Raw genomic sequence first — 72,089 nt, 5'->3', positions numbered from 1 at the left:
GATCATTTGCTCTATTTTGTTATGATGTACCCTACATTGTGTATTGCACATGAATACCATACTTTTATAAGAGTTTGACACCTATAAATTTTAAAGACACATGAAGAGAAATATAGGAATGATGATGACCATCTCTCTCGTGCTCTCTCCTTTATGCTTCTTGTTTTCTTTTATCCCCCTCCTTGTCCCTCTCTATTTTCTTTTCATATATATTTTTTTCTTTTACTCTTGTTTTTTCCTCCCCTTCACCTTTTTTCGTTCTTTTCTCCTCGGTCTTTTCTCCATGTATTTCATTCTCCTCTCTCTCTCTCCATTATATGTTTGCCCTCCTTATCTTCTCCATCTTTTTCTTCTTAGTTTAAGTTTAATTGAAGAGATAAATAATGGGTTTTAAGATTAAACTTTCAAAAAATTATTCCTACTTTATGTTTATTTTCTCTTATCATTCGAGAAAAACAGGAAAATCTCAAGATGATAAACATTATCTATAATTTCTCCTAGATTTAAACCCACAACTGACAATGAAACTAATTAAAATCGATTTTTTTCGTTTCCTAATCATACGAATCCATATTAAATTGATCCTTAAATCTGAACTATGACACCTTAGGAACAATCAGAGATTCGACGACAGCACAGCTCAATACGTGCACACCCCACGTAACAAAGGGGGAAGAAGGGTCGATGAAAGAGAACATGACCTAATGGTATGGGAAATATGCATTGGGAAAAAGGGCATTTTTGGTAACAGGGACAACAAGTAGGAGCATTTTTGCATGAATAGTCACTTGTCAATAGTGAGCATGTTAAATAGACTACATGCCATCGTGTGGGGGGGAAAAACATGCATGTGAGCAAAGGCGATAATTTGCAAGAGAAGGGGCACACGTGAAAAGAACACCACCTAAGGCACACCCTATCAAGTAATATGGGCGAAGGAAGCCACTTTAGCCGAAGGTGAAGAAGACTAGTTCTCAAAATCTATCTATTTTATTATTTGGACATTGTAATAAAAAAATTGGTACCCCCTTTACCATGTAGATAAGCAAATGTAATCAACTATCAAATATTCTCAACCATCAATCTTTATCTTCCTAATTCATAAACTCGATTCTTTGAGAACAACTCCAACCCAAGACTTCAAATTGACATCTTCTTTATTTTGAAGTCTCCGAACCACTTTTGAATTCCAACTAACCCCAACAACTTAAATCACTATTCATTTTCTAAAATATTATTCACTCACTTGTAAGAATAAAAGAAAACTATAATAAATTAGGGATAAAAATTGTATTTAAAATATATTTCATGAAAAAAGAACGTCAAAATTGACATTTATGAAAAATGGAGGGATATAATAAATATTTAAAAAAGATAAATAACGATAGAGATCTTTTTTCTTTCAACTATATAGTTGTAGATGAGACAAGTAATATAGAGATGAAATATTCGTTTTTGAAGACGAGTTGAACTCATGATTTTAAATCTCGTTCGAGATGACTCATCCGATACATTTCGATATCATCCACAAATGAGATGGATATACAAGTCAAATTTTTTGGACGAGATTTAAAATCACAATTCATTTATTCACATTATTAAACAAGACGACTCAAATGTATCGGAAAACTTGTCTGAGATGACTCGATCTCATTTATGGTGGAGACGAGTGAGAACGAGTTTTAAAACCATGGTTGAACTTTGATTCGGAAGTTTTTAATCACTAAATATTGGGATTTGAAGACGGATTGAAGTTGCTCCGAGTGAAAGTTAACAAGAAGAAAACAGCAATAACGATCAGATGTTTTGCATCCTATAGAAGAAAATAATTCACTAGATTGGAAGAAACCATGGGGTCCACACATTATAATTCGTTTGATTTCATATATTGAGAGCTTTGATGTCAAATCCACACATCATTATGTAAAGCACACCAGGTTTTGATTGAAAAGGCCCACACACGACACGTGTCCATTGACTAATCTACAAGATAGGTAATGATCGTCTTAGCTTTTTTCTCCACTAACGACACAGGTGATCACATCAAAGACCACTACGAAAAGTTTAAAAAAAACATGAAGTAAAAAAAGCACACTTTCTGAAGCAACTTAGTAGTTTGTGATTGGTAGTACTGTAGTTAAAGTTAGGGTTCCTCTCATCAAACATTTTCTGTAGAAGGGAGTAGTGGCTGAACGAGGGATGATTTGCTGTGGCTTGTTGTTCTGTTGTTTTCTTGATCCGAAGTTGATGTAATCACAGCCGTTGACGTTGCAAATTTTCTCTCTTCGCTCTTGCCCCATAGAACTAAGTATAGTCCCACTATAATCAAAACCGCTCCAATGATCCTGTACTTCGCATCCAAAATAAGCGTTAGTAGAAAAGAAAAAAGCTTATAGGCCATGTAGTTTTTTCACTTTTAAAGGGACCTTCTTCATCAGAGTACCTCCCTGAATTAAACAAATTAGACTCACCTCACTTGACTTTTGACATTAACAATTTATAATGAAGAAATTAAGTAATTAATTAACCCTCTTTTTTTTTTTTTTTTTCATTTCTAAGGTCATGTTAAAAGGTTTGTTTAACAATTTTTTTTTTGAGATACTCCCCTAATTTTGATACGTATTTGAGACATCCTCAACTTTTGATATTAAATTATCAAAATACCCTCATTTTTAACCTCAAGATCCTATCTTTCTTCAATCTTAAAACTTAAAAAATAATAATAATCGTAATGATTAAGATCGAAGGGTTATCTCAAAATTTGCATTTTGTTATTAGTCCAAATAGAGCTATCAATGAATTAGATATGACCCAAGATTTGTTCCATTTCGATTTAATAACTTCAGACATGGATTGGGTCTTCGAGTTTTGATATGGATCCAATTTGATCTGTTGGATTGGTTCTAAATCAACCATGTCCCAATCTGATAAGCTCCTATCTAATAAAATGTGAGAAAATATATAAATTATTTTATGTTTATTTAAATATATGAATTTTATTTAATTTTGATTTATGAAATTGGGTTTGATACCTGATCCTACTAAGGAAGACTAAGGAGAGTCATGAAATATTTGCCATATAGTGAAGGAGGCATGGTAGAAAAAACATTATTATTTCTATGCATTAATTCTAATCAGTGGATTCAAGAGGTGGGCCCGTATATTAAGAGTATGATTTGATGGATGAGATGAGAAAAGGTCAAATAAAGAAGATACTGTGGTGATTGTTTGATTGGTGAAGTAAAGTGAAGTGGGTACCCACCCTCCCAAGTAGAATTCTTCGCCTAAAGCAATGGAAGACACAATAGCGACAACTAAGGTCTGTACAGGTTGGTACACCGCTACAAACACTGGTCCACCTCGGTCTATGCACCATATCTGAACAGCGAAGGCTATCCCAGAAGCCACGAACCCCTGCAACAACCACATCACGCAAAATTACCAAATTACCCACTCCCATATTTCTTAAATCTTCAGAAATCAGAAAAATAAAAATGACTCAATGGTTGTTAATCATGCTTTAATTTTAAAAAAAAACATGTTGAGTTCACTTGAAACTTGGTTGAGTTGATTTGATTTCATTAAAATAAATTCATTTGATTTAACCCATTGAGTCAACCTAGAACCTCTGTGGTTAGAGAAAGGAAACAAATGTAAATTTTAAAATACCTTTGAAAATATCTAACGATTTTAATGTATACTTAATAAAACTTGACCGAGTCGACTAGCATGTCATTGAGTTGACTCAACTCTTTGATTATTTTAATTGCTTAAATTTCAGTCTTGAATTTTATTTTTTTTTTGACTCCCTCCCTACTCTCTTGACATGGCATGTGCATATAACCATGGATATTTTTTTTTCCTTAGTACACACAACTACACATATTTATGAGGATGTGTAATTGTGTATCCCAAGGAAAAAAAATCTATACATGCCACAGCAGGAGAGTAGAGGGGGAGTCTAGTTATCATTATTCTAAATTTTAGAAAAGCAAATGAAGGAACTTATTATTTGTCAAAAAATTAAATAAAAAGAATTATTGCTCGTGATCTTGATATCAGTTATTGAACTTGGGAATATGATGCTATATTCTTTCATATGTTATTGGTGATTCCCAAATTCAAAAACTGAGGTTGAGACAATATCATGCTAAAAGCATCATAGAAACTGTAACATCATGAATCATGATTAGGTAAGGTGACTTGTTACCATAGAATAAGAATGGTGTCTATGTGGCACGTTTTGGTTGGAGTTTAAAACATGTATTTAATCTCCAACCCAAGCGTGCCAACTATATGTTATTATAAAAATGGGGCACCATTCTTGATTAAGACTCTCTTAACATCATTAACAAGAACTAAAAAGTGCTTTGGTGCAAGTTGAAATTATTAAGGGATCGACTGGAAGGATGAATACTAACTGCATAGAAAACACTGAACAATTCACCCCCTGAATGAATTAACCAAGCTTGGGCATTCCTCTCAACGGCGGCTGCGATTATAAGAAATTGAAGGACCCCAAAGAAACATGTATAAGATGTCACGGAGAGTCGAGCCGGGTACTTCTTGAGAATGGGGGCTTGTAATACAAGCCATCCGGACCACGAGAGGCAATGGCCAATTAAGTAGATGCACCCTAAGGACCAATTCTTCCCCTTGGCGTCACCGAGGGATAGTAATAAAGGTGTTTGGTGTAGGGGAGGGGTTGGACTATATATAGTCGGGCCTTTGAAGAGAGTAATAACCGAAGCTCCCGCGACACAAGAGATTGTTCCTAACACCTTTGCGATGCCATCCTTTCTATTTATGCGAACTTGTTCAATCCTGCCAATCAAAATCAAGATATATAAGCAATGATTTCAAATCAAATAATGAATTATACTCTGGTAATATTACGTAAAGTAGAGTTCGAATTTTTGGGAGGTATTATTAGAAAAGTTGGTAATAAGTCACCCTTATTTGTCACTCTACAAAATTGTATATGAGATTTTCACCTCACAAACTCATCATTCATAAAACATTCTAATTAATAAGAAGAAACATATTTATGATCTTTGCCTGAGGGCCGCAGCCATAAGAAAAGTTAAGGCGGGAACGGAATTTTGGATGGCGGATGCAAAGGTGGGCGATGTGTTGTCTAAGCCCAACAGGTAGAACCCTTGATTCGCGGTTATCCTGTCATGAAAATGATCAAAATGATTATATATTAAAACAACTCTCCCTATTTCTCTACATATGATTTCTAAATTTTACTAACCCGATGAGAGCGAGGAAGAAGAACTGAACTATAAAATTAAAATTTAACGCAGGTCTATCCTTCCTACAAAATTAAACATGAAAGAACAGCCATAAAAATTATTAGTTCCGTGTTAAACAAAGGAAAAAAAGAAGATAAGAAGATACCGAAAAATAAAAACAACGTACTTTTCAAGAAAATACGCGAAGGGTACAAGGAGGAGCAAAGCAAGGATGTTCCTATAGACGGGGAACACAATTTTGCTTATGCCCATATTAAGGGCAGCCCTAGACACAACATGAAACCCGGCGTAACCAAACTGCAAGGCCAACATGGCCAAGTGCAGCTTGGTTCGTTCCGGTACTTGACACATTCTTGTTGACTCTACATTAGTATCCGCCATCGAAGCAGAAATCAAAATAGAAAAACTAAAGAGTGAGTGAAGGAAAGATGGGTGGTAAGAGAGGAGTTGATGATCTAAATATACTAGAGAGGAGAGAGAAAATGTGTGTACGTGTGTGTGGAATGTGTCCCACAAGCAGCAATGAAAAGACTTTATGTTAAACTGTTTGTACAATTAATTTGTTCTTGGTTGTCTACCACATTCTTCTCTTCCTTAGCCCTCTTAGCTGTGTGCGTGAGAGAAAAAAAGGAAAAAAGTAGAAAGATCTAATAAGGGGCTCTTGTGCTTTGGATCCATGCCATTAATGATGATAATTGAGTAAGGTAAAGCCGTCATTGATAGATAGCGTGCACGAGGGAGGTGGGGTTGGGTACCCTCATCACCACCTAACTCATCACCCCACCTCATATCCTAAGCTTTTTATTTCCCATGTCTCCCCTTCCAATACTTACTATATATTATTAATATGAAATTATTAGAGGGATTGTCGATGGGTCAGGACTTGATCCAACCCTATATGGATTGAGTTCGGAAAATGTATTACTATAGTGACAAAAATCTGCGATTTTAGTACTTGTCAATTAAATCATGATTTATTCAAATAACCACAAAGTTTTTTAAAACAAATCTTTATTTTTCAAAAAAATCACAATTAATTGACGATTTTTTTGAATAAATCACATTTTTTTATCATTTAATATATGAAACACATATTTCTTATACTTTAGAGAAAAAAAAAAAAAAATCTTCAAATTTTATATGATGTTTTTTCCCGACTTTGTTGGGTTTTGCCGAATTATTTCTGAACCCGACTTTGTCACTATGGTAATTACACCCATTTAGGTATAAACTAGGGCCAATTCATGTTTATGGTCAGGCTTGGGAGCTAGGTCCGGGCAGCTTGGCCTGATATAATATTATAAATTTTTTACAATATAAATATATATATATATATATATATAGATATATTTATAAATAAAACTTGTGGATCAGCCCGACCCTTAAATATGCCCAAAAAATTGTGAGCTGAGTCGGGCTGGGCTTAGATCTAGATATTTTGTTATTTGGCTCGTTCTAATTGTTAAATCAATTAGTTTGAGCTAGGATTTTGCGCCCAGATTAAGATTGACAGCCCTAATTATCGATTTGAAGTTTTGAAACTTATCTAATGAACTCCATTGGATTTCAAGGTGACTCTTTCCCAAAACTTGAAAGAAATAACTTGTTGAGTCAGTCCAAAAAATGCCGAGTTGGGCTAGAAACTCGATCTTGTTATTCAGTTATGTATAATATCTCTACGGAGAATGAAAACAATAAAGATTTTTATTTATCTTAAAGTATTAGAAACTATTTCTGAATATTTATTATATGTTTATTCAACTCGTCAAAGTCGACTTTCGAGTTTTTGACTGAATTGGCTTGATAAACATTTGAGTCGAATTTTAAACATAAAATATCAAGACGGTGTAAAAAATATAGTCAAGCCTTATCCCAAATCTCATTGATATTAATTGCTTTCTCCATTCTATTCTATCAAAAGTCATGTATGAAGAAAGAAAAATAATTATCTAGTAAATAATTTGATAAAGATGATTGAGTAGGTTAATCTTTCTCAAGGGACCCATTAGTCGGTCAAGTTAAGTTGATGAGAACCTTTACGATATGCTGATTCCCTAAAGGAATGTATACATGTAATGGAATTCATTGGCCTTGGGCCGTAGAATATGAACTTTTTTCATGTTGTGACCAACAAATTTATCAACAAAAAAATGGCTGCCAATGGGTTGATAGGACTCGAAATCCAATCTAATAACTTTGGATATGGATCAAAGATTTTAATTTTGATAAGGGTTTGATTTGATAACCTAACGGATTGATTCTAGACCAATCATTTGTCGATATGACAGGGGACTGATCAAAACTTGAGCAATTATGTAAATTATATATATATATATGGGTAGCGTTCATTTGACAAAATCCTAGACAACATTCTAGACAAAGTTTTGTCTTATATGGCTAAAAAGTTTTAGAATGGACTGATATTTTGTGAGAATGATCTCTATAGTCAGTAGATCATCCTCACAAAAAATCAGTCAATTCTAAAACTTCTAACCTCATGAAAAGTGGTTACAAACTAACGGTAGAAGTTGATGGTTCACAATTCTTCATCTTATAAACTAGGGTTAGAAATTTCAGAATTGACTAATTTTTTTAGAGGGTGATTTTCTCACCACAGATATCATCCTCACAAAAATCAGTCAATTCTAAAACTTTTAGCTCATATAAGACAAAATGCTTTGTTTAGAATGTTGTCTAGAATTTTGTCAAAAGAACGCCACCCTATATATATATATATATATATATATATATATATATATATATATATATAATGATCTGATCCGACCTAAATGTGACCCAATTGTTAAGCCTCAAATGCTCTCTTTTTTCTTAGGTTAAAGCATCTCCAATGGTGTCTCAAATTTTGTTGACTCCCATGAAAACTCTCCAATGTAAATACCATATAGTGTCTCAAAAATGAAATTTGTTAAAAGCAATGCTATATTTGACATTGTTTTTAAAATATCTCAAAATTTGCTGAAGTGTCTTTTGTGTTGAAAAAAAAAATATTATTATTTTTACCAAATTGTTATCCAAAACATAGCAAAGTATTATTTTGGATTTTTTTTTTTTTTTTTTTTGGTCAAATTGACATTCAAAGCATACTAATAGCATTTTAAAATATCTTAACAATAATGATATTAATAACAATAGTAATAATAATAACAAAAGCAACAACTACAACAACAACAACAACAATAATAATAGCCTTTAAAATAAAAATACAAAATCATCACAATTTTTTTGGGTAATCTTAATCTTAACATACAATTCATTTGAAAACCAATGGAAAATGACTTGAATATCATTTTTTTTTTCAACTCATTTTTAAAAAAATCTTTGATTTTTTCTTTCAAAAATTCATTATCTTCAATCTCTGAGACATGTATTTTTACTCACATTTTCTATTTTAAGAAGTGTAATTGAATAATTTTTTTAACAAAATCAGTTTTTAGAAACAGTGTTAGCCAAATGGGATTTTGGATTTTGGAAATCAATTTCTATATTTTAATTTTAACAATCCATAATCAGAATCAAAAATTAGGATTTACAATTCTAACCAAACACCCTTTATTATTCTTTTCTTAATGAATTTGTTTTGTAGAAGTAAAATCTTGGATGCCGTCGATTCCTCAAGATTTACCCCTAACAATCGATCTTCATTATTCTTGTGCATTCAAATGATCAAAAATCACACAGAAAAATAATCAAAGAGAAGGGAAAGAGAGAGAAGATAAAAAACAAAATTTGTTTATGGGATTCGTCCCAAAATCGGATTACATCCTCATGCTTCGAAAAGTCATTCCACTATTCTTCAAACCTTTATAAGATTTACAAACCCTAGCCTCCTCTCCTCGTTTTCTCTCCTTAAAGCCTCTCCTCTTTCTACCGAATTGTTCTCCTTGTATAGATAGAAAGATAAATTCTATAAAAAAAAGTCAAACAAATCAGGATTCTCTACATAATCTATCTTTATCTAGAAATAAATATTATCTAGTCAGTTAGGAGACTTTATATTTCTAAATAAGATTACAATCTTTAAAAAAAGATCTAATCAAGGATATAACAATCAATGCCTCAAGATATGCATTAATTATCCTGTGATCGATCATCGATATTCATTTTATTTACGTCACACGTCCAATTCCGATTTTACCCTTTACAGTTAGCTTCCTCTCATCTGTGGAGATTGGTGAGGTCGAGATCCACTTACGAGAATATTACACTACTCTCGTGTCTTCACTTTGCTTTATGAAATTATTGATCCCTCTTCTTTCTCTAAGGAAACGATGGTCCCTTGGAACCTTGTGGTCACTCAGGATATCTTGGTTATTCGACCATCATCCTCTCACTACAGAGCTGTCACTTGGGGCATTAGTTATTCAAGACCCTTAAGTTACTCAGGGTGCTCTTTCACTCAAGATATCTTGGCCACTCATTACCCAGTTATACTTGGAACGTAGCTCTGTTCTGTCTACTCAGCCCTATTCGGTTTACCTAGAACTGTTTTGTCCACACAGTCCTGCTTAGTCAACCCAGCTATACTAAGGACCCAACTTTGCTCTGTCTACCCAGTTATATTAAGGACCCAGTTCTACTTTGTTTACCCAAGTATGTTTTGTTTGCACAGTCTTGCTTACTTAACCTAGTTATGTTAGGGACCTAGTTCTGCTATATTTACCCAGCTCTGCTCCATTTGCACAATCCTGCTCAATCAACCCAGCTATACTAGGGACAAAACTCTATTATGTTTACCCAGTTCTACTCTGTCTACACAGTCTTGCTCAGCCAACCTAGTTATACTAGGAACCCCAACTCTGCTCTACTTATACAGTTTTGCTCAGTCAACCCAGCTATACTAGGGATCCAGCTCTATTCTGTCTGCACAGTCCTGCTCAATCAACCCAGTTATACTAGGGATCCAGCTCTACTATGTTTACCTAGCTATGCTCTATCTGCACAATCCTACTCAGTCAACCCAACTATATTAGGAACCCAACTCTGTTATGTTTACCCAGCTCTACTCTGTCTACACAATCCTGCTTAGTCAACCTAGTTATACTAAGGACCCAACCCTGCTATGTTTACCCAGCTCTGCTCTATCTACACAATCCTGCTCAGTCAACCCAATTATATTAGAAACCTAACTTTACTCTTTGCCACTTCAAACAGAGCAAAGTCAATAAAACCTTGACCCACAAAAGGGCCCAGTTTGAAATTAATATCTTCCCTTTCAGACTGAAATTAAATTGAGTCCCCACATGTACCGTGACTTGATGGATTAAAAATCAAATAATAAACCAATCATTTAACTCAGTGGAGTCTTTAATTCGACTAAGTTGGGTATAGAATTAGTTCCAAATCTTATTTATCAATCCGACCTTACTAATAAAATTTTGGTTCAGCATAATTATGGCCCCAAGCAATATAATTGCTTGGCACAATTTATTGGTTGACTTGGTTGAGTCGACAATTAAGTACCCCAAAATAATTTGATGGGAATTGAGGGTCCCCCCACAAATTGAATTAAACCAATGTCTTCTTTACCTTTATAGCTTTTCAAATTAAATAAGGTGTCATATACATCAAGAATGATGTATGGACAAACCACCAAATTAAATCTTTTAAAGTTAAAGATACCTGCGAACACCAATACTCTTGCAGTAGTGGACCATTTTCCATGAAATCCTTGCTATGGTGCACAGTTGACCTTGGTGTACCATCCATCCTTTAATGTGGAGTAGACCTACTCCCTCCCTATTCTTCTTGGTTAAATTTATACATTTTCCCTTAGAAATCATCCCCACTATAAAATTACAATCCACGTTAAGTAATTGATGTGTACGCCCAACATTTAATTGCCACCTAACCTTCTCAAGTTTCTGATTACTTTTTTACTGTAGATTTTGGGGAAGAATCGAATTTGAATCAAATCCAACATGTGGATGTAATCCCAACCAAGCAAGGAGTTATAATTTGCACATTCACCATGAATCCGAACCAAAAGACTTAGCCATCAAAGGTAGTCCTTCAATCTAATCTCGATTGAGCGATTGCATATCACACATCAGATGCATTTGCCTAATTCTAAGCACTGCCCATCTGTACTTACCCACCAACGCATAAATAACAAATCCCTCTCTACTCATAGGTGGATAAATTGTGACCATATTGCTTTGCCCTTCCTCTTCATCCTTATAGACTTGCTTTCAACAGGATCCCCAAGACGAAAGATAGCAAATCAATATGAAACGCTTCAATGGATGATTCCACCGTGCAAAGATCCATAACTAACACCACCAATATAAAAGTGCAAAATATAGATTTGTACAACACACACAAGAATTCGATATAAAAAAAAAAAAATTTCTAATCCATTTTGGGACAGCCCCCAACCCATCAGTAATCGTGGTTAATCATGTTGCTTTCATTTATTCCCACGGACGACGTCAATTTGTAGAAGTAAAATCTCGAATGCTATCGATTCCTCGAGATATACCCTTAACAATCAATCTTCATTGTTCTTGATACACTCAAATGATCAAAAGTCACACAAAAAAATAATCAAAAAGAAGGGAAAGAGAAAGAAGACAAGAAGTAAGATTTATTTACGGGGTTCGTCCCAAAATTGGATTACATACTCGGGCTCCGAAGAGCCATTCCACTATTCTTTGAGCTTTTAGAAGATTTACAAACCCTATCTTCCTCTCCTATTTTTCTCTCCTCAAAGCCTGTCCTCTTTCTACCTAATCGTTCTCCTCATATAGATAGAAAGACAAATCCTAAAAGAAAAGTCAAACAAATCAAGATTTTCTGTAAGATATATCCTTATCTAAAAATAGATATTCTCTATTCAATTAGGAAACTTTCTATTTTAGGATAAGATTATAATTTAACAAAAAGATCTAATTAAGGATATATCAATCAATATCTCGAGATACGTATTAATTATCGTGTGATCGATCATCGATATTAGTCTTACTTACGCCACGCGTCCAATACCGATTTTACCTTCTACATGTTTAATTATTCTCTCTCTCTCTCTCTCTCTCTCTCTCTCTCTCTCTCTCTCTCTCTCTCTCTCTCTCGTAAAGTTTAATCCTATCAAGGGAGGATCGAAATAAAGTTTGTACAAAAAAAAAAAAATAACTAGCCATCATCCCACTTCAAAATTTCGAAGGAACCCTCTCCTTTAGATCACAAGTGGCATTTCTAAGGAAGTATTCTACTATTGATGAAAATGAGGGTGTAAAATAAATACAAAATACCACGTGTCTTGCAACTAGGATTGTTTCTTCAAAATTTTGAAGCGGGCTGGCAGCTTAAAAGTCGGACTCAAGTTTGTACCCACCTCCGAAGGTGTTGATGTGTGGGGCAACTAGCTTTAAGAGATGCTGCCTGCTCTATTGAGACCACCATCATTTTTTTATTTTTTTCCCCAAAAAAGAGGCCTAATCAAGAAAAATAGATTAGGGTTTGACAGCCATGCTTTATAAAGACGGGTCTACCAGAGGGACCGGGCTGACCCGGCAGGTTTGAACCAGTTTCTAGCACCACTGTCGAATCCACTTTGTAATCTTAGTTGCCTCATGTTCATACCACTCTTAATCTTGTGAAATTCATTGTTTTTAAGAACCCAATCCATAATGGGATCAAAATCTTATCAGATTGGTCGGACTAAAGTTCAATATGATCCAATCCATTTTCATTTATTAGCTAATTTTTAATTTTTTATTCCAGTCGGAGTAAGTGACTCTTTAAAAAACACCAAATACATTTTAACTTTTTCTGCTTAGCAAACATATTTAAAGGTTGGGATAATGTGACTCATGAAAAAAGATGAAACCCGACTGTTAAAACACAAAATACAATTAACGAAATAAAATGCATCACCAAATATACATCATGTATCCCTAAGTTAAATCACAACAACTAGATTTTGATATATTTGGAGGTTCAATTCAAAATCAATTGACAGTAAGTGGAGAGGCCTAGGAGCTTATAAGGAGAGAGATAAGGAAATAAGTGTCTTATATGGAATTAAACTCCACATGCCCTCGTATGTATGGGTCAAACTAAGCCAAAGTACTTGAAAATATGAATTGAGTGACGTGGATAAGAGACAATTCTAGTACCATGATAAATTTGGGGGTCCAACTCAAAATCAATCGACAATGAATGGAGAGGCCCAGAAGATAATAAGGAGAGAGATAAGGCAATAAGTGTCTTATGTAAGACTAAATTCAACACGCCCCCCACATGTGGGTCGGACTAGGCCAAAGCACGTGGAGATTTGAACTGAATGACGTGGAGGAGAGAACGACCTGTTTTAATATCATGATAAATTTGGGGGTCCAAATCAAAATCAATTGACAATGAGTGGAAAGGCCCAATAACTTATAAGGAGAGAGACAAGGCAGTAAGTGTCCAATGTCGTACTAAACTCAACAGATTTCATGTTTTAATTATTGGGATTTCGTATTTTTTCATAAGTCATTTTTCATGACTTAGTAAATCCTAACCCAATATTTAATTATATAATATTTTTTTTTTCTTCAGTCTCTTAGATGTGAAGGGGAGTTTTCATAATCTTTTCATCTAGGTAGATTACATATTTAGGTTAAAGATTTTTTTATTCAGTTTTTTATGGAAATATATATCTTATTTTCTTCTAAAATTATGCATTTAAAATTAGGTCATAAAAATCCATAATTTACTTGGTACGACAATCAAACATCCAATTTTGCTAAAAACAACAATTCTTTCGGATGATCAAATTCTATTTGAATCAAACTGATTTTATTACAAAATTTAATATGACCTGATTGGACCATCAGTTCATCTCATTTTTTTAATATAATCCCATAAGGAAAAAAAAATTAATAGTTCTTTCAAATAATCAAATTCTATTTGAACTGAGCTGGATTTCTTATAGAATCCAAAATTAAGGACCTGATTGGACTTATAATAAAACAAGGACAGTTAGCGTAGATGTTGTATCAAAATCGAGGTTGGCTAAATCGGTCAAGTTATGAGTTGACTCATTATGATGGACAAACCCTTTTAAAAGTAGATTTGTTATAATAGCTCAAAGGCTATTTTTGATTAAAGATCAAAGATTGGGAATACTTTTGCTCAGTTTTCAACATTTTAGGATTTAAAGTGGTTCAAATGGTAGGGAAGACTGTCAGTGGGTTTTTAGCTAATATCACTTTAACTTGTGGAAAGAAGGAAGCTATCGTTTGGGGATTGTTGAAAAGTAAAATCTATCTATGTTGAAAGTGCTAATGTTTATCTGGCTATCATGATCATGAAACGAAGGAGAAGATCATTGTCTTCTTTATGATAAAGAATATTGAATCCACAAGAAAAATAAGATAAATAATTCTCTAAAAGAAACTCGAGTTTCATCGATAGTTTGAATAATATGAAATACATCCCTTATGATTATTTAAATAGCTAATGATTTTCTGACTAAATTTTTTTCGCTTGGTCTGTACTCAGCTGATGTGGCAAGGGTATAGAATCATTGATCATTTTCCTTGTGTGTCCCAAAGAAAAAGATCTATGATTTTGTGCCTTTGCCATGTCAGCTGCGTACAAACCGAGTGCAATTTTTTTAGTTAGAAAATTATGACTCTATTCAAATAGGACTAATGATAATATGACTCGAAAATTTTAGTTCGGTTTGTACTCGGTCAAGTGGCTAGAGCACAGAATCATAGATCTTTTTCCTTGTGAATCCTGAAGAAAAAGATCTATAATTCTATGCACTTGCCATGTAGATCGAGTGAAACTTTTCCGGTCAGAATACCACAAATCTTTAAATAGACTTTCAAATATCTAATTTGATTTCATTCCTGCTATAATAATTATGAGATCGGATCGTTTACACCCAAGGTGGAGGATTGAAATTAACCCTCCTACCACACTTCAAGACATGTCACGTAAGCTACAATTTAAGAGTTAATGCTTAAAATATCTCTTATTTTTTAAATTTTCTCAGATTGTAATCTCATGTATTGAGGGGGGAGAAGGATTTCAATGCTCCACTTTTGGTACATACGATCTGGACTCAATGATTATCACCGATATTAATAAATAAAAAAAGGAGTGTGGATTGTATGCACCCAGGGTGAAGGATTGATCCTCCTCCCACACCCACAATGATACATGCCACGTAGGCCAAATTCCAAGGAAATTTTAAAAAGAGATATTTTAGGATTAATTCCTTGAAAATTGGCTTACTTCATGTATTAATGAGATGTAGGAGGATTGATTCTCCTCCCACACCCACAATAATACATGCCATGTAGGCCAAAATCCAAGGAAATTTTAAAAAGAGATATTTTAGGTTTATTTCCTTGAAATTTGGCTTACTTCATGTATTAATGAGGTGTAGGAGGAGGCTTTCAATCCACCACCCTGGGTGTGCATAAGATCTGGATTCAAATAATTATAAATTATAGTACTTGTTAACCTAAAATACTGAGTAATAACCTTATAAAATAAATAAAAAAACTTATTTACTTCATATTGAAATCACAAATGGTAGTTCGCCATTAAACTCTATCTTTAGCAATACTTTCAAAGTGAATCTTCTTTGTTGAATCATGATTCTTAAGTATAGATTCGATCTAATGGACATTTTACCTTAATCCACATCACAATTATTTAACTCAAAATAGAGGGGGTAATAGGGTCGAACTAATTCTTAAAAAGTCCACGAGTGATTCATTAGTTTAACGGTCGAGATTAAGTTTTTTTGGGAGGGTAAACAGGGTTTAAGTAGACCCCCAAATTTATAATGGTATCAAAATGGGCCTTTCTCCCACGTCACCCAGTTCATATATCCACATGTTTTGGTTCAATCTGACCCACACATGCGGTACTGTTGAGTTTAATCTCACATCAGACACAAATTGCCTTGTATCTCTCTTTATAAACTCCTGGGTCTTTCCACTTATCGCCAATTGATTTTGAATTGGACCCCAAACTTATCAAATTCATTAATAAATTATCTCGTAAAAGAATGTAACAGGTGCCAACTAGCTTAGTTGGTAAAGACTTTGGGTGATGATACTATAGACATAGGTTCAAATCCAATCAAATTAAGAAATTACAATCTTACATAAGCATGACCATTAGCATCCTCAAACATGATCCTGTTAATCTCGACCGAAAAATTATAATAGCCTGTTGGACAGTATCAATATTGAACGTTGATGCTAACATATCAACCGCTCTATTATAGTTTTCCCATACACAAAATTGAAAGATAGGTGTTGACAATGAGTTGCAATGGATCTAATGTCTTTGACGAACATCCTTGCATGCCAGGGTGGTTCTACAATCCCTCTCGTAATTTAGATCACCGCCTAATAGCTTGAAACAACCACTATGATATGTTGTAGTGTAGATCAGGTTGATAGAAGTTCACAAATGAGAGTTGCATTCCGTTACACTCCATATGTTAGTTCGTACAAACGAGAGTTGCGTTACCTTGCACATTTTTGTAAATATTTGAGATACCCCATGTATTTTCAAACAAACACATGATTATTGAAATCGGTTTTCTTTGAAAGACACAAAATGACCTAAATACCCTTATTTTCATTTGTAGCGAAAAACCCTTCATTTTTCTTTTCAAAACTAGTCATTTCAACCTTTAGGGTCACATGCTTTTACATTATGTTCAACCTGATATTCTATCTACCATCAAACCTCGAGAACAAGATAGGATATTTCGGGAAGTAGAGATAATATAATTTTGGTTAGAAAAATCAATAGGGTTTTTTACAAAATTAAGGTTTAGGGTATTGAAAATGTTGGATTGAAGATGAGGTTGAATTGGTTAAAAAAAAATTTAACCTAAGATGTAGAAGAGATTGAAGATATGAATCTAAGGAGAAAAAACAAGGATTTTTTACTAGAAATTGAAGATGAGGGCATTAAAATCATTTTACGATAAATTTTCATGATAGAATGAGGTCATGGTTATGTCATCAATCTAAAAAGACATCTCAGATATTCGCCAAAACATGGAGCGATAACTAAAATCTTAATCATGGACTCTTTAATTTGCTTTATGTATTTTAATTAGCAAAGAAATCTTATTTTTTCTCAATCGCCTCTAATAACTTCAACTTTTTGTAGTGTAATTGACTGACAATGGTCCCTAGTGTTTTCAAAACAGATGGTATGCCCCCACACAATGTTTCATAAATAATTGAGGTATCTCACTATATTTTCAAACTAAGGAAATCTTCCTTGACCTTCCTCATCATCGTAATCGTAATCGTTACGCCGTCATGATCACCATGTTGCCATCACCATCTTTGTCCTTGTAACTATCATCTTCTCATTATTATGAGCCAAGAGGTTATAAGGGATGACGATTTAAAGCTTTGTAAGTGCCAGTTAACGTGGTAAAATCTTTGGGTGATGATATCAGAGAACTGGATTCAAATCCCACTAGCATTGAGTTACTGAACTCATTAAAAACAGGTTTACCGATAAATAACTTTAAAGTTTTTTTCTACTTTAATTGACATACCCTTATATCTCAAATTAGAGTCTTTAATCAGAAAGCCCAAACATAATCATTATTTACATACTCGATCGATCTCTTCTAACCTTAACTTTTCTACTTTTCGTACAAGTTCTTAAATAAAGAGAATATCCTCATTTTCAATCATTTATTATAAATTACTAATAGTTTATAGTGTTCAATGGTTGTACACCATTAAAATGTTACTTATTCTTAACAGATGAAATAAAATAAGACTCTTAATTTATAATTAGGTGAATTTCTTTGTAGATAAAATGTTAAAAGAAAAGGATTTTTTTTCTTTTTTGTACTTATAGAGATAAAATAACGTTTTAACAACTGATGATTTTATTTTATTTTATCTGTTGTAATTTATTATTAACCAACTGAAGATAAGAGGCATTATTATCATTTAAAATTAAGTGATTTTGTACAGGGAGGATTTTAATGAAGTTTAAAAATAATGGGTTTCTACCATTAGGAAATATACTTAAGTAGTAATTGGTTTTGGGGTATTTCCAGGTCTGATACTAGGACCCAATTTGTTAATTTATCGGATCAATTTTGGATCAACCATGTTTCGATCCATTGACTCAAGAAATAAGATTTACGAATAACACATTATCTCAACTGTACATAAGCACAATATCTAATAACATCTCAAGAAATTAATATTTTCGTAATAAATTGTTGATGATGGGTTTTGAACCTAGGTCATAGTATCAACACTACAGATCGGGATCAATACAAATTTAGTATCCATCCAATCCAAACTTGATCCATTTACTTCGACACAACGGTCAGTTTTTATACCACATCATGGCATGCACTCTTTGTAACTTCGACACCATGACTTTGGTTCTATCCTTCGTGGGCGTGCTCAACATGGACGACGACGTATACATCCATATTCAAATTCTTATTTCAACATATTGTCGTCACTTGAACCTAGACTCATGTGCTAAAGAACAATCGGTTGGTTTCATGACCCCATGACAAGATGATTTGAACTAAAACTTTTGATCATCGGTCGTTACCAAGCATAAATTGATTGGTGGTACACAATGCACCTTCCTCATCACAAGTGAGGGAGTGATTGTATTTCCATTACCATGAGCTCTAAAATGTACCACAAAGAGAGGAGAGGGTCCCATAAAGATGGTATGTTGGCCTAACCTTCACACCTATAGACCTCAACTTGATACATGCTGGTGACTTATCCCCACCAAAAAGTAAAAAAAATAAAATAAAAGAGAATTTCTATTGCCACATTAACTTTTGTTGAGAAAACCCCAAGATGTGTGATTCTTATGTGTTGGTATCATTTGAATCGATGTGCTATTAGTAAAAGTTAGTGTGGAAATAGAATCTTTCTAGAAGAAAGATAAACTATACGTCCTCATTGGGAGATGGGATTGGAATCTTTTAGGACGACAGATATCTAAGAATTTTCTTTTTCTTTTTTTTTTTCTTTTTAGAAAAAAGAAAAATCAGATTTATTGTAAGTCATTTTCATGATCACGCTTATATACACGACACTTGCAATGTATGAATGGATGACACATCAATGACCATTTCCAATGTGGACGAGCGAGCTAGTTGAATGTCCTATGTCGTATTCAAATGCCATCCCTATTCTGGTTTTGTTCCCTAAGATTCTTTTAGGATCTGCATGATTGATGGAAATCAATTTCTTGGGAAAATGAATTCCTAAGAAGTGATTTTATTTTATCAAATGTGAAAAAATGTCAAGAAAGTAGGTCTTCAAATGCATTTTATCCGAAATCCAAATTTAACAGATTTGATCAATTTTTTCAAGTATATCAAAATTAAAATATGGATCGGATATAAGTTGATGTCCTTTTACCCGAATTAGATACAGATCTATCCCTATATCTACCAAGATTCAAATGATACATTACTTTGTAAATTATATTTTTATATTTATTAGATTATATTTTATAAATAAACAATTGTTAGGTGTAGTGGTCAAAGTCTCTCTTAAAAAAGAAGAGATTTTGGATTTAAGTTATCATTTGATCACATTTTTAGTAATTTTCTTTGAAATAATTTTGAATGATTTGAAATTATCCAAACTAACCGATTTGAATCAATTAATTTTGTTGAATAGGATCTATATATGGATTTAATGAAAGTAAAATGATTCGGATATTGATTTAGCAAGTAGGATCCAAATAAAAAATTTCTGAATATGAATATGGACATACTCATATTCGATCTGAACCTGACCAGTTTAAAGCCCTACAAGAAAAAGTTGGCACTTAATATTGTGGGTGGAAAAAAAATTTTGAGGAACGAGAAGATTGTCTTGGGCAGGAAAATGTGAATATGTGCAACCATAGATGTAAATTTCACATTTTCTAGGAAAAATCATTTTTTCCATTCATTTACTGTGTGTGCTTGTACAAATGCTTAATGGCACTTAAAAGAGTTCACGAAGCTTGACTCCAATTAGTGATATAAAGGAAAAAGACTTTTCTACCCTCAACCCATAGTCGAGGCTTTCCATCAACAAAACTATTAGGATTTGAGGAAAAACACAATTTTTCTCAATATTGACTCCTATTTTTGGGGGGATGAATACACATTTTCTAAGGATACATTTTTTTTGGGAATCTCAACAATCCCATTGGTCATGCTGATGGAGAATGTCAACATATTGGTGAGGCTAGCATTTTCTTAAGGAAAATTATGGCTGTCAACGAATGCTTATCAGTTTGAATACAGCAATATTTGAATCCGAATTCAAATTTGAATTCAAATCCAATTATCCTATCGGATATCGAATAATATTCTATTAGAATTCAAATAATTTGTATTAAAAAAAGTACAATTTTTTCTTATCCAACTGATTTTTCATTATTTAAAAAAATATATATATTATATATTATACTATTTATATATTAAATAAATAGAATAAATTATTATATTATATTATTTATATAAAAAAATAAATCAAATAAAATAATATTTATTATATATTATTTTAAATCGAATATTATCAAATTCGAAGTGTTAATATCTGAAACCATATCCGATAAGGATTCGAATATATAAAACTAACTGAATCTGATATTTGAAATTTTTGGATAATATCCGATTTTTCGAATTCGAATTGGATTTGAATTTTCGACAATCCATGGACACCCCTAAGGAAAATTATGGTCTCAAACGATACTTGAGACCATGGTTTTAAAACTCGATTTCTTGTCTCGTCTCGTCCATGCCTTATATCGAGTCGTTTCGGATGAGTTTTCCAATACATTTGAGCCGACTCGTTCAAAAAATAAAAAAATTGAACGTGAGTCCTAAATCTCGGTCAAAAAAGTGACTTTGTGAGTTAGTCTCGTTCAGCTCTGATATCGAGTTAACTCGAGCGATACATCTCGGTCTCGGACAAGTTTTAAAATCATGCTTGAGACTGAGTATCAATTAACATACTCAATTAACATCTAAGAGATTGTTGTGGAATAGAAAATCTGTACTAATCCCTATGAAACCTATGTTATTGCTCATATCTCGACCACAAGTCTTAAATATTCAGTATCATTTACCTGTGGAAATGAAGAAAAGATCTTTTCTTGAAACAATATTTGTTTGGCCAACTTTTGAATATGTTTAGAGGGACTTTTAAGTATCCGATGAACAGCTGAGATGTGAATATATTTCATAGAGAAGGAATCCCTAGACAATATTCACATCTCCACTATTCATTGGACAGAAAGCATCCAACATCATTGGACACTATAGTTTTCCTTAATACTAGTCAGTGTTAGTGTTATTGATCTCCAATCTACTTGCCCAGAAACTAAATTGTCTATAGATATTTATATAAACATGTTTCTCAAATACTCTCAACCCTGATCAATTTTAAAATACATAATTCAGTATATAATATTCAAGTTCAAGCTATTAAATGCACTCGAAACATGTCAAAATCTTGAGTATTTCAATAGGTTTAGCCACAATTACACATAACAGATTGTATCATAACAAATTGAAGGTGAGAAATAATCAGAAGATATATCGAAAATCCAATCAAGCCAATGAACCTATCTTCTCCAAAATATGTGAACTTCTTCCTCATCAAAAAGATTTTCTAACCACTTGGATCAGGCTTAGGGTGTCAATTGAGCCGTGTTGGCCCGTTAGTACGGTCTGGGCTACCCCGACAAAACAAGGTTTGGGGCCTTTATAGTGAGCCCACGAGGATAGGGTCGGGCAAAATAATTTTCAAATTGTCAAATTCAGGTTGGGCTACGGCTTAATAGTGCCCAGACCCGCCCGCTACCATATCCTAGAGATAATTCATAATCTATTTAATTAAATGACTATTTTCTAATACAACTTAAATAAAAATAAAATATATCGTATAATTATAATTTAAATTTCATTTATAATCATTATAAGTTGAATAATTTGTGAATGCTTTTTTCCACTTTACCAGGAATCACCTCCTCTTGCCTACTTTCATAAAATCCTTGGAGCATTTATTTCAGCATCTCTTTTACCTTGAAGTCTTCGAACACATAGACCCAAGCATTATTGTTAACCAACCAACTACTCCAACAAACCGATCTATTGGAGAAGCGGAGAACAATGAATATAAGAAGGTCACGAGGCTTGACTAGGGTATGACACAACCGAGAATGGAGGAAAATATATACTCAATACTCCCCCTCACCCAAAAGGGTGGAAATATTTGAACCTGTGACTTATATGAACCTAGTGCTCTGATACCATGTTAACCAACAAACTACTCCAAAAGACCGATCTATTAGAGAAGGGGAGAACAATGAACATAAGAGGGTCACAGGGCTTGACTGGGGTATGACACACCCGAGAATGAAGGAAAACATACACTCAACAATTATATTGAAATGTCCCTCCCAATATGTTCTTGTAAGCTTTCTTGACTATAAAGTTCTTTTCGGATCCACAAAAGGTTAAAAGATACAAAATCCTGAGGTCTATTATTTGAGTAAATTTTTTTATCCTAATAAGAAGATTTGATCATTTTCTATGAGTTAAGGAATATGTCATCAGTTTGAAAATTCACCAATATCTACTTTTAACAAAATCCTTCATTACCTCGAATCCGTAGTTTAATTGTAAAAAATACTTGATATTTTCCCATGAATGTAGATAATTTGTGGGAAAAATAGGTGGTCCTTTATATTTTCTAAATTGGTAAACCTATTTTTGATGAGATTCGGGAGGAAATGAAGCCAAACTATATTATCATCACCCATATAATTTACCAACTAAGCTAGTTGACACCTTCAAAATTAGGGAATTCTTGTATTGTAATATATGTAGTGGTACCTAAACTATATAAATGAGATACCTCATTTGATTTAAAGTAATTTGGTTATGTGATCCTAATTTTGGGTGCCAAATATTTTAAGGCTTCAATCTTCCTTAGGTCTGATGATTGATTCTAATTAACAATACAATGGCTAATATCCATAATTGAAGAACAAAAAAAGCATAGAAATTAATATTTACATAGGTAATTAATGCCAATTCAAAATGAAAAGGAAGACAAACTTTAGATATTAATTTTACTGGATCTTGGGGAACCATCACAAGTACGGCCGGCCTATATTTGAACGAGAATGCCGTGTCGTCCAGCGGAGCCTAGAAGAAGGTGACTCGCTTTTCTTTCGCAGCTGACATTCGACATTCCTGTGTTTCAATAGAAATAGAAAGGGCTGGTCAATGTCAATCTCAGAGATCGGTCGGTTTACTAATCAATGAACCTGACGGAACGGAATGAAACTTAAGAACCGAAACCACCTACTTGACTTGATTTTCTGACAAAGTCAACAACAAGTAAGCCGTTTGACCAACAAAGGTAACGTAACCGACTATAGAATCAATCTTTGTCAACACAGCAAGGACTATTTATTAGTGTGAGAGTTTGTTAAGAGGGAATCATGTTTATTGTTTAGTTTCTAGGTAGCCTCACTTCCGCCCCGGAACTCCTATGCTTTTATTGGTCGGACCAACCCACGAGACTTTTTGATTCTTCCATCAATTGGTTTCCAGAGATCCTCCGCCGCCTCCTGAACCATCTTCTGGCTTAGAGTTCTTCCTAAGGTTTCCTATATAGCCATCTTTTCCGATGATTCAATTCCAAATTCATTCTTTCCCTTATCTCTCATCCGAGTCAGAGATAGTATTAACACCTTCACAGCTTGATGAATCGCGAAAGGCTAACCGGATCAACAAGGGTCTCGCTTGCTTTATAGCACTATTTCTAGCTTGAATTAAGGCTTCTAGCTCCTCTTCCTGTATCGAAGCTACTTTCAAATAAAGTCGGTTTATTTAGGTAGGCAATCAAGCCTGTAGAGTCCAGTGAAAGGATTTATTCTTGTCTGCTTAGCTTATTCTTTGGTCTACCACATTTCCGGTCAATGCTGCGAGTGCCTTCATTTTGAATTACGGATCCTTTCCGGCCCTCTTTCGCTTCGAGCTTTTTACTGTTAAAAGAGATCAGATCCGGCCCCCCTTGTTATATCTTTCGCAATTGCTGCTCGCTCTGGGGATCTACCTCGAATTCGATAGATTGATATCCTGCCATATGGCGATTGGAAGAGGCGCAACCTCAATTCAAGTCGAGCAGCAGCTTTTCTACACTCAAAGGAAATCCGACATCCCATTAACTAAGACTTCCTATGCATAGTTGTAGCCTTTCGTCATGCCCAAAGGGTGCTTAGTGCCTTCACCAACTACTAGGCTGTAATCTTCTTGTTTCTAAACGAAATATGCGGCTCTCTGAATAATATGCCCACTCCGGGGAGAGTATGGATAGCCTTCAATTAACATTGCCGAGGTCAAATCAAGTATAAACTCATAGTGTAGTCCAGTATCTCTACTTCTGGATATCAGGTAAAAAACTACTTTTTGAGGTAAAAGCAGGAAATCAAGTCTATCCTTTCAGGTCTTACCTCGAGTCAATTGTTTTATTGAGCTATGAGCTACTCCCCCCGAGGGGACAAGTAAAGTGAAAAAAGAAACTTACCAACCAATTTTTTTATTTGAATTATTTTCGTTGATGTATTCGTAAGAGATTAATTCTCCATCATCAACCTTATGTTTATGTGAAATAATAGGATTGTGTTGGATCATCCAATGGTCCTCTCCAGGGGCGGAGCTAGAATTTTGTCTTCGTGGGGGCAACTATGAATTCATTAATAATATTAAATTTTAATTTTTAAAATATACAAAAAGTAATTTTTACTATATGTATTTTCAATAATTTGACACTTACAAAAAATATAAACTCGTAATATATACACAAAATTTTCACATTATTTCTAAAAAAATTCAATCACTGATACATATACATAAATCTTAACAATTGTTCCCGTCGAGATTTCATATTTTGAAAACGTTGAATGGTTATTTCATTATCAATGGTATAAAATACATTTTTCTCGATATAGACAACTAAGAAATCATTCATCCATTGATCTCTTATTCGGTTACGCAATCAATTATTTATTATGTTCATTGTTGAAAAAGCTATTTTAACAATTGCAGTTGTCACTGGTATCAAAGTCAATTTCATGATCAAATACACCAATTGATATATAACATTCTTTTTTGTCTCAATTAGCTTATCTGCAAGGCCACCAATTCCTTTAAGTTGTAAAAATACATTGTCACGGTGCACATCAAGTATATAAGTCTCAAGTTATTATTCTTTTTTTTATCTCAATTAACTTCTTTGCAAGGCCACCAAATTCTTTTAAGTTGTAAAAATTCATTGTCAGAGCGCACATCAAGTATATAAATCTCAAGTTGATTATCAAGTGTCATGAATTCCATGTTAAAAAATTCTGATGAGTAAAATTGAGCAATATAAATCAACATATCCTTATTAAAAGTAGAAAATTAATCACATAGATTTAAGCATGCCACACAAAGAAATAGCTCGGTGTTTTCATCTGCAAAACGATCATTAAACTCTTGAAGTTGCAAATCTAAACCGTACAAACTAATTTAACACGATAATTGTGTAGATTGGTGACTTGTTCAACATGAAATCATGGCCGCCCTCAAACTATATATATGTCATCCATACTCGATAGAATAATATCATATCTTCTACAAAAAGAGAAAATTTCCTTGAGTAAAAATTCTCATCCAATATCTCTCGTCGTTTGTAATCGTTACTTAGATATTTTAACTAAGTTCAAAGTATTTATAATATATTAGTCTTTATTCTACAATGCTTGTGACAATTCATTTAAAATATCCAAAAAAATTTTCATTAAGCGTGTGATGAATACAAAGTCAAAATATTGAATTGAATCTAGTAAGGCATTTGTTTCACCTATTTGCTCAGAATTTGTACCATCCTCTTCAACAATCACAAGTACATCAACAAGAAAAGAAATATAGAAATCAAGCTCATCAAAATACCATGATATGAGTCCCAACGTGTATCACTGGGTCGTTAGAGGCTAGTTTCTTTATTCAAATCACGTTCACTTGTAATTTTACCATTGTCCAATGCTTGAATAATATTACTAGCGTATTTTTCTCTTAGAATATCTCGATGTTTGCATGAAGCTCCCACAACATTTAAAAAATTAGCAAGAATATTGAAAAGACTAGTGACTTGACTATAATTTTTTACAATAACTTCAAGTGTCAGCTGAAGTTGATGAACAAAATAGTAAACATAAAAATGCAGATTGATTTTTTTCATGATGAGATTTTTGAAATCATTAAATTCTCCTCTCATATTACTAATCTCGTCATAACACTTTCTACATAATCTTGACAAACTTAATCCATGTCTTGAGAGCAATGCTTCAATTGATACTTTCAACGATGAAGTCATATGTCACTAACAATGACAACACCAAGAAACTGCTCAATAACACATCCTTTTTTATCCATATATCGAATCAGAACTATCATTTGTTCTTTGATTGATACGTCATGAGATTCGTCAATCAAAATAGAAAATAAATCATCTCTAAGATCATTAACTATTGTATTGGTAGTTCCACTTACAATACAACGCACAATATCTTTTTATGTATCATAAGATATTATTTTTAAATTCTTGAGAACATTCTTTAAAACAACATTGTTAACAATTTCATTATGATTTAAAAGAAATTGTAGAAACTCAAAAATTTTCCACAATTTCTTAAATCATCAGATTTATCGTGACTTTGAAAGGTTAGCTCCTAACATAAAAAAGTCAAATACAATTGATTGTTATAGTCAAATGAATCTGATACTCCTTTTTAATTAACCTGATCAAATTGTCGAAAATAAGCAACTTCAATGTGTTGATTTTGGTTCATTAAATCTTGGCATTTCCTCCAAGCTTTGTTATGGGTGCTATTTGGGCCTCCAACATAGATTTGAAATCTTTTCTTCTTTTTTCAATTTGTGAATCCTACGGTAATGAAAAAATTACCACCGACTTACTCCTTAAAATCAACTCTCATTAGATAGCAATACAAGAAAAATGCAGTATATTTCGTAATACTATACTCTAATCAATTTTCAAAATCATCAAACCAAGTTAAATTGAAACGACGTGACATTTCCTAAACTTTCTTGGTGGAAAATTATGTTCACGAGGTTGCCATGGGCCTTTTTGTAAGTACATTCTTCAAATTTCATCTCAATCATTAGAATTATAATCCAAAATTTTGATTCGTAATCCAAAATACAAAGGAAGATCTTCCAAGTTGATTTCAACATGACTATGCTTTGAATATTATCGTATGTCATTATCACTAGGATCATTCATTTCTTAAATAATGATAGTTGTTCCAAATTAGGCTTTCTTATAAGAAATGTATCCATATCTAATTCACAAATTTAATTTATTTAATTAGATATCTAGATTTTTAATATATTTCTATTTCTATATATTAAATATGCATATTATTCTATCCTAGAAAATTATGCAATCCAGCGTTGAAAAATAGTTGTACATGTAAAAGAAAAATAACAGGAACTAATATAATCTCAATCATAATTAATAATTTAATGAACAATAAAAAGTAAAGTTAATAACATCATAATCTTATAAGCATAATCAATAAACAACAAATGAGGCTCTGTCCTTGTTTATTCATAAAAGGAATAATATTTCATCAAAAAATTAATAATGGGGCTCCGCCTCCCTGTATATTCATAAAAAGAATACAAATTTTTTATTACTAAATTAATAATTGGGTTCCGCCCCCTATACATTTATAAAAACAAATAACAACATGGGTTTAAAGTGAGCACCTTTGAAGTTAATTTTGATATTTGAATAACATAATCAAAAGAGTTTTGATCATTGAATGATCAAGACATAGATTATATAATATATTAAAATATTATTGCAAAATTATACTTGATTGAGTAAAAAATTCAAAGCGTGAAAAATTAAAATTGGATGCAACTAATCCACATTACCAATTGCATGAAAAATTGAAAAATGACTATTATACTACTCTAAATAATTTGAAAAATACATGAATTTAATATGTTTTATAAACCCCTAAAATCACCCCAAATACAAGCCAAGCCCATTAAGGTCAATTGGTCAAGCTTGGGCTTAGTTAATGGAGGGCTGAGGAGATTGAGGATTGATCTTAGGTATAGTATGCTTCTATCCAACTTAAGGGACTGAACTAGGACTGAATTAGGCTTAGGCATTATGATTGGCAGCTTGGACTATGTATGATTGGGACTGAACTAGGGCTGAATTAGGCTTAGGCATTGTGATTGGCAGCTTGGACTATGTATGATTGGGATTGAACTAGGGCTGAATTCTCCTCACCCCATCCCAACTTATTCGCCTCCCTTGCAATTTATCCATTGTCATTTGTAAACCCAATAGTGTTGGAATAAACTTATATCCTATACAAAAAGAGATATGTTGGTCATTGGGTAGAAGTTAACACCTCTATTCGATCTTGAAAAATTGCTAATATATGGGTTTCTGAAGGAATGACGTTTATCACAATAGACATGCTCTCTAAAATGCCTAAAGAGCATTATATTAAATTAAAACAATTTAATAGAAGATCTAATTAGCACACTGGCACAACTACTGAATTTGGAGGTACTTCGACTAGGTAAGAAGGTTTACTTGGGAAAGCTAATTGGTTGGAGTGGTACTAGCAGTAATGAAGGACGATGATTAACTTTTCCAAAACTAAAAGTTTTAGGTATATATCATTTACATGAGCTGGAGGAGTTGAGTGAGATAGAGGAGGGGATGATGCCATGCTTGCAAATACTTATTATAGAAGATTGCCCAAAGTTGAATAAGCTTCTCGAGGCCTTTCAACATCTCAAATCTCTTCGTGAATTGAGAGTATGGAACATGCCCGAAGACTTCATCAAGAGGTTGCGCTGCCACCATCATTGTCAAGGTTGTGAAATAGTAGGAGGAGGAGATGACTAGGGGTAGATTTACAATGGGGGCAATGGGGGTAATTGCCCCCACAAGACTTTTTGAATTCTATAGGGAGGTAGTCATAATTTAAAAATTTTAAATAGTTCTACTAGTTTGCCCCCATAGAAATTTTAAAATAATTGAAGGACTTAAGAATTATTATTCAATTTTATTTTTCAACTTAAGAGAATCGAATGACTCTCATTTTTCATTTCTCCTCTATAGTCTCTTCATCTTCTCCAACTCCCTCTCATCCCTGATTTTCTCCTCTACAAGCCCTAGACGACTCCACCAACCAGCAACCACCACTCGACACTCGTCCAATTTAGGTATTCCCTCTCTCTCTCTCTCTCTCTCTTTAGGTCTATCTTCCACCTCTAGCATACAACCTTTTTAGATTTTATCATCTTCAACCATCAAAACTCAAGATCAAGATAGGATTTTTGGGGAAATTAAAGATGATAGATTCTTGGGTAGAATTTTTTTTTAAATTAATGGTTTTCTTTGATTGAGATGAGTTTGAATAAGATTAAAAGAATTTGTAATTTGATGGCAATTGATTTTTTTAATAAAAATAAAGGATTTTTGGGTGGAGGTTGAAGTAGAAGCCATTCAGATTTCTATACACATAATGTAAGATTTATTACAAGAAACAAAAGGAAGCAAAGGTCAAGACATCTGCTGCTTACAACAAAAACTATCAAATAAAAAATTAAAATGCTAATATCTTAATTGGAATGCTCTGAACTTTTAAAATTTTGGCAATTTCTTAAACCAAAAAATCCTATTACATATATATATATTTAAAAAAAAAGGGATCAAGATCATCAAACTTCATAGGATTCTTTTCATATCCAAAGCCGAAAATTGTCACAAACTTTAACAAGAAGAATAAATTCTTTTTAAAGGTACTTTTGAAAAATTCAAGGTTTTGGAGACTACTAATGTCCCCATAAGATTTGAAATATATTTATTTAACCTCAACTTAATCTCTTTTTTTTTTTTATCCAAAATTCTATCTTTGGCTCAAGAAATCCTATTGTGTTCTCGAGGTTTGAACGTTGAAGTAGCTAGATTAATCTCAAGTTGAAGATTGTTTACTTGAGATCAAAGATGACAGGTCGTGGAAAGAAAATTCAAGGATTTTTCATTGAAGAGGAGGGCATGTAGGTCATTTTGAGATCATCTAAAATAAAGATTGAATAGTAACCTATATTCTATGTATATTTGATTTGAAATAGGTGTGGTACATAAATAAAATTTTGTAGTAGTAATAGAAGTTTTCAAATATAATTTAGTATTTAGATAATGAGATTGTTTAAAGTGTTTAGCCTTTTGTCTTGTTATTTCACAAGCATTGACTAAAATCAAGGATAGGTTGGTCATTAGGTAGAAGTTCTAAAGAATTCTCTAGGTTGGATAAATATGTCATGGGCTTTAGAAATTGGTCAATTTATATTGAATGTCATGGGAGCCATGTGATTTTTGAAAAATGTTAAAAGGGTAGAAGAGGGATTGAGGAGGGATTTCTTGGAGACTAAGTCACTAAAAGAGAGATTAAGGAGTAATTTTTCTTAAGAAAATTCGAGTGCACATGAGCTTCCAAAACTGTTCTAATTGTCTGAACTGAACTCAAGGTTCGGCCAAGCTAAATTTAATCCTAGACGAATTTGAAATTCAGCCAAACTTAACCTCAAGGCAAAACTTTGACCTGGTTCAGCCATACCAAAATTTGCCTTTAGTGTGGGTAAGGTCATTTCAGAATTAAATATGGTCTGGCTGAAGGTAAGGTTCGTCTAGGCTCAAAATTTCCTCTGAAAATGGCCTTCGAGTCATCTGATTTCTCAAAAGCTGGGTTTAAAATTTTTTGAAAAATTCTTTGGGTAAAATCCATTTTTGGTCGAATCATTGATTCTGTTTTTAATGCTCTCGGACTCGGCCTAGGAAAAAATGGAGTGTCTATAAATATAAATCAGTTCAACCAAACCAAACTGTAGATATGTGATTTTCGTCGTTACGACGGCCACACCTACTAAAGTTTGGAGTCGCCACCATTCATGTTGTAAGTGGGTGTGAATGGTCACCCGATATACATTTTCCAAAAAAATGACATTTTTGGCATTTTAGTGACTCGCGATGGACAAGGATCAATCAAATATTGAGATTCGGGTAAGCGGCTCGGTTGAAGAAAATGGAAGATGTTAAGCACCCTTTTCTCCCCGCCAAGTGGCGGTAACCTCTACGTAACTCTGTCATTTTGATTTTTTTTTAAAGGTGAAAAATAATGTGCCACGTGGGTGCATTTGTACCCTAAGTAAGGATTTATTTTCGACTTGATCATAGGGTCATTTCATTGAGGGAAATAACCCTTATAGACCTTTAGCCTTTGAGTCCATTCATCCTAAACCATCTAAAATAAAATGAAGATGAGGGGGATGATAGAAGAGGGAGGAGGAGAGGGTAAAAAGAGAGGGGGGGATTGCACTTTGAACCCACCTTGAAGCTTCTTTTCTCTTCTTTCTTTCTTCTTAGTCTTCTTGAGTCCTTAGTAAACTATGAGAGAGTGTGTATATTTTTTAAGGTTATAATGAGAGTAAAAGAGTAGAGGAGAGATGAGTTGAGATTATATTTCTTTTTTTTCTAGTAAGACTTGGTAATCATTTTTTAATGGAGGAGAGGGGTATTTATAGGTGTTTGGAAGAGGTTTAGGGGTATAATGGGGTGAGAGTTTGAAATGAGGGATAATGACATAGGTTTTAGGGGTGGAAAGTATGAAATTTAGAATGAAAGTGAGGGTATTTTGTGTAATGAGGAAAGTGGGTTGTGTTTTAACCCAAATGGTTTGAATCTTACCCAAATCCATTTGGGTAGAGTATTTGGTGGGGTGAGATGAGTGATGGTTGATGGAGAGAATGAGGGTGTAAGGTGTTAGGTGTTTGATTGAGTGTTGGATTGATGGAATGAATAAGGTGTTTAGATTTGGAGGGATGGGTAGTGTAAGAGATTGGTTGGTTGGATTTTGGGATAATAAAGGAGGGAATGACATGTGGCATATGTGATGAGAGAATGTGATGATGAGATTGGTTGATTGGTTGATGATGGTTGTTTGATTAGAGAGAGAGAGGTACGGTTAGTTAGTTGATGATGAGGGGAGTATGGGTTGATGTGATTTCATTGGAGTGTTTTAAGAAAAGTGATAGGTGTAGATATGGATTGTGATGTGGGTGGTTGATGATATTAGATAATGATGATAGGTTATAGGGTGTAGGGTATGGGTTGTGATGTGGGTGGTTGTTGATGTTAGAGAATGGAGATAGGTTAGGTTAGGGTAGGGTAGGGTATGGGTTGAGGTGATTTTGGAGAGAGGTGATGTGGGTTAGATGAGTTGTTTAGAGAATGATGATGGGGGTAGGTGATTAGATGAGGGAAGTGAAGGGTGGTGATGACATGTGTCATCTTTTGATGTTGAGAGGGTGATTGGTTGATGTGGGTAGTGGTTAATGGGTTAGGGTTGTGGGTTGGATAATATCTTGTGGGCTTTTAATGCATTGGGCTTGAGTTTTAAGAAGGTTGTAGGTTAATTTGGTTTGGATAAGGTTTGTTTGTGGGTTGGATTTTTGAAGGTGGTTTCATTTTAGGGTTTAGGTGATATGATATCAATTTTAGGTTAATGGTAAGGTGGGAAATTGGTTTTTGTAGATTTGAGGATTCATGGGCCTTGAATGGGCTTAGGGTGTTTGCGAATTCGGAGGTGGGGAGGTGGAAGGCAGATGAAGGGTAATCATCCCAAGTCTCACATTTTTCCATTTTTTATCTTTTTAGGATTTTTAGAATTTATTAGATTGACTAAAATGCCACGTGTTGGCGAATTGGGCTTTTTAGGCTCGTTGGAGAATTTCATCGATCGTTCGATTTTTTCTTGGATATAAAGGAGGTGCGGTGAGGTTGAACACGTGTAGGATGTATCTGGTCCCTTTGGTAGTTCCCTTAGACCATTGTGAGGTCTTAGGGGCCTCAATTAAATCAAAACTGCCATTTTTTAGCATTTTGGGCCTCAGAGGTTCGTTGGCCTATTTTGTTGGAAAACCGACATTTTGCATGGAGCGGGGCATGTCAAGCCTTTTCATGTGGGTTCATTAGACCCTCAGGGGTCTTAGAAGCCTTGATTTTGACAAAAGTGCCACTTTTCAATGATTCGGGCTTTTGAGACCCGTTGGCCAAGTTTATTGAAAATTACTGTTTTTGAGCCCTTTCGAGTGAGGGCCTGTTCAAATTGGAGTGTCTACACAAACCATATGTGATTGTGGTCCAACCAACTGGATAAATTTTCGGTCGAATCATTGGTTCTGGTTTTAGAACATTAAGCTAAATCACTAGCATATACGCTCACCAACAAGTGAAAAGAATATTGTTGCATCTATGGTCATGTCAAATGAACTATGGATAAGCTGGACTTGAACCCACGAACTCAAGGTTGTTTTGCAATGTGTCACTAGTATGTTAACACCTCCAATATGTTTTGCAATGTAAAATGTTTTCCAATTTGACTCAAGGTCAAGGTCTGAAGACCATTCTAACCTTCATCAAGAATTCTTTAAAACTTTTGGACTTTTACCATCATACCTATTGATGATCAAGATTGATTAAACCCAACAAGTGAATAAAGACCATCAATGCCAAGGTTAAAAAGGGGAATAAATGTTTTTCATGAAAATTTTAGTAAAATTATTGAGAACTTGAAGAATTAGGACCAATTTATCCCCAAGGATCTCCCTAAATCCTATAAATAGGGTAACTGGAGGTACTCATTTGATGATCCAAAATTCTGTCTAAATCCATTATTAGTCTCTCAAGCCTCCATATTCTCTCAAACCTCTCTCAAAATCTATAAAAGGAAAAAAATCAAGAAGAAGGAAAAGAAGAAAAAACTAAGGTGGGGTTAAACCTTCTAATCTCCCCATTTAATTTCCCCCCTTTTTATCATCCCATCTCTTTAATTTCAAGCATTTTTTCTATTTCGATATTTTCTAATGTAATAATGCTGTATTCCTTAGTTCTTAGTCTCAAGGCTTGGGGAGAAAGTAAATCCTATATGAGGTAAGCTCCCCTTATAAGTCCTTAATATACTCTTTAAGAGTATTAGATGTTACTTTATATTTCTTACTTTCTTGCAATTTAATTTCTAGTATAGATGCATTTATATTCTTGCAATTTAACTTTATAGTTTAGATGTTCATTTTCCTTGTTCTTTTGATGACAATAGAGTTAGAGAGTAAACCTTCCTCGAAGGTAATCTTCTCTTGATAAGTCCATCTCATGCATACACCTTGCACACACCCACTTTTAAAAGAGCTATAAGTGAGGGTGTAAATTTTGTAAATCTACGTCCAACCTTTAGAATTAATAAAATTAGTCCAAAATGGATTAAAATTTTATGCATAAAGTTTGGCTCTAAAATGATTTTGTTCAATCCAAGAACATTACTTAAAGACCAAACTAATAAATAAAGTCTCCCTATGGAGCACATAACTTCGTTTTGAAGCTTTGAGACCTCAAATGATGAAATCCATATGGATTTCCATTAAAGTCTTAAACTCACAAAAAATATCCAGCAAATACCTTCTTCTTGTAGTGGCTTGCACATCATCTTCTTTTGTTTATTTTCAAAACAAAATTATAGTCAATTTTCTATAGCTTCTTCTATCTTTAAAACCTCAAAAATGAGTATCTAGTCTTACCTTGATCAATCATTGGTAATCATCTTAGGATGGGAGGGACAAGGTGCCTAACACTTTCCTTGTCCCTCAACCGAATTCTCTTATCATAGAGTCTCTAGGTAGACTTTTTCACTATCCATTTGAATATGAGAGTCACTACAAGCCAAAGAAAAAAATAAATTTTAAAACCCTTTTTATAGTGCCCATTCACACTTTAATTGAATGGTGGTGACTCCAAAACCCGTGTAAATGAGTTCAAAATCTCAAAGGTTTCGAAGCTCATATATCTACAATATTTATTTAAAAATTTAAAATATACATTTTTTTTCTAAATTATATACTTTCATTTATATATTTTCATAATTTGTTCCTTAAATAGTTCATTCACAAACAATTTAGGGTTTAGATGTTTACTAAGAATAAGAAAGAATAATCAAATTGAATCTATGGATTTACCTTGGTTAGGCCAGTTTTATGACTCATATGTTCATCATTTTTTTAACCGTGAATCTTTTCAAATCTAACGACTTTAATTTACGATGACGTGGAATCGATATAAGCGAAAAAAAAATGATAAATACTTTAAAGTGAACAAACCACTTCAAAATTTTGAAGAAACCATTTTCCATTGGATTACACATGGCATTTTCAAGGATGCCACTTGTCTTGTAACAAGAAGGGTTCCTTCAAAACTTTGAAGTGAATTGCCTGCTTCAAAGTCAGACTTGAAAAAACGAAGGTCAGGATGATTCCTAAGAATCCAATTAATATCATTTCCCCTTATTTTCCCCTTCCCTTTATGTCTCCACCCTAAACGAGTCTGACTTTGAAGCAGGCAACCCGCTTCAAAATTTGAAGGACCCCTTTTTTGTTACAAGACACGTGGTGTTTTGAATTTATTTCTCGCCTCTTCATTTCCGCCAAAATTTGAAATACCTCCTTGAAAATGCCACGTGTAATCCAATAGAGAGGGTTCCTTCACAATTTTGAAGCCGCCTGCCTGTTTCAAAGCTTTTTCTACCCTAAACTCTCTTCCCCACCCACCCAAAATCTCTCCCTTTCTCTCCTTACAATGTACAAAGTACATGGTGGTTGAGCTTGGGAGGCTTGCAATCAATAGAAGGATTCTTGGGTTGGAGCCTCATGATGCAACAAAGTTGAAAGAATTAAAAAAAAAAATTTAAGCTGTATGACATATAAGAATATTTTCCCCCCTGATTTGTTGACAATGAATAAAACTCTAATTTGATAGAAACATGAAAAATTGATGAAAGGGAATATAATACAAATTAACGGAATGAGAAGAAACAAAAACCATAGTAAAGAGATACAAAAGTGAACATATGAGTCCCTTTCGATGTGTCTACGTTGTATAATAATCAAATTGATATTTAAGTATAGAGTTTGCGTGAATGGCTTGATTAGGAGCCCAAGGTGTTTTAAACATCAAATAAAGTGTTACACGTAGACACCTAATCTATTTTATAAGAACGGGAACATCGTTTTGGATCCTGAGTCTTAGGTATATTCATAGATCAAAACAACACTTTGAAGGCCCTCCTTACCCTAAAGAGTCGCAATAAAATGATTTGCTAAAATTTACATGGTTTATATGTGATTGATGTAGCAAGTGCACAGAACCATAGATCTTTTTCTTCAGGATCCACAACGAAAAAGATCTATAGATACACAAGAAAAAAGATCTACGGTTCTGTTCACTTGCCACGTCAACTCCTTACAGACCACGTATGTTTTAGTGAATCGTTTTATCATTGGTACGCACAAATATTGGCAACAATATACACAAAGTTCTCTAGATATCCAACTCATAGAGTCCAATAAGTAGTGTTTTAAAAATCAAGCCAAATTGGCCAATCCAACTAGGTTGGACTAGACCCGTTTGATTTTACAAGTCAAGTGATCTGACCAAGTTTGTAAAAGGACCAATCCAAGTTTTGGGTGATTTTTCACATACCCCTCTACAATTTGGTGAATAGCTGGGATACCTTACGTGTTTCAAAATTGATGACATGCCCCCTTGACCTTAGGCATTCTCTTACAAATTAATGGAGAATGATCAAACTTTGTAAGATTTTAATTATTGGGTCCACATGTTTAGTAATACAACCCATAAAATTCATGGCTAAACCAGATTTAAAATAAATAAATAAATAAAATTATTATTTTTGGGCTTGATCCATGCTTTGAAAATGAACATTAACTAAATTCTTAAATTTAAATTAAAATTCAAATCAACGGGAAATTTCCTTATTGTTTTCTTTGACAAAAATTCTTAAAACCTTATAATCTACCTCATGTGACATTGGATCAAGTTTTTGAGGTAAAAGTTACTTTATTTTAGGAAAAAATATTTATTGAATGTTTCATATTTGGGTCCAAAACCAGTTAGACCCACCGGTCGAACAACTTTTGATCGACCTCTTCAATCATACAGGTCAATGACTGATCCAGTTTTTAAAACATTGCCAATAACTATTAAAAAATCTTGACAACAATATTGAAATAGAAAGGATTGTTCTCTTTTAGTAAGAATATCCGAGCAAGATCACATATAAGTTTAGCTTAACTTAGTAAAATTTGTAAAAAATCATCCAAGATCGTGACCACTTGCCTTAGTCATCTCCTTATCATCGTGACCAGTGTGAATCACCCTTCACATTGACTCATTCTAGATATGATATGACTTTTTCAATATATTGAAAATATCAAGTCGATTGGATTCTTGTATTTAAATGGTTTGACATCCATATCGACTCGGTGGAGTCAATTCGGTATCCCGGACGGAATTTAAATCCATGACGTGGAGTGTGTCACTCAAACGGTTTATTTGCCGCGTTCGGTTTAACGACTATCCATACCAAATTAGCAGAAGGGGAATTTTTTGCTATCAAATACTTGTATCAAACACAAATGTTCGTGTAGCTTGCACGGAAACGTACTCTGCTCTCTTCTCTACCAAGGCGCCAACACCTCATAGGCTCATACTTCGTCTTTCCAATTTTTATTCTAAAAAAGTTTTTCTTTTTTTCTTTTTAATTTTTTTAAATATCTGTCAGTAAGATCTTCGTTGAAGCCTGTTCTCAGGATTTCTTTTAGAATCAGAAACATAAACCCTAACCCTAGAAAACAGTTCTTGCTGGAAAATGTCGGTGAAACAGGAGAAAGACTATATTAATGTCGTCGAATTAGCTAGTAGCGATGATGAAGAAGAACGAATTGGAGTCGAAACGAGGAACAACGACACATTATTACGCCCTGTACAAGTTTCTGGATCTGAAACAATTCCTGTGTCGTCTTCAATCCATCAAAATCAAAATTTCGGGTCACGAAGTTTCTGGAAAGCTGGAGATTTTGATGTTGGTCCCACGAAATCGGCTTATGGTCAAGGTTGGTCTCCCTATTTCTTTTTTATTCAGACTTGTAACATTAATTTTAAAATTAGAGTGTTAAATTTTTTTTTTTTTTGAAAAGTAAAATTAGAGTGTTAAATTGAGAGATTAATTTTTTTTAATCTTTTTTTATTTTTATTTTTTAATTTACAGGAGAATTAGAGCATGCGCGAGTGCATCCAAAGTTTCTGCATTCCAATGCAACTTCACATAAATGGGCTTTTGGAGGTTTTTATTTTTTAATGTATTTCAGTTGTGTTTCATAATGGGTATGATTACAATATACCACACATTGTATTTCTGATGAATTTTCAAGGCCTAGGGTTCGCAAAGTTAGGTTTTAGAAATGAGACTAAATCATCTAAACCAAAGGAAGTAACTTTTTTTCTTTTTTCTACTTTTGATTAGCGGCAATAGAAACTAACTTAAGGATTCTGAAACAAATCGTTGTGTACCTTGTAGAACGTAATCTAAACCATAATAATAACTTAACTAACCCAACTCATGTCACTCCTCATCACTGATTTCGGATCATTTTTGAGGCCCGACTAAAGGTTTGAGAATACCTATTGAAGGTCCTAAAGACTAAAGAGATCCTTCCAACAAACAAAAGATAAACAAAACAACACGTGTGCACGATAAATAATGCTTCTTGGGTAAAAACATACACCAAGGAATACTTTCTTTTGAATTTGAGCAATTACTTTAGCTATAACTGGGGCAAACAAGTATGGGCTCCAAGTTGATCCCTAATGGAAACCAATTGTAAATGCATACTCGTTGGTTTACATTAAGGATTGACTTTAAGTCCATATATATATTTTTTAGTTATAGATGATAAACATAGCTAAAAGGAAAAAAAGGAAAACTTTTGGATGTCTTTGACCGTTTATAGTGACAAATTTTGTTTCATCTTTATCTTCATATGTGTTGAACTACAAAAGAAGCATTGTTATGTCTTGGGGTAGGTTTTAGAGAAAAAAAAAGTTGTTCATATTGTAAGATACTAACTCTACCTATGTGAGCATTAGGTTAGTAGACAACATAAAATGTTATCAGAACCTTATCATAGTTCGTAGATGAGCTGAGTAGCGAAATAGGATTCATGTTGCCAACCCCAATTCTTGAGATAGCGTGTAGATTACTACCTTAAGATGCTAGTAGAACCACTTAAAGTAGTCACTTGTTTGCAAAGAGTGGTATAGATTGATCTTTCTTGAATGCGACAAACACTAGCTCTTATATATGTGTATGCACACTCATATTCCTATAAAGCATGTGTATGGGGAAAGGAATCAGTGGTGGATTAGTTGGCCCTCTTTCCTTCAAGTACTAAAGCTTCTAAGTCTTTTTAGTTCTATTGAGGACCTCCCATTGGGAGTGGAGAATTAATGGGTTTCCCGTTGTTCCGATCTTTGTAGTATATGAGATCTCCCCTTTCTTACTGTATACTTTTTATTATCTATAAAATCCTTCCTTGCTTAAGATTTTTTTCATAAAAAATATTCTTTTCTCTTTTTATTTGTACATTTTATATTTTATAGAGAAATCTTATGAGTTGCACCATATAACCCTCTCCCTCTCTTACCTTCACAAAGCATGCATGCCTCATTAACGTTATTCTATGCCCCCCATGCACCTGTCTTATGATGAAGGGATGGAACTCCTTAAATTCAACTACAGCTAAGTTGTGCTTGGTTTCCATGGAACCATTTTAACATTACAAATTGTAGTCACTAAATGTGAAAATACATTATGAATTTCTGTTTTATGCAGCAATAGCAGAGCTTCTGGATAATGCGGTTGACGAGGTAAATAACATAGTGCTTTTATTCATTTATGCCTTTTTTTAATTTATTTAGGTGGATTATTTTGATATTTTTGTTGATGCAACATGGTATTGTGTACAATTTTATTCAAAGTCGCTTGCTTACAAAAATTTACACCTCTCATCTCACATAATACTATGAGCTATGTTTGTTCAATGGCATTGTTAGTCTCTTGAAGAATTCTCATTATCATTAACTTTGTGGTCTACTTATGAATTCATTACTTTTCAGATATGCACCGGTGCTACTTTTGTGAAGGTGGATAAAATCTATGATTCAAAGGATAATGCTCCTGCTTTACTTTTCCAAGGTATAATATGTGTATTTTAATATTGAAGTAATGGTATAGATGTACTGTACGAAATGTCAATATTAGTAGCAAAATATACCTTGCAGATGATGGAGGGGGAATGGATCCCGAGTGTATGCGGCAATGTATGAGCTTGGGGTACTCGAAAAAGAAGTCAAACACGACAATTGGACAATGTAACTTTCTTAGGCCTTTGGTTTCATTCTATGTTCAAGTTTACTTGTATTTAAACTCCTTTTCATATTTTGCTTGCCCTATATTTTTATCTTCCATATCATGTTGGCCTTGAACCATATTGCATAATACTTTTTTTTTGATATTGTAGAACTGTTAATTTTTGGTGGTTTTATATGAGATCATTAACAATTTCTTTGATAAGCAGTTTTATATTAAATTAAAGAGAAGAAAAGCAAGTAAAAAAAAACTATCATAGTTGAATCTAGGGAAGGAAATCCCCCATATAAAAAGGTTGATGTGTATTTGAGATATAGTTTGACGACTAGGTCAAATGATTCTTTCACACTTCTAAAAAACTGAACTGGAAGAATCTTTAAAAATCACATCCTCAGAACATGTCTAATATATTGGCAAACTGGGGGAGGCCAATGGGTTCCTTGGTGACCAAAGAATGGCAATTTTCAAGTTGTCTTCCATGGATAAGGAACCTGCAAAGAAAGATTAGAATGCCTTTAAGCCTAGTGGCATATTCGGTTCCTCTTGACTAGAATATTTGAAGCTGAAGCATCCACAAAATTAACCTTTTAATAGTCCGAACTCCTCCCTAATGATGCCTCAATGCTGGTTGGCGATGTCTTCTAATGGGATTCAAACAACTTCTTGTGAACTGCCACTCTAGAATTTCATGAAGATAAGAAGAAAAGAAAAGAAAGAATAGAAGAAAGTATAAGAAGAACATCGATTGGATAATTAGAGAGTGGGATGGGATTAGTTTCTTACTATCCCCTTTTCTTTCTATCATATTCATAATGTTGGGAAATTACTATAATGCCATTGGTAATAGATAAAAAACAAAAGTCCTTGTTCTTTCCTTACACAATTATATTTAATGTCTAAACCCCTATTGCACCTACAAACATGTGGCCCATATTGAGCTCCAACACTCCCCTTCAAGGTGGAGCATAGATATCATAAATGTTGAACTTTAATTTAATTTATTCCAAATAACCATGGCCAAGAGCTTTTATAACCATGTTTGCAAGTTGATTTTGGGATCTCACATCAAGAGTAGAGATGGGTTTGCTACATTGTCTCTAATAAAGTGACAACTAACTTCAATATGCTTTATTCTTTCTCTAATGCAAAATTCGATTGCTGATGTGGGAGCAAAATCTCACATGCCGTCGATTCCCCGAGATCTACCCTTGACAAATATCCTTGTCTTTCTTGAAAGCACACACGAGATCACATTCATACATAGAATCTACAAAGAAAAGGAAAAGAGAAAGACAATACACATGATTTGTTCACAGGATTCGTTACAAATCTGGACTACATCTCCGGGCTCCAAAGAGCTATTCCACTAATCTCAAAACTATTGTAAAACTTTTCTTTTCCTTCAATCCGTTTTTTCTTCCCCCTTTTATATAATAGGTCTTTCTCTTTTTATAGATACAAATGAAATAAACCCCTAATAGAAAAGACCACCAATCAAGGATTTCCTATCCAAATCCATCTCATTATAGAAATAGAAACTCCTTAATCAATTAGGAGACTTTCTATTTGAGGAAAAGATTACATTCTTATCTAAACAAAGTCTGATTTAAAATATACCAATTGATGTCTCGAGATGTTTGTTGAATTTGTCCTAGAATCGATCATCGAGATTTGCCTTGTTTATGCCATGTTTTTTATACCATTTTGTTCTCACAAAAATGGCTACATGTTGTGTGGTTTGGTTATCACAATGCAACTTCATCATCCTCTTATACAAAATCCAATCTCAATGATCAAAGTCCACAACAACATGAGCTCTCATGTAGTGTGAGCCATAGCTCAATATTTTGCTTTCGTACTAGATCTATCTACCACACTTTGCTTCTTACTTCGCCAAGTGACAAAATAACCCCTTACAAAGGTTTAATTGAACGTCTATCAGATGATGAACCTTCTTAGTCAATGTTGTATTTGTACTTCACAAGGTTTGCTCTTGGGGATTAATTGTCATTGAATCTTCCATTTACTAATGCAAGGACTAGTTATCCCACAATACCCTTAAATTGTTATTGTTCTTGACGTTGTTGGGCCATTCTCCTCTCATTAGCCCTCTATGCTTCTCCAGCATCTGAATCTCAGGTGGTGGAACTTTATTGGCTGCTACCACATCTTTTTATTTTATTTTTATTTTTATATAAGTGGTACCACATCTACTCCGCTCCTCGTTCATATGCATCAACCACATTGGGCGCAAGGTTGGACTTAGATCTTCTCGTTTATGCCATATCTTTCCGTATTGGTTTTCTCCTAAAGAAGAGAGAAAATCTCAGGGCTGAGCAAGTGAACCGCAAGGTGAAAATCATGATCAAGGGAGAGTTACGAGAAAAGAAAGAATTCCCACGAACGACACCATTTATTGTTGCTAATTTTTCCAATGTTCTATCAATATCACAAAATCTGGTCCCTAAGCTTATCCCTATCACACCTACGATTTGAGTCCAACGATCAAGTTAGTCTTAATTGTGACAGAGTAACATTGTTCAACATAATTTTTTTTTTAAATTTACTTCCTATCTGTAATGGAATGAACTTTTCGGCTTTGACTAATTGTCCTTGAGGAATTATATTTCTACTGGCTAGTTATGATTACTTGGTGTCCTCATTCTTTGTGCCTTTTTCCAGCACTGCCCAATGCATGTCTGAACTTGTGCCAATGTTTGGCAAAAAGGGCTACTCAATGTAAGAGTTAGCTTTTTTAAAGTTCAAGCTATCGCCACATTAATTGCGAGGTCTCGGATGATCGTCGAACTCCTTATTCTTTGTGTTAGGATGTTGACTAGCCTGAGTTGGGAGTTGGATTCTTGCATGCGAAGCCGGGACAATAGACTAGCTCTTGGTCATGGTCATGGATATAGTCTGTTTTAGTTATTCGGATGGGGAACAAGTCACGCTTCGTATCCTAAGAGGCTAGGTGGTGTATTGTGGAGTTGATCTCTCTTTGGTTGCCACAGATAGTGTGTGGCATTACATACTACTGCAATATTTAAGGCAAAGTATACCTCACTTGAAAATATTGAATATTAACTTTGAAGAAACCTTTTTTGTCAAAATTATATTTTTAGCCAATGTTGGCTGAATGTTAGTACCCTAAAGTTTGTGAGTGCTTCCATAGTTCCCTCACATTTCCTTTCCTGCCTTCTTTGGTTTCTTTTCTGTATTTCTGAAAACTCATCATGTATCTTCATTTTGCAGATGGTAATGGGTTCAAGACAAGTACCATGCGATTAGGTTCTGACGTAATTGTTTTCAGTCGTACAACTCGTGGAAGGTAATATTTGTTCCTTGAAGCTAGGTGCAAGGCACATGCTTAAGTTGCTTCCAATCCTATTAATGATGTCGACTTGTGGAAGGTAATATTTGTTCCTTGAATCTAGGTGCAAGGCACAAACTTAAATTGCTTTCAATCCTATTAATGACGTTTTGACCAATGCTCAATGTTCAAGGGAATGAAAAGGGATTGAGCTTTGGATCCATATGGTTTTGCATTGCATCTTACATGGTGTTGGACAATTACTAAGGAAAAGGTCATTAGCAGTGACAGAATTTCATGATAAAACATCTCTTATAGGAAATATTGAAGCTAATTGTAGGGACTTAATTTCGAAGAAAGGAGGAATGTAACTACACAAAACTCAATGGATTTTAGGTCTATATAGTTTGTCAATGGATTTTAGGTCTATATAGTTTGTAGGAAGTGTGTATAGAACTTTAGCCAAAACTGTTGTTGTGAGATTTAAAATCTATGTGGATATCATTTGTTCACCTATTCAAGGTGTTTTTGTGCTAAGAAGACGAATTCCTGATGAGGCTATTATAGCTTACAAATTTATCCAACTATAGACTTCATTGAGCATAATTGGGAATTTCTACAAAATTGGCATGGAGAATGTGAGGTGTATGATCATGTTAACCGGTGTTTTTTAAAAATATTTTTTGCTTAGAAGAACTCTAACCATCCTTCTTTCCCACCCATTTCCATTTGGGGTCCAAAAGTTCAATCAAGGATTTCCTTCTTTATTTGGTAAGTAGTCCTTGTGAAAATCCTCATCATGGACATAATGATTTCTATGGGAGTATCCACACTTATTATTGCTACATGTGTAAATCTTGTGAGGAGTCAATTGTTTTGTTTCATTGTCTTTAGTCTTAGCTTGATTCAATGTTGGCATCTTAACTCAGCTCTCTTTGAAAAAAGAACCCTTAGGTTAGTAACTCCTTTTGTTGTGTGTTGGGGGATTTGGTTGGAAAGGAACAAGTGGATCTTTGAAGGGAAGGGGAATCCCCTGCATGAGATCATCTCTATCAAGGGGCTTATCTTCTCCTGGAGCAAGATCTTGAAGGAGTCTAGAAAGCTATTTTTGAAGACTTTGTTTAAGTGGGATTCAATCTGTGTTTGATTGAGCTTACCTATGTTTGTTTGCTTTGTTTTTTCTTTTCTCTATTGTACTGTTGGGTGGCCATCTTGGCCCCCTTTCATATTTTTTTTGTTATTAAAATTATATATAATATAGAGTCGGGTTCCATTGACTCAAAGAAATATGACTCAAGATTTTGATCGTATAAACATAAAATTTAATTGTTGAAAAATTATCCTCGGGATAAGTATCATCAGGATATGTATGATTGAGATACACATAAAATCTCTACCGTTAGATTTTATGTTTATACTGTCAAGATCTTGTGTCATTTCTTGAGTCAACGGAACCCAACTTATATATATATAGGGAACGGTTCAGAGGCCCTAAAGAGAACCAAGTAACTTGCCAAGTTTTTTGAGACGTTGGATCTTGGCAGATCCAACGGTCTGCAAACGTCAGGCGGTTTTAAAGATAAAATTAGAGATAATTAAAGTTGCCCTCCTATTCAAATTTTAAATTCTTTAAGATATTCTTGTAAACACTTTCTTCTTACTTTCTCTCCCTCTCTCTCTCAAGTTACAGAAAGAGTTCAAACGATTCTCACCATCGCCGTCTCTTTCTCTTAAGTTACAGATAGGTTTCGAACAAAATTTCCATCGTCGTCTCTCTCTCTCTCAAGTTACAGATAGATTTCGAACGATTCTCGCCATCGCTGTCTTTCTCTCTCAAGTTACAGAAAGGGTTCAAACGAAATCGCCATCGCCGTCTTCACAACCCTCATCTTCTTCACACTCTCTCACTCGAACGAAACCCGTGAAAGATCGGAAGCCCTAATTCTCTCGTGCAAGCATCTCCTTCACTTATCTTCTTCGCGCGAAGCCAAGAACTCTTAGGTATTTCTTTCATTCTCGGTCTCTCTCTCTCTTTCTCTTTGAAATTACTCATCTTCATCCATCCATTCTTACAGGTTTTTGACAAACTCTAATTTAATTTTAAAACATAAATCTACATAATGAAATTAGGGATCTCCTAATATGTAGCAAATCAAAATTCCTAATTTTTAGGGTTTCAATCTCATCAATTTCACTATAAATTTTAATTTTTAATGTTGTTTCTTTAATCATTACTAAGTTGCATTTTGTTTGTAAGATTAAGCATTCTTTTGTTCTAAATTTATAGTGTATAAGATTATACTTTATGTGATTTTTGACTTAAATGTAAGCTATGAAGATATCTCAGAGATAGTTCATTTGCACTATCCCAGAATCGAATTGGTCACCAACTAATGCTAGAACCTGTATGATACACTCCATAACAAAGTAAATAACCAACAGTTTCATGAGCTTCAGGACAAAACATCATTTTTTGACAATTTCATGGCTATTAGTAGTTCTTTATAATCTTTTAGAAACAGCTTTCATGAAGTCATATATCAATAGATGGCCTTGCAAAATGGCTCAATTCCATTTTAGAATGGGCAAGCATTAGACTTCACTATCCTTTATGGAATCGTTCACCCAAATTAATAATTGGATAAATGTATATTTTTCAAATTAATATATTTTTAAAATTCCAAAAGTGAATTCGAGATCCAGTGATTGGTAAGGTTACAATATTGATTCTAAAGCTATTTTGTAATTGCAATTTAATCTAAGATAGATATTGAGATCCCATTTGTGTTATAATTCAGGCCCGTGTTAAAGAGTATCTTCCAATCATTGGGTTGGCAGATTTTAACAAATTTAGTGCTAAGCTCATTTTTGGTGTTGTAGGTAAGAACCTTAAAGGTTTTTTGTTCATTTGTGGATGTAGTATTTAATGAATACTTGAGATATGATATGGCATTTGAAGAAGTATGAAACTTTTGTTTTGTGTGTGTAAATGCTCCCACTCTTAAAGAGCCACATAATAATAGCCTTGTTGTTTCATTTGAAATGATATGAGGGTGCTGAGGAGGACATAAATCCATCCACTATTTTGAAATATGAAACAATGCCAAAAAAAAGTTGGGCTTTTTATTTGCCTTGTGCCACATGAAACATTATACTTTGATCCAACTTAGACAGAAAGTATACAATCAACAACATAATATCAAGATTGAGACTCTTAAAGACATGATCTAACCATTGATATTCTGTCTAGGTTAACAGCGGTGAGTTTCAACAATGCAGCCACACACACATGTTGTTAGGTAATATCATGTAGCAAATCATATAATAAAGGGGCTTCAAGTGGAGCATAAATGATAATACCTATAATTTGCTACACGATATTACCTAACAACAGGTGTGTGGCTTCACTGTTGAAACCCCACCACTATTAATCTAGACAGAGTATCAATGGTTAGATCATGTCCTTGAGAGACTCGATCTTGATATTATGTTGTTGATTCTATACTTTCTGTCTAAGTTGGATCAAAGTATAATGTTTCATGTGGCACAAGGCAAATAAAAAGCCCAACTTTTTTTTGGCATTGTTTCATATTTCAAAATAGTGGATGGATTTCTGTCCTCCTCAGCACCCTCATTTCATTTCAAATGAAACAACAAGGCTATTATTATGTGGCTCTTTAAGAGTGGGAGCATTTACACACACAAAACAAAAGCTTCATACTTCTTCAAATGCCCTATCATATCAAATATTCATTAAGTACTACATTCACAAGTGAACCAAAAACCTTTAAGGTTCTTACCTATCAGCACCAAAAATGTGCTTAGCACTCAATTTGTTAAAATCCGCCAACCCAGTGATTGGAAGTTACTCTTTAACATGGGCCTGAATTATAACACAAATGGGATCTCAATATTTATTTTAGATTAAATTGCAATTACAAAATAGCTTTAGAATCAATATTGTAACACTACCAATCACTGGATCTCTAATTCACTTTTGGAATTTTAAAAATATATTAATTTGGAAAATAAATATTTATCCAATTATTAATTTGGGTGAACAATTCCATAAAGGATAGTGAAGTCTAATGTTCACCCAATCTAAAATGGAATTGAGCCATTCTGCAAGGCCATCTCTTGATATATGACTTCATGAAAGCTATTTATAAAAGATTATAAAGTACTACTAATAACCATGAGATTGTCAAAAAATAATGTTTTGTCCTGAAGCTCATGAAACTGTTGGTTATTTACTTTGTTATGGAGTGTATCATTCAGGTTCTAGCATTAGTTGGTGACCAACTGAATTCTAGGACAGTGCAAATGAACTCTCTCTGAGATATCTTCATAGTTTACATTTAAGTCAAAAATCACATAAAGTATAATCTTATACACTATAAATTTAGAACAAAAGAATGCTTAAATCTTACAAATAAAATGTGACTTAGTAATGATTTAAGAAATAACACGAAAAATTAAAACTTATAGTGAAATTGATGTGATTGAAACCCTAAAAATTAGGAATTTTGATTTTGCTACATATTAGGAGACCCCTAATTGCATTATTGTAGATTTATGTTTTAAAATTAAATTAGTGTTTGTTAAAAACCTGTAAGAATGGATGGATGAAGACGAGTAATTTCAAAGAGAGAGAGAGACCGAGAATGAAAGAAATACCTAAGACTTCTTGGCTTCACGCGAAGAAGATAAGAGAAAGAGATGCTTGCGTGAGAGAATTAGGGCCTCCAGTCTCTCGGGTTTCGTTCGAGTGAGTGTGAAGAAGACGAGGGTTGTGAAGATGGCGATTTTGTTCGAACCCTTTCTGTAACTTGAGAGAGAGATGGCGATTTCGTTCGAACCCTATCTGTAACTTGAGAGAGAGACAACGATGGCAAGAATCGTTCGAACTCTTTCTATAACTTGAGAGAGGGAGAGAAAGTAAGAAGAGAGTGTTTACAGGGATATCTTAAAGAATTTAAAAATTGAACAGGGGGGAAACTTTAATTATCTACAGTTTTATCTTTAAAACCGTATGATGTTTGCAGACTGTTGGATCTTGGCAGATCCAACGTCTCAAAAAACTTGGCCAGTTACTTGGTTCTCTTTAGGGCCTCCGAACCACTCCCATATATATAGATAGAGAGATATAAAGAGAACGTGTTTTGATATCATTGGAGAAAGTATATTGATGATTTGCTTCTCAATCATTATCTATAAATTAAGAGTTTAAGGAGAAAATGTGGGAGGAGTCGAAATTGACTCCAACCCTAGTCAAACAATTTATTATATATCATAACCAAATAACAATTACAAAAGTTAAAAAGACGATTCTACCCCAACTAATAGTTATAACTTATTACTCTTAACAATCCCCCACAAGCTGGAGAATATATATCGTACAATCCCAGCTTGTTACAAATGTTACCCACCCTACTACAACCCAATGACTTAGTAAACAAATTAGTAAGTTGATTTTTGGTCTTCACATAGAGAGTAGCAATTTCACCACTCAGGAGTTTTTCACCAACAAAGTGGCAATCAACTTCATGATGCTTCATTCTCTCGTGAAACACATGATTAGAAGTATGTGTGTGGCTACCTGGTTGTCACAAAAGAGACTTAGCCATTTCTAATGTAAAACCTATCTCTTTATGAATGTGTTTCAACTAAGCTAGCTCACAAGATGTGTGTGACATGGATTTGTACTCGACCTCAACACTAGATCTAGCAACAATTGTTTATTTCTTGCTTATCCATGTTACAGTATTACCACCCAAGAACATACAATACCCTGTGGTGGATCTCCTGTCTAAAGGAGAACCTACCCAGTCTGCATCTGTATACCCTTCTATACGAGTATGACCATTGGACTTATATATAAAGCTTCGTCCCAAGGAACCCTTCAAGTACTTGACAATACATTGTTATGCAAAAATGAAGTCCGTATACACATGCTTGCGTTGAAGTCCTTTAGCAAGTGCACTATTTAAAGTTGATATGCTCGTATTTGCTTCATCGATTGACTTTTTTGTATAGAATTTGTCTTTAGCTTCCAGTAAGTCCTTGTTGGAACTTTCAATCATTTTTATAATTGTTTGTAATGATTTTCCTAGGCGTACAACAGAAAGCATTGGTCTTCTCTCGTATACATTTTTGAGGAGAACTGGGCAGGATGATGTAATTGTTCCTATGGTAATTCCTCGTCTTAATTTAAGTAGCCTTTTGAGGTATTCACCTTTTTCTTTTATTTGTTAAACTTCATACATATTTTTCTGCTTGCGACGCAGGTTGATTTTGAACTATCGGATTCTGAACAGATGAAACCGATAATTTATAGCTCACAGGATGAATGGTCTAATAACTTGAAACTTATCCTCAAGTGGTCTCCCTTTGTTTCAGAGGAGGAGCTTATGCTACAGGTCCTTTTGGATAGATGAAACCTTACTTTTAGTCTATCTTGGTGTCTTTTAAATTAGGTTCTTTTACATGTTGTATTACTGATAGAAGTTATGGCATATGTTGTTGTTGGTTTTTTTTGTTTTGTTTTGTTTTGTTTGTTTGTTTGTTTTTTTGTTTTTTTTGTTTTTTTTTGTTTTTTGAGTATCTGTATTTGGTTTATTTGTTTTGCATTCTTTAATTTCCATTTATTTTATGAGGTTTTCAAGTTGTACACTTTGAAGCCTGGTTTCATCTAATTCATTTTTTCGCGTTATAAAATAAGAATTTATTAGATAAGACTGAAATTAAAGGAGGAAATTGGTTTTAAGAACACAACAATGAGAAAAAAGAAAAAATATATGCAAGGGGTCGACAATCATACACAGTTAAGATCCTCCCAATTAAGTAGGATATCCTCTCCAGATGCCATGAAATCGGTCTTGATAACCAATGAATCGCAATGAAGACTTGCATTAGAAAGATCCGGTAATTGTGCTCCTTCCAAAGGTCCAACAAATAGTGGAAGTCAGGTTTTTCCCAATATTTCCTCCTTATTCCCAGAAAGCCATTTGGCCAAAAGCAAATGCATCTATCACATCCTTAGAAGATAACCAGAACTAACCAAATAAAAAAGAAGAAGATAAAACTCCACACTTGCATCTATTAATTATATGATTTACATTCTCAATTTCCTTTATACTATGCATCTATTAAAGATATTTTATGATTCAGTAGTAATTCAGTGCTTATTTGATATGGTTCATTGATATTAATTCTTCTATATGGTATTAAGTTCTTTTCCTTATTCTTTACCTACTTGATGTCACTCTCCATCATCGGGGCTTGGACTGAAAATGTAGTGTAAAAAAACATTACATAGGCAGTGTGGAGCTTTGCTGTATCCTAATTGGCTAAAAAGGAATCTTTTGTATGGCTTTCTAGTTTAATTTTTAATTTATTTATTTATTTCTTGTGTGACATACATTGGTGCTTTTCTTTTTTGGGTTTATTTTTGTCTGTGAGTTGTCAAATCAAATGTCAATAACTGGTGGATCTGTTGTTGATTATGTTTATGTATAACATTTTAGTTAACTTGTTATTCTATTGAGGGGAATTTTGACGTTAGAAGGAACAGTACATTTTTAGGTTGTGGCACTTAATTTCATGATTTATTTAGAACTATTAAATATGAATTTAGAAATTTTTTTTTCTGCCTTTTGGCATTAATCGTATTTTCTAATTAGATTCTTTTGCACTTTTCAGTTTGATGATATTGGACCTCATGGAACAAAAATTATTGTATATAATCTATGGCTTAATGATGATGGTGTTCTGGAACTGGATTTTGACCATGATGAGGAGGTATGTCAGATTTATTTGGTGATGCAACTTACCAAAATAAATAGTTTATGTGATGATGAATGTGGTGTTCTATATCATTTTTCTTCTTCATCGTCTTTTTTTATTTTATTTTTAATTTTCAAATCTTTATCTAGTAGAAGTTCATAGGTAACTTATAGGACCTGTACAAGTCCTCTTCCCTAGAAAAGAGATTGAAAGTATTTGGCATTGGTGTGCATCCTTAACCTAGAGTAATTACATGATCCCCAAGCCAAAATATTCTAAAATAGTAATCCTCTTAGTGGTGTATGGTATACTGTATAAATAAAATTTGACTGACCTCAAACACAGTTAGATTGAAGAAAGCCCAAATGGGTTCCACTTCATGTCAAACTCAGGATAGTACTGTGATGCAAAAGAAAGAATCTACCCGGAAAGATGCATGTTCTCACCAATTGTGTACATCTTTTTTTTTTTCTTTTACTTACAGGATATACGTTTGAGAGATGAAGTTAACAATGGAAAGTTGTCCAAAAAGCATGACAGATTAATCGAATCTCATATTTCCTACCGTATGCGTTATTCATTAAGGGTGTGGTCTCTTACTTCTGTGATGTATATTAGGCTCAGTGTTTAAGTGTTAGATGCATCCATATACATATATTAATCTACTTTTCATTGCAGGCTTATGCTTCGATGTTGTATCTCAGAAAACTTCCAAATTTCCATATAATATTAAGAGGGGAACCTGTTCAGCAATTCAATATCTCTGATGAGTTGAAATTCTCAGAAGTGGTAATGTACAGACCAAATCTTGGGATTGCTTCAAAAGAGGTAAATTGCATGAAAAAACACAAATTTTCATTACTTCCTTTTGATAGACTAGTAAAATGCATGTGCGTTGCACACGGACTATCATATAATTATTAAAAAATTTGCTTAAATTAAATTATTACATGAACATGACAATTATTTTTCTAAACTTGGATCTCTTATCATCATGGTCATTCTAGTCTTTGAAACTATCTATGTTTATCTTTATATCCAACTTGTATGTCTAAGACTTCTCAAGACCACTACTCTTACTATTCAAAACAATTTGCTTAATAGCAGCCGGAGAGCTTTATTATTAATCTTACTTGCCACGTGCTTGGTAAAGTTATATGATCACTTCATTAAAAATGTCACTCTTATTTTAATAATCAATTATTCATGCAATAATATTGAACACATAGCCTCATGGGCCTTAAATTAGTTTAAAACATTCAGAATGTGGAGGTAGATAGATCAATTGATCTTGACCAAGGAATAGCTTGACAATTTTATTTTTTGACCCCTTGGGTAGCCGGGCCTCTTGGGACACTCAAACTATCAGAAACACATAAAAAAATTCTAAGTAAAAAAATTCCTCATAAAATTGTAGAACCCAGTAAAAGGAAATTATTATTTATTTTTTATTCATTTTTAGCGATTGTTTTTATTTCATGGATTATTGATAACCCATGACCTAAAGTTTAGAGTCGTTGGACCAAGACCGAAGTCAAGGTAGTGAAATTGCAAGAGTGTGGGTAAAGGAGGTAATTAATTGCAAAGGCTAGGGCAAACTTTGGGGAGATTATCAACTCGTATTCATTTAGAATCCCAAAGAAGAGTACAACTCGTATTCATTATCTCACGAATCCCAAAGAAGAGTACAACTCGTATTCATTTTATGTTTTGTATTATATCTTGCTTTGTGAGTACAATGTGGTAGATGGAAGTTTTTGTTTGTTTGTTTGTTTGTTTGTGTGTGTGTCATTTTTCCCGACTATTATATTCAGTTCTATAATGTTGTGGATATTTTCTTTGGAGATGCATATACTCATTGTCTTATTAGTTTCTTGTGATTCCATTTCTGTATAATTACCTTTGAAGCTGCATCTGTTTCTCTTTAGTATATTTCTATATGCATAAACAGATAGTAACATAGAGGTTTTAGGTTTCTGTAGAAACAACAATCGGATTTGTGAAAGAAGCCCCAGCTCTTGGAGTTAGTGGGTTCAATGTCTACCATAAAAATCGCCTTATCAGGGTATGCTTCTATTACGTTATTGGACATCTAAGACTTATTTCCAATGGTGCTTTTCCTATGATGTTTTCTACTCCAAACTAGGCTCTGCTTGACATGTAATAAAATCATTTGCATTGAAATTATTTACAGGAATCTACGTTTATTGGCTCTTTGTGTTGCCCGTAAATGAAGGTTCCTGTAAATCATTTTCAATCCCCACAATTTAGACCACAAAGTTTTCAAATTTTCAGCCAAAAATTATTTTCATACACAAGTCCTCTGGAGTTCTGCTAATGTTTCTGGTCTCTTTGTTTTTCTTCTTCTCATCCCTTGAAAAAGAGAGCTTCTATTGCCACACTAACTTTTACTTACAGCACCACTAGATGTGTGTTAATTCTATGGTGATTTACATATGAATTGGGGTGCTGTTGGCAAAAGTTGGTGTGGTCATAGAATCTCTCCTGAAAAAAATGGACCCCCAAAGTGGTGGTGGTGCACCCAAGATCCTATCTCCCTCTCTCTGCTTTTCTGAGCAACATTCATGAATGACCAAAGATAATCCTTTCAGTATGTTTTTTAACCTAGCATTAAGCGAGCAAACATGCATTGCAAATATTTGCAAAGACAATGGTCCTCCAAAATGCAAATGGTCAACTCCATACTATGTATGGCCTTAGTAACAGAATTTTTCATACTCCCTAAGAGTATTGGCAACACACAAATCACAATAATTATGTGGTGCCTTGGTGTCATTGTTTCAGCCCTTCTGGAAAGTCACTAGTGAAGGTAATAGCAGAGGCAATGGTGTTATTGGTATGCATTTTCTCCAAGGATCGCATTTCCAACTATTTCTTTTAAATTTCCATTATTTATATCACTTCACTTGTATATATGCCAGGTTTTCTTGAAGCAAATTTTATCGAACCGGCACACGATAAACAGGATTTTGAAAGATCTGCTCTGTTTCTCCGACTGGAAATGAGGCTTAAACAAATGATCATAGATTACTGGTTTGTTACTTCCGTGTAACCAGTTTGGTCGTAATATTCTGTTGTGCTCTTTGGGGTGTTCATAGCAATGTTTGTCTTTTTAACACCAACATATGATGTTTCCTATTTTTTCTCTCTTCAAAAGCTAAATTGGCTTCTTTTTGGTAATTATTTTTTCTAGACTTCCAAATGTTCTTAACTTTTTGTCTATGGGTCAGTTTGCACAAAAATGGATCAATAGAAATCTTTTATCCATAGTTAGAATTTTCCTCTCTTTATTTTGTCCAAAGGCCCGAAGAAAACTTAATACTGTACATGGAATATATATCTAACTCCATGAGAAATGCCTCACAAAGCCTCCGGTTTCTTACCCTTTGCTGTGCCATTTTCTTTTGGGGAGAGTTTTATCTAGTGAAACATCAGTCGTAAGGGAAATATGACCTCTTTTTTGGTAGGAAAGCATTTGAAGGCCGGTATTGAACCCAATTCTATGGTATTTATTCTACTCACAGGCTTTATCAACTAAGAAAATTCACACCTTACTGTGTCCATTTCTTGACCTCCTGGTTTGCCATGTTTCAAAAAAGAATCATATTAAATTACGAGCTGCTATTGGCACCCCAACCTTTACTTGTTACACCCCAATTAAAAAAAATGTTAATGGTTGAGAATAAGTAAAAGTTGGGGTGTCAATAGTCTCTCTCTCTCTAGATATCTATTTTTAGGTTTAGAATTTTTTTTATATGAGCCTAATCTTAATCCTAATTGTAAACAACTACTGAAATTTTATGAATGAGTGTTATAATGTTTGTAATGTTGATAAATAACTTGACTCAAATCTTTGTAATGTTTGAATAGTTACGTATAATCTTTAATTTAGGTGTGATAAATAATTTAATAAATTGGGGTGTAACAAGTCAAAGTCGGGGTGCCAATAGCAGCTTTCTTGATTAGTTAGTCTCTAGGGATGAGAGCTGTTCATTTCCTTTTTTTTTTTTTTTTTTGTAATCTAATTAGGGAAAAATGATTTGTGACTGTAGTAGCCTTAGAAATAGATACTATCAACCTAAATTTTTTTCTCTTTGAGCAAATGTTGTTAATTATGGTGAGTCATTTTCCATTCAGTAACAAAGCCAAGAATTTGACTCTGCTGTTCAAATTTCTGAGCCGGCGTTTTAATTACTCCTCTGAGATTCTGAGTTTGACTTTTTCTGAATAATGCAGGAAAACTCACTGCCACTTACTAGGACTTAAGTCACCAATTCCCAATATACGTAATATGCAGAATGAATGTCCCAAGGATCAAACTTTTGGTGGATTTGCAGCTAATTTGCAGAACGAATTGGTTTCGGATCAACATGTCATTGGTCTTTCAGCTAATTTGCAGAAAGAAATGCGTTTAAATCAGCCTGTCGTTGGACTTGCATCTAATTTGCAGCCGGGATTGAGTAATACACAGCCCGTAGTTGGCCTCACTGCTAATTTTCAGAAGGATTTGCCTGCTGTTCAACCTATCATTGGACTTGCAGCCGTAAGTGTTATTAGCTCTTCTTTTGGTTTTTGTTTTTCCTAACTAATCCTTACCAAGCATGTCTCACAAACAATTCCTGGTTCAGGATGGTAGAATGCAAGCAAATGCAATGTACATGTAACCCGATGGAAGGGAGTGGATATGTTGTGATCGTAGTATTAAATTTTGACATATTTCCACGTAATACACCGAAATATTTCCATTTCCACAAGCTCCGACACGAAATTTAACTGACAGTTTCTTTTTGTATATATCTCGGTAGAAATCACTATTCATTTTGCAAAATATTTCGATGAATAGTGAATTTTGATCAAAATTATCAAATTTTAGGTATGAAAATGCAATATTTCGGTGGAAATATTTTGATGATTAGTAAATTCCGACCAAATTATTCTTTTTTGAAAAAACTTATAATTGCTATTAGAAAGAACTTGTAAATTACACATAGTATTTACTAATAAAAAATTGCGCATAACATTCATCCGTTACTATATATGAATTATGATTAGTTAGTTATCTATATCATCTTATTTTAATGTATTTTAAGCATATTAGTACATTTATATAAGCACGCATACAATCAGCCATGTTTTAATTAGTTGGATTCATTAGCAATTTATTCATACTTATTCAAAAAATAAAAGAAATATAATAACACATAAATGCAATACTTAATAATTTCTTCATTTTAATGTCTTATATATTAAGTTGTATGTAGTTACCACAACATTTGTATTCTCATTTTCATCGTCAGCCTCTCAATACACATGCATGTGTTTACAAAATGTTGTTGATATTCAATTTCGCACTCCATATGGTAGTTTATTGTATTTTGATGACTTCATCAGTTGTTTTAATGCCTAGTTTATCATTTCCTATAGGGGATGAAATTTTCTTCTATATTTCTGTCATTTTCAAAAATTGTATTCATTTCCTCACTGATCGAAATATTTTCATTTCCAAACTAACCAAAATAGACACCGAAATCGAAATTTAATACCTTGCTTGTGAGTCACTACCAAGATTTGTCTTTTTATTTATTTATTTTTGTTGTTTGTTCCTAAATATCTGCATTTACATGCATATTTGGTTTATGCGTATTTCCGAGCGGGGGGGGGGGGGGGGGGGGGGGGGGGGGGGGGGGGTCTATCTATATCTATAACTAGAGTTTGCTCGTGCCGGTAAAAAAGGAAAGATGGTAAAGTTAGAGGGGTATCATTGAAAAAGTGAGCAAAAGAAGAAAGATAGTAAAATTGGAGGATATTATTGAAAGGGGGATGAGAAAAGGCAATAAAATGGGTAGTGTGGATCCCACCACTGTAACTAGAGTGGGACACACCGTTTCGTTTATACCCCACAAAATTGTAGTCGGGCTCCAATGACCCATGTTGAATGACTCATGAGAAAAAACATGATCTCAACCATGTAAACATGAAGTCCAATGGCCGGGACTTGCATTTATCCACATAACACAAATCTCGAGGACGTTTATTTCGAGGATAAATCTCAATCATTGGATTTTTTGTTTTTACAGTTGGGATCATGTATTTTTTTTTTTTTCTCTGAGTCAATGAATCCCAACCCTATATATCTCCTCTGTTTCTATTTCATACTAGTTTACTTTCAATTGTATTATTATTTAGCTGCAATTGAAGATTGAATACTCGAACTTAATTCATGTTTAATCATCACACAGGGTTCTTGTGAACAAGGGGCATCAGTAGATAGCTCATCTTCCGCATTAGTTGATCAGATATGTGAAGAGAACATACAATTATTCATGAAGTAAGTATTATGCATTCATCTATCTTGCAATATTCCTAAAATTGTTTTGCCAAGCATTTGTTATTTTATCCCCATACTTACATTATTGATGTGCTATAGGATTTCTTCAAGTGTAGTCCAAATCAGTAATGTGAGACTAGAAGGCCTGTTTGACCGGATTAAAAAATAATAATAATAATAAAGAGCTGATATTTGCACCCCAACTTTTACTTATTGCACCTAAAAATTTTAAATTATTTATTACACCCCAATTAAAGATTAAAACACACTCTTCAAACATTTCAAAGGTTTAGCTCAAATTATAATCTCAACATTACCAAACATTATAACACGTTTCAAACAATTCTAGTAGATGTTTACAATTATGATTATACTCATAGAAAATCCTAAACCCAAAAAATATAAATCTACCAAAAAGAGAAAGAGAGCGTCTATTGGCATCCCAACTTTTACTTATTCTCAACCATACCCTTTTTTCTTTATTTTTAATTGGGGGTAATAAGTAAAATTTGGGGTGCCAATAGCATCTCAAAAAAAAGATCACTAATCCAGAAAGGGCTTTAGTATGTCGTGAATACTTTTCAAAAAAAAAAAAAAGTTTGTCGTGAATGTTGTTTGTCTTACAATCAAAGGTGCACCAATTGATATCATGCAAATGAACATTTAGTTAGTTAGGTTAGCGTACTGGATACAACTACTAACCTGTCCAAAAACTTCATTAAAAATCCTTACATCTGGTTTCAAGTCAGACATTAGCCATTGATCCAAGACAATACTGATAGAGTATAGAAAGTGGGTTTTTAGGGTGGTTAATAATTCAATCCACTAAAAGTTATGTGAAACTTCATAATATATAGAAGCAATCCTATGCCTTTGCATATATCAGAGGCTGGTGAGCTTCAGAAAGGCTGCATGTATCTTTGTTATTGTGACTGGAATGTGAATGACTACAAGATTGATCTCATTACTAGCTTGTTGGCATGCATTTCTGGTTCCTTGGATGAGGATTTGTTCCATGTGCAAGGCCAAGATGTAAATCGTATTTTGCTTCAATGTGGTGTGGCTAGAGAGGGGTGGGGATCATTCCTTGATCTGTTGGTATTTGTTGGATATTGTCATCATTGGTGTTGGATCTCTTCCAAAACTGGCACATCTTTGCTTCCTCATCTAGAGGCCATTTTATATGGTGATTAACCAACAAGGGGTTGGTGAGATGGTCAGGACCATGCCTCGGGAAGCAGAGGTCCTGAGTTCAATTCACTTCACCCCATGTTGGCCACCACCCTGGTGCTTTAAAAGGCCAGGTACACAAGGCACGTGCTGGAAGTGGTGACGGGCATGTCCATGGGATTAGTCGGACTATGTCTGGATACCCATACATGAAAGAAAAAAATATATATGGAGATTAACTTTTTCGACATGTTGTTTCTAAAAGGGAGGGAATAAGAAGTTTCTTAGGGCTATGAGGATGATATCCTTTTGTTTAGAGAGCTGCTATTGGCACCACAACTTTTACTTATTACACCCCAATTTCTTAAATTATTTATACACCCCAATTAAGGATTCAAACACCCTTCAAACATTTCCAAGGTTTGGCTCAAATTATAATCTTAACATTATATCGCTCATTCAAACAATTTCATTAGTTGTTTACTGTAAGGAATTCAACCTGAAATCCCCAATCTGTGAGAAACAAGAAATAGAGAAAAAACACACGTCGAAGAAGAAAACAATCACACGCACAAAACAGTATTTACGTGGTTCGGCAATTTGCCTACGTCCATGGAGTTGCAGAGATTTCACTATTTTCGAGAAGAATTACAAAGTGCGGCTCCAGTCTCAAAGACGACAACCAAAACCTTTAAAAAATCCTAATCACCAAAAACGGCTTCTATATAATGTGCACAAGATACACAATGGGTTACAAAACGGGCCCAAAAAAATTTTCCGAGGGTGTTGCCCCCTGGGCTCTCAGGAGGCTTATCCATGAGCGCTCCGGCCTATCGGCCCAAGCCTCCACTCCATAGACTAAGCCTCAGAAAATATCCCATCAAAATACCACGCAAACATTATTCGGGTCGGGTCGGGTTGTTAACTGGATCAAAACATAACTAGGTTCCACAAAGCCCAACAAATCTCCCACTTGGAGACTAGTTCAACCACCAACATCAACTGCAATCTTCCGAAATACAATCCCTCATCCCTACAACTCATCCTCCTATCCTCAAGCTAGAAGACCAACTGAAGCTGCACACAGCTTCAGCTTCTCAATAGTGACACCCTTAGTCAACATGTCTGCCAGGTTTTTAGATCCACAGATCTTCTCGAGTATTATCAACTTATCTTCAACAAGGTACCGGATAAAGTGGTATTTTGTTTGTATATGTTTCGACTTTGAATGAAAAGTCGAATTTTTAGTAAGAAAAATTGCACTCTGACTGTCACTGTGTAGAATGCCCATCTTCTGTTTCTTGCCCAATTCATCAAAGAAACCATGTAGCCAAATCATCTCCTTCCCAGCTTCAGTTGCTGCAACATATTCAGCTTCTGTAGTAGACAAAGTAACAATCTTTTGTAAATTTGAAGCTCAGGATATAGCTGTACCACCCAGAGTAACTACAAACCCTGTAATACTCTTTCTACTATCAACATCACCAGCAAAATCAGCATCTACATTACCCTGCAGTTTCAAACTTGCACCTGTGAAGCAAAGACATGTATCTGATGAACCCTTAAGGTATCTCAGAATCCACTTGACTGCCTCCCAATGCTACTTACCAGATCTACTCATGAATCTGCTCACAACTCCCACTGCATGTGCGATGTCTGGCCTTGTACACACCATAGCATACATCAAGCTGCCAATGGCTGAAGCATAAGGCACCTTGCTCATTTGACCCCTTTCTTCATCCTTCATGGCTAACTCCCATTTGCTTGAATTCTCATCTTGCAAGGCTTCATCATAACATTCTGGCTGACCACCATCAGTCAGCAAGAGATAATTTAGAGCGGGTGAATAACGTTGTGGAGGTCTAGTGGTCTTGGAAGATCTGCGAACTTCAGCTACAGGTGTACTCTGATCTACCTGTGAATCTACATTCTCCTTATCTTCTCCACCCATTTTTCGAATAGTACTTTCAGTCAATTCATCTAAGTTGACAAACTCAGATTTATTATGAACTATCTCTGTAATATCTGGCACTACATTTAACCTATCCTTATACATAACCTGTTCATTAAATATCACATTTCTACTTCTGATGATTTTCCTGTTTTGTTCATCCCAAAACCTATAGCCAAATTTCTCATCACCATAGCCAATGAAAAAACATATTTTTGATTTTGCATCAAGTTTACTACAAGCATCAGAATCAATATGAACATAAGAAAGACAACCAAAAACCTTTACATGGGAAAACTTCACCTCTTTTCCGCTCCAAACCTCCTCAGGAAGTTTGAATTCCATGGGAACTGATGGTCCTCGGTTTATCAGATAAGCTGCAGTGCTAACAGCATCAGCCCAGAAAGTTTTTAGTAGTTCAGCATGCAACCTCATACTCCTAGCACGCTCATTGAGAGTTCTGTTCATGCACTCAGCCACACCATTCTGTTGTGGTGTCCCAGGAATGGTCTTTTCCATCCTAATTCCTTGTGCAGCACAATACTCACTGAACCCTCCATCTATGTACTCTCCTCCATTATCTGATCTCAACCATTTTAGTTTCAAGCCTATTTCTGTCTCAACCATGGCCTTCCACTTCTTAAAAATTTCAAATACATCAAATTTATTTTTCAGAAAATAAACCCATACATTTCTGCTTGAGTCATCAATGAAGGTGATTTAGTACCTTGAACCTCCAAGGGATGCGACCGGAGAAGGCCCCCACAAATCAGTGTGTACTAACTCCAATTTTTCAGCCTTCGGTGTTCTGCCAGTTTTCAAGAAACTCACCCTTTTCTGCTTTCCTAAGATGCAGCTTTCACACATGTCAAAATCAATGGACTTTAATTATGGTAGCTTTCCTCTAGACAACAGCATCTTCATCCCTTTCTCACTCATGTGACCAAGCCTGCGATGCCACAGGTTTGTGTTAGTACTTGCTTCAGTAATTGCAACTATATCTCTTGGACTTGAGGTCATATATAGAGTGCCAGTCTTCTTTCCACGAGCTAATACTCTAGCTCCCTTTGTAACCTTCCAAGTACCACCAACAAATAATATTGCATGCCCTTCATCATCAAGTTGTCTAACAGAAATCAGATTCCTCCTTAAGTCAGGAATATGTCGAACATTCTCCAGTAGCCAAACAGACCCATTGGGCAATAATATTCGGACGTCTCCCATACCCACAACATCCAAGGCTGAACCATCAGCCAAATACACCTTACCAAAATCACCTGCAACATAATTTTGTATGATTTCTCGGTGTGGAGTGGTATGAAACGAAGCTCCTAAGTCCAAAACCCAATCATCAAGTGGACTGTCTACTGCAAGAAGTAATGCATCCTATACCTCTTCTGTTACAGCATTAGCAGAATCATCTTCATTCTTCTTCTTAGGACTTTTGCATTGCCTCTTAAAGTGACTTGTTTTCCACAATTCCAGCATTGTACTTGTTGGCCTGATCTAGATTTACTTCTGTTCCGATTAGAATTTCTGGATTTTGATCTGCCCCGATTTGAATTTCTATCATTTCTTCTGCCTCTTGTCTCAAGGTTTAGGGCAGAATCAGATCCTGAGGTTTCGCCTGCATCTCTTCTGCAAATCTCTTTAACCAAAATAAAATCTCATATGTCATTGTACTTCAACTTTTCTTTACCTGTAGAATTGCTCACTGCCATCCTCATTGCCTCCCAACTGTTTGGTAAAGAAGCCAAAACGATCAGTGCACGGATCTCATCATCAAAATCAATTTCTACAGACGACAATTGATTTGTGATGGTGTTAAATTCATTCAGATGTTGTGCTACTGATGCGTTCTCTGCCATCTTCAGATTGACCAGTTTCTTCATCAAATGCACCTTGTTGTTTGCTGACGGCTTTTCATACATACCAGACAAAGCCTTCATCAGATCTGTTGTGGTCTTCTCCTTTACAACATTGTGTGCAACAAACCTAGACAGAGTTAACCTGATAACTCCCAGTACCTGTCTGTCAAGAAGAGCCCATTCATCAGCCTTCATAATCTCAGGTTTTTCCCCCAAAAGAGGCAGATGCAATTTCTTCCCATAAAGATAATCTTCAATTTGCATCCTCCAATACGCAAAGTCTATGCCATCGAACTTTTCTATTCCAGACGTCTTTCCTGCTTCCTCTACCATTGCTCCCACTCAAACCTAACCCTAGGCTCTGATACCAGTTGTAAGGAATTCAACCCGAAATTCTCAATCTGTGAGAAACAAGAAATAGAGAAAAAACACACGTCGAAGAAGAAAACAATCACACGCACAAGACAGTATTTACGTGGTTCGGCAATTTGCCTACGTCCACGGAGTTACAGAGATTTCACTATTTTCGAGAAGAACTACAAAGTGCGGCTCCAGTCTCAAAGACGACAACCAAAACCTTAAAAAAACCTTAATCACCAAAAACGACTTCTATATAATGCGCACAAGATACACAATGGATTACAAAACGGGCCCAAAAAATTTTCCCGGGGGTGTTGCCCCCTGGTCCCCCCAGGAGGCTTATCCATAAGCGCTCCGGCCTATCGGCCCAAGCCTCCACTCCATGGACTAAGCCTCAGAACATATCCCATCAAAATACCACGCAAACATTATTCAGGTCGGGTCGGGTCGGGTCATCAACCGGATCAAAACATAACTAGGCTCCACAAAGCCCAACAGTTTACTACTATGATTAGGCTCATATAAAATCCTAAACCCCAAAACTAGAAATTTAGCAGCAACAAAAAAAGAAAAAAAAACAAACAAACAAACAAACAAAAAGAAATGAGAGCTTCTATTGGCACCCCAACTTTTAGTTATTCTTAACCATTCACTTTTTTTCTCTATTTTTAATTGGGATGTAATAAGTAAAAGTTGGTATGCCAATAGGAGCTCTTTTTTATTTTTTTAAATTGGTTCAAATATTCCTGGTGTGCACAACTACCCACCCCCCTTAGCTAGAATTAGCGACGGTCACATTTTCCCTTAAGTACAGATTTCTAGCATTCCAACCTCTTTGATATCCAATTATTTGCTTCAATGTTCTTTGTTATGCAGAGAGGTTTCTTAAAACTTTATGATTGATTTGAACCTGATGTGTTCGGCCCTTTTGAACAGGTGTGAAGAGCACAGACAGAAGGAGATCGAATTAAAACAGACGGTATGTGAAATAATGTATTGGGAAATAAAAATATTAGTTGATTTAATTCTTTTGTGAGACCGCAAAAAAAACATATTTCTGTTTTTGCGCATCTTGACTCAAATAGGTTGAGGAACTGGAAAGAGAGCTGGAGGAAACCAAAAGAAAATGTTCTCAACTTTCTTCACATCTGGAAAGCCAAAGGAAGCATAAGACTATGAAGCAACAAACAGAGAAGACATGATGAGGTTAATGTTCGAACAGTTCTTGATCAGACACACAAAATTTTTGCAACCTCTAATACTAGTTAAAAAGTTAGAATCGTAGTGTTATATTCCACTATATATATGTTTTTTTTCCCCCTTAAATTAGTTCTCTTATGACATTAAACACCAGTCCAGGCTTCTTTATTGATGTATAGTTCAGTGAAACCTTTGTTTCGATCAATTTGTTTGGCTGTTGAAATGGAAATTTTTGTGGTGGAATGCATTGGTGATTGCTTGGTTCTGAGGTCCACAAATCATCTGTGCATTTGGCAAAATTTACTGTTGCTTTGTGACCATGGGAAAATCTCCGGTAAAATTTTGCTTTGTTGTATATATATATATATATTTTTTGACAAGTTTAAAATGAAATGTAGTAGTTTTTTCTTTATTATTATTATTACAAATTCGACCTCGTCAGAAATTCCTGATTTTTATTGCCAATCTTCCATGCGAATGTTCAAAATTAAGAGATTCTATTGGCACGTCAACTTTTACTAAGAACACCCCAAGATGTGTGCTGATTCTTCAGTTCTTACCAAAAGTTGGTGTGGCAATAAAATCTCTCTATGGTACTTTTGTGATTTTCTAAAGAATTAATTAATGTGATTTTGGATTTTTTTTTTTTTAAACAAAACAAAACAATACCCACCGTTCTCTCTTCGTGCAATGTCAACTCAATCTTTTTAATTTTCTTGAAAACATTAACAACCGATATAACGGAAAAAATTAGTAATCTTGTGGCATAAAAATTTCACGAGCATTGGTTCATTTTAAAAAAAAAGGTCATTTTAAAAGTAGAGTTACTATTGCCACACCACCTTTTGTTAAAGACACCAAATTTGTGCAATTCTTTGGTGATTGAATTGGTATGGCATTAGCAACAGTTGGTGTGGCAATAGCAGCACTCAAAAAGTAATACAGAGCCATTTGCCATGTTTAACCTCTCTTTTTTTTTTTTTTCAATCAAAATGCCCTCCAGCAATTATTTGTTTTGAAAACCCCTCATGAAACTTTCTTTTACAACTCCTTCCCCTTTTCTCACCTCTTTTTACTTACCAAATTTTTTACCGACAATCTCTGTCCATTCAAATGATTTATGATGGAGAATGACAATTGGAGACTCATAATTTTGAATATTTAGATATAACTTTTGATCTATTTCAACAATTTGTGAGAATATTTAGCAAGGAATAACAATGACATTAATAATTTTGATGATTTAATCATAATGTTCGATTCAAATGTCCTTTTCACCATTATAAGTATTTTGGAAAGATCCATAGTGTCAAACTTGAAATTTTGAAATCATCACATGTCAATGTTGAGCATCAACCCTTCGATGCTTAATGCTTTGACTTATCAAAAGGTCGAGGTTCAACACTAAAACGTTGTCAGAACCTTTTAAAAGATTTAAGCGTCGAGATTCAACACTGAAATGTCAAACCTCGACAGATTTTTTATTTTTCAATTTTTGAGGCTTGGCACTTCATAAATCTTTTCGAAATATCTAAAATACATATATTACAGTGGCAAAACGGGCACTTGGATCAACCGCTATGACTAGAAAATCAGATCATGTGTAAAAAAGACCGATAACAACTTTTGTTGGATGAATATTTAAGAGAGTTGCTATTGTCATACCAAGTTTTACTAACGCCACACCAACCATGTGCAATTCTTTGATGATTTACATAGGATTGGTGTGGCATTAGTAAAAGTTGGTGAAGCAATAGCAACTCTCATATTTAAAAGAAAAAATATACACAAGTAATAATTAGACCATTAGCAATAATATTAGTTATATTAATAAAAATATATAATGCAACAATATATAGGTCCACAGTTGCTAAATGCTAGGGAAACACCAAAGCCCAGTTTGATAAAAAAGATAAAAACACACCATATAGGGACACATTTACAATAGCAAATACAAGAGCAGACACTATATATACTTGATTTAAGGCATTATTAACTACATAACGAGCAGCACTCCTCCAACAAACAACAGCAACAAAATGCAGCCAAACTGCAAAGATAAAAAAAAAAGAAGAAGAAACAAATCATGCATTAGAATATATTCATTATCACTCTAAAGAAGGTGTTTAATGTGAATTCAAAGCTTTTACCAAGAATTATAGATGATTTTTGAGTTGATCATAAATTAATGTTCAATCTAGACCATACACATGGCAGCTATACATCGTGAAATTTAGCAAGGAGGAGTTACAAAATGTGGGGGTAAGTTAGAGAATGAGGGAAGGTTTTTGCTGTTTAAAATGGCTTTTGGCTCATGTTAAAGTGGGGATCAATTTGGGAGAAACGCCGTGGGGGCTATGTAATCGTAATTTTGTAATCGACACAAGCCAAGGGACATAGCCCATGTTTCAAAGCGAATCCCGTTAAAATGGATTAATGAACCATGGGGATTCGTTAATGGGAATCAGTAGGTGAAGGCGGGTTTTGAACGTCGTGGAATCAACACTCACACACTTTGACCAAATTTTACAACGAGAGTAGCCATTAATTTCAAGTTGACCCATCTTGCTTTTTTCAATTTTCTACAAGAAGTAGGTTCAACAACTCAATAATAGAGCAGTTCCAGAAATTTTAAACTTAATTAATCCCTCATAAGCTTTTTCACCACAAACTAAAATATTGCAAATGGTGCCTTTATTTACATATGAAATACATTTTAAAAGTCAAACTTATGGATGGAGTCTATCCCATCTATCACCCTTCTATCTTTATTTGAACACGCAAACGTTTCAAGCAAATAGATTTTTCCATGCCAATCAAAAGGAAATTAGATTAAGAACAAACAATTGAGGGTATTTCTGTATTTTGACATGTCAAAGGGTGTAAAAATGCGTATTTCAGCTAGTTGGAGCCCGAAATGCTTATTTATGATCTCGGGGAGCCCGAAATACTAAAAACTTAGAAAAAAAAAATACATTTTTCTTAATGATCATTATTGATTCCTAGAAATTCATTTTTCTAGAGAGAAGTCTAGTTAGCTTGACTTTGAAGCGGCCAGCTGCAGGAATCCCCCCTTTACGTCACTCGTGGCCCTTTATATATTTTCAAATTCATGACATGTTCCTCTACATTTTTAATATTTGAGATTCTTGCTTATGTTTTCACTTATAGACTAATGAAAAATGACCTCAATACCCTAGTTGTCATCACTGTCATTTGAACAAACAATTAACCATTTTTAACAACATAGACTCTTGTGTGTGCAACAAAGTCATAAGGTTTCTAGGATCATAATAAGTCAACCACTTTCTATAGATGATAACAACAAACAAAGGGCAGAAAAGAAAATTTTGGGATTTTCAGCTACAAAAAAATAAAAATAAAAAACCCTAAAAACTGAGGTCCACTTGATATTAAAAAGGGATAGTTAAACATTGGATTGAAAATAAGAAAATAGAAATTAATCTTAAAATATCTTGGATAGAAACAGGGCTCCTGATTCATCTATTGCTCTAAATTCAACTGTGGTATAAGATCAAACATTTTGTTATTATGTGATCTGCAACAACTCAAACCATTATCAAAAAATTATACCATAGAAATAAAAATTTCATATATTCAATAGTCCATGTGCCCCAAACAGAGAATTTTACCCTAATCTTCAAAGAAATGGAGCTATTTAAAACCAACCACAAACATTGGATTGAAAATGAGACAATCAAATTGAGCTATTTAAAACCAACCACAAACAGAGAATTTTACCCTAATCTTCAAAGAAATGTAGTAACCAAAACAAACCATAAAGCATAAAAATTAAAAAAATTAAAAATCACACAAAACCAACCTCACCATGAGAATACCCAATACCCATACAATCATCAATCATGAGAAATAGTTACAAAAATTTGCAAAATTAATGAAATCAAAGACTATAACACATAAAAGAAGAAAACCCAAAAGGCATAATTGAGACTTGAGAGAGAAGAGATGACATACCACCCTTTTAAAACTGAGCAACAACTAGACTGATCTTGGTGAGGTGGTGGTGGTGTTGTTGGTGGTGGTGGTGTAGAAGGGTATACATCATTGAAGTACCCTTGATATCCAGGAGAAGGTGGGCCAGGGTACCCTTGACCTTGATAAGGTAGAGGAGGGTACGCTTCATATTTAGGTGGTGGTGGTGTTGTTATTGGTGAAGGGTGGTACCCTTGTGGATGATGAGGAGGAGGAGATCCATGCCCTTTAAAAAATCAAAATCAAAATATTTCAATTTTAATCATAATTCAACATATAAACAAAGAGAATTACAAATAAAATAGGCTTGTTAATCAAGGAAGAAGAGAGGGTTATTGGTTACCTGGTTGAGGGTAGGGATCTTGGGGGGCTTTTTGGTAACTCATTCTCTTTGATGAAAATATGGGTTTTGAAGAGTTTTAGAGTGAGAGAGTGAGAGAGAGAGAGAGAGAGAGAAAGGAAGAAGTGCAGACAAGACGGAGATATTAGTTTTTCGATATGGATATGGATATAGATGACAGAATTGAGAATTGGTCCCAATGGATGAGATTCTCCGCATGAAGATTTTAAGGGTTCTTTTAAAGTCCAACGTCGTTGGACACAAAATGTTCATAATCATTCAATTAATATTAAATAATTTACTATTTTCGTTACAGTCCAACTAACCCTTACTAAGTTAGTAAGAATTCTACCCAATACTAAGGGTCCTTGGGTTTGCCTTGTGGTATGCAAAAAACATGATCCAATGCTTCAAGACTGTAGAGTATAAATTCTACGAACTTTGAAAAAGAAGAAGTTATTTTTCATTGTCGAATTTTGATTTTAAATTTGGGAGTTCGATGAAAATTTTATAATCGTCCATTTTCAAAATGATGGATCAAGCCCAAAAGAAATTGTATTTTAAATTTTGAATTTTTTTTTGTGAAACTAAATTTTTCGATGAAATTTAGAGACCAAGGGTTCTGGTGTTGGATTGTTAATGTGGTAATCTATTTGAGCAAAATGATTCTTGATAAGACTTAAAATCTTACTAAGGTAGTAAGGAAAATGTCCTCTTTTCATTAACATAAAGTTGTGGGTTTATATGTATTGGAATTTATATAATAATATAATTGTTTATAATTAATTAAATGTAGATTTTAAAATTTTGAAATAGATAACCTAATTTTATATTATAGTTGTTCATAATATATTGCAATGACATTTTGAAATTTTAAAAAATTAATAATGATATTTTGTACTTTTAAAGTAGTGGGTGATTGCAAACATCCTATTTTGCGTTCGTCTAATCAGACAATATGTCACCTCAATTATTGTGGATTTCTAGTGATGAGTAGAGAAAATTTCAGATATTGAAAAAAGCTCGACCAAAACCTCTCCAAACCCCTCTTGGATTCCTTTGACTATTTCTTTGTTTTATCATAAGTCCTTCGTGGTTTCTCTCCTCTTTCGACATATTTGACATATAAATTATGCACGCTTAGAATCATTACCACACTTCAACGACCTTAGAGATTACGCTACGATAAGCACACGCAACATCGAGACTTAAAGATAATCACACTGGGATCAAACGAAATTTCTCATCTACATTTGCAAATAAAAATGACTAGAATACCCTCAACATTAGACTCATATTTAGAGACCATGTTAAGCTAGGAACACGTAATTTTAAGACATAGAAATCATTATCGTTAGATAAAATAAAGTTTTTCGCCCATATTTGAGAAATTCGATAAAAGTGACAAAAATGCCCAGGACACACGAAACACAATTAGAAACCACATTATCGGACACATGAAGCAATACCTTGGAACAAAATAAAATATTTTGTAAATCATTTCACAAAATTTTGTAAAATTTTCAAAAGTGGCCCAAATGCTCATAACATTAATAATAAAAAAAAACATGAAACTGTCAAATTCACTGCAAAGATCTGATTTCGAAATGCCACAGAACCTCAAAGACAATTAGTCGATCTCGATGAATGGTAAAAACATTTAAAAAGATTTCTTAAAGAAGAAGCTAATAAAAAATTGAAACCAATAATTTAAAACTTGAATCCATAATTAAAATATTTAATAAATAATAAAATTTTAAACAATTGAAATCATTTAATAAGAAAATAATTATAAAAAAAACTCAGAATAACAAAAAAAAAAAATGCAAAAAGAAATTTTCGATAATAAACAAATGAAAATCTGCAATTTTAACCTAAGAAAAAATAGTAATAAACAAATAGTGGGGTCCACCCCCTCTATGTGTTTTATTTGTTTGATCAAAATGTAGGGAATGGACTTCATCGAATTCTAAACAAAATCTTGCTATGAATAAAAAAAATTCCAAAAGACAAAATTAATTCTAAAAAACCTTCATACCTTGAGTATCAAAAACTAGGATTAAAACAAACACTTTACTAAAATGGCTTTCAACGTACCATGCGTTGCCATTTGAGTGGACCCACAAGATTTTTGGCAAGCAAATCCCTAGCTAATCCAATGTAATTTCTCACAAAACAAGGTGGAAATTTTATATGATATGTGGGTCCCATGTTTTTTTTTCCTTTTTTTTTAAGACCTTCCCTCAAATAACTTTTTTATAAATGATGAGATGAATGTAAAACTTAAGAGAAAAGAAATAGTCTACAAAGACGAAAAAAAAACTATACAAAGCAAGACCCCAAAGAACTTATAAAAGAGGGGGACTCGTTCATTCAAGGGGGCCACATTTGATCTCTCCCATTGGTAACCTTTTCTCTCTCTCCATTCAAGGGGGCCACATTTGATCTCTCCCATTGGTAACCTTTTCTCTCTCTCTCTCTCTCTCTCTCTCTCTCTCTCCATAGTCCCTTTCCTTTTTCTTAACTTCTCTTCCTCCCTCATCCCACCAGAGGAATTTATGTATTTGTGAAGATACACATTTGGGGTTACATCCTTGGGTTTTTTTTTTAATATCTATGACTCGTCGGGCTTGGTTCAATTCTCTTTCTTCAAATTTTTTCATGCATTTTTTCCTTCCCCATTCTTTAATAGGACCTTACTTAGATTTTAGAAGGATCAAATATTTTCATAATTAAACGAGAGTCATTACAATTAACAAAAATGAAATTTTACAAATAATCAATTTCGGTGTCCATTCACACCCATTTTTTAAAATGAATGATAGCAATTCCAATCCATGTAGAAGTAAGGTTTTCTCAAAAAAAACTAAATGTGTACAGTACCTAACCCCACAACCTCCCAGCTAGCCTCACACCATACTTAACCTCAACCTAATCAATCATCTACCTACTCGTTACCAATTTCAAACTATACCTTACCCCTAGACAACATACAATCAACTACTGTCTTTCCACAAATCGTGTAACACCCCGAATTTT

At 34.1% G+C, this 72,089-nt stretch overlaps 2 protein-coding genes across 3 annotated transcripts; one reads left to right on the top strand and one right to left on the bottom strand.

Annotated features, from left to right (window-relative positions):
• Positions 1–1,856: 1,856 nt before the first annotated feature.
• Positions 1,857–5,700, bottom strand: LOC147405077 (protein WALLS ARE THIN 1-like). The gene is made up of 6 exons (XM_086441197.1): positions 5,425–5,700; positions 5,258–5,320; positions 5,059–5,175; positions 4,422–4,824; positions 3,263–3,414; positions 1,857–2,345 (listed from the first exon to the last, which is right to left on the bottom strand). Exons 1-6 carry the CDS (start codon positions 5,637–5,639, stop codon positions 2,159–2,161), a joined length of 1,137 nt encoding a protein of 378 aa, XP_086297323.1. The 5' UTR covers positions 5,640–5,700; the 3' UTR covers positions 1,857–2,158.
• A 32,188-nt stretch (positions 5,701–37,888) lies between these two features.
• On the top strand, positions 37,889–64,925 carry LOC147405076 (protein MICRORCHIDIA 2-like). Of its 2 annotated transcripts, none has more exons than XM_086441196.1 (18): positions 37,889–38,388; positions 38,544–38,618; positions 40,167–40,201; positions 40,451–40,529; positions 40,616–40,705; positions 43,956–44,031; positions 50,127–50,205; positions 50,301–50,432; positions 51,715–51,813; positions 52,283–52,384; positions 52,477–52,626; positions 53,771–53,863; positions 54,604–54,628; positions 54,741–54,852; positions 56,056–56,362; positions 58,059–58,147; positions 64,433–64,475; positions 64,582–64,925. In XM_086441196.1, the coding sequence occupies exons 1-18, from the start codon at positions 38,145–38,147 to the stop codon at positions 64,696–64,698; spliced, it is 1,947 nt and encodes a 648-aa protein (XP_086297322.1). In that variant the 5' UTR covers positions 37,889–38,144; the 3' UTR covers positions 64,699–64,925. The 2 variants fall into 2 exon arrangements, with proteins under 2 accessions (XP_086297322.1, XP_086297321.1); XM_086441195.1 differs by having other exon boundaries at positions 54,604–54,655.
• Positions 64,926–72,089: the final 7,164 nt, after the last annotated feature.

Source organism: Akebia trifoliata, chromosome 4 (assembly GCF_017979445.1).
Source record: "Akebia trifoliata isolate Shusen 1 chromosome 4, ASM1797944v1, whole genome shotgun sequence".
NCBI classification, from domain to species: domain Eukaryota; kingdom Viridiplantae; phylum Streptophyta; class Magnoliopsida; order Ranunculales; family Lardizabalaceae; genus Akebia; species Akebia trifoliata.
Note: the sequence above shows the minus strand (reverse complement) of the source record. Positions and strands in the feature narration are given on the sequence as shown.

Coding starts and splice junctions, on each gene's coding strand:
- LOC147405077 (XM_086441197.1), bottom strand. CDS start 5,639: ATGGCGGATACTAATGTAGAGTCAACAAGAATGTGTCAAGTACCGGAA. Junction 4,825..5,058: donor CTTATGGCTGCGGCCCTCAG/GCAAAGATCATA, acceptor TTTGATTGGCAG/GATTGAACAAGTTCGCATAA. Junction 3,415..4,421: donor TGTTCAGTGTTTTCTATGCA/GTTAGTATTCAT, acceptor TGGTTGTTGCAG/GGGTTCGTGGCTTCTGGGAT.
- LOC147405076 (XM_086441195.1), top strand. CDS start 38,145: ATGTCGGTGAAACAGGAGAAAGACTATATTAATGTCGTCGAATTAGCT. Junction 50,206..50,300: donor ATGATGTAATTGTTCCTATG/GTAATTCCTCGT, acceptor CTTGCGACGCAG/GTTGATTTTGAACTATCGGA. Junction 54,656..54,740: donor CAGAGGCAATGGTGTTATTG/GTATGCATTTTC, acceptor TATATATGCCAG/GTTTTCTTGAAGCAAATTTT.